The sequence below is a fragment of the Equus quagga genome, unplaced genomic scaffold (assembly GCF_021613505.1).
Source record: "Equus quagga isolate Etosha38 unplaced genomic scaffold, UCLA_HA_Equagga_1.0 235_RagTag, whole genome shotgun sequence".
In the NCBI taxonomy this organism is placed as follows: Eukaryota; Metazoa; Chordata; class Mammalia; order Perissodactyla; family Equidae; genus Equus; species Equus quagga.
Window position 1 is genome coordinate 1529230 of NW_025799850.1, and position 72089 is coordinate 1601318.

The 72089-nt window shown below is 41.4% G+C and overlaps 1 long non-coding RNA gene across 3 annotated transcripts; it reads left to right on the forward strand.

The window, feature by feature from the left end:
- Window positions 1-13697: 13697 nt before the first annotated feature.
- On the forward strand, window positions 13698-41372 carry LOC124233799 (uncharacterized). Of its 3 annotated transcripts, XR_006887146.1 has the most exons (6): window positions 13698-15758; window positions 25154-25250; window positions 34167-34291; window positions 34682-34769; window positions 40101-40154; window positions 41342-41355. It is a non-coding gene; the product is annotated as an uncharacterized LOC124233799 (long non-coding RNA). The 3 variants fall into 3 exon arrangements; XR_006887145.1 differs by lacking the exon at window positions 34682-34769 and having other exon boundaries at window positions 41342-41372; XR_006887147.1 differs by lacking the exons at window positions 34682-34769; window positions 40101-40154 and having other exon boundaries at window positions 13699-15758; window positions 41342-41363.
- Window positions 41373-72089: the final 30717 nt, after the last annotated feature.

The window sequence follows — 72089 nt, forward strand, 5'->3', positions numbered from 1 at the left end:
CCAGCCCTAACTTCTCCCTGAAGCTCTGGCCTCATAAATACAATCATTTAACCAACATCCACATTTCAATGTTTAACTGGAATCTCAAAGACAGCATTTCCAAAAGGCATTCCAAATTTTCCTTTGATAATCTCTACCTCTTGATTATGGGCATAGTGGGAAAAAAGATCTAAGGATATCAATAGTTTTGCCAAAGCCCCTTTAAAAATGTAGGTCTATAAATCATTCAACAAACATTGTATTATAGACACGGAGTGGATGCTGAAGATGCCAAGAGGGCTGAGACAGGATTTCCACCATCAAGAACCTCACTATAGTAAAAAGCCACAGCTAAATTCTCTGGCTGTGACATCTGCCCCTTACAAATTGTCTAAACATGGCAACCTAACTTCTTGCCTTCAGTTTCCTCATCTGTAACATGATAATAACAAAAATAATAATTATACTTTCCCTATTTGATGGTTATGAGAATCCAATAAAGTAATACATATAAAAGTGATTATTCTAATGCCTGGCACGTATAAAAACACTCAATAAATGTTAACTTTTAAATAAGCAGCTAAAATCCTATGTCCTATTGTCACCTGAAATTCAATGAGTCTTTTTGTTTCTACCCGGAAGGGAGACAGACAAATAAATAAATACAGAAATCATGCAATACACTTGAAAGTAATACATAAAAGAATGTAAGTTCTGAAAGAAAATGTTCTCCAATAAAAAGCACAAACCAAACAATTGCCACATAAACATCCATTGCCTGGGACGTCTTTTGCTCAATCCTATGCTTACTCCTTTTGACATGGTTCATCTTTGTCTTATGGGCATCTCTTTCCTCTCAGGTGTTCTTCATTAAAAAGGGCACACCCACCCTCACATTTAGAAGCACATTCATTCTTTCTTCCTCCTACACACAAACGATTTGTTACATTAAAAAGCTGAGCCAGCAGAATGACTGTGTTTAAACGCCAATTACGGAAAGCCATAAATGAAGCATCTCATTAGCGTCCTGCACAAATACTTTGCAAGTCCTCTGACTTCCAGCCTGTTAGGATTGTTTTTCCTCTCCCAGCACAAGCACTGAGTCTTTAGAAGTATGTCCTCTCCGTGGGAATATTGATGGAAACATTAAAGGTAAGTGCTATGAAGCAGGCAGCTCCGCAGAGCAGCAAATACTCCTTGAATCTCATAAGGTCATGAACTCTTAGAAATTTCCTCAAGAAACTCTTACTAAACAAGCTAATCATCCAACTGTAGATTCTTCTAAGACTTCTCCCTATTTTTGCTATGACCAGAATTTAATGTCTCCTACTATGAAGTCATCCACATGTCAATCTTCTCATAGGTTGTAAGGTTTTCCTGGACAGCATACTTAACCTCAAATTACGTTAGTATACACATAAATATTATTCTTTTTTTTTTACCAAAATCTTTGCATCCACATAAATTACTGGAAAACTGCACTCATCAAATTACACACCCAATCCTGAGGTGTGTGACAAGGAGTTCTATTTAAGGGTTACTGGTGGAGAAACTGAGACGCAGAGACATTAAAAATCCATAACAGGCAGGAATGGGGCGATGGAAGCCTGACAGTAAACCGCTTTCTCCTTCTGCTGTTCCACAGGCCTTCCTTAACCAGGCAGCCTAATCAGCATCCTGAACAAGCGTATCCTCCTGAAGAGGTTCTCATTTTTCTTGAGAAGGGATAAGAACAGAGAGTCTTCAAAGGGCACATTTTGCTGTATTCATTTTCCCAGCTCTATCAGAGCAAAGGAATCCCTCTGTGCCCCTCCCTTGCTTTATGTTTGTGAGGACTTTACCAACAAGTAAACTTGCTTGTCTCTACTCAAAGTCTATAAATAATGAATTAGTGCCTTCAGGACAAAGAGGAGGATTACTTCTTCCATACAATGGAAACCCCACAGCAAGGTAAACAGCACAGTGTCACGCTCTCTTAAGCCCACCCTCGATGGAACACAGGAAGGGCAGGTTCTGGCGAGAACTTCCCCACCAGGCCCTGAGAGGGAAACATTAACTACTTCATTTAAGATGGAGAAACAGACCCAGAGTTGGAGTTGCCTGAGCGCCACAGCTAGTTCAGGCAGAGCGGGGAGCTAACAGAGCCTGTCCTGCTCCGCGTCCATCCTCGTTCTCCTTTGCGCTATGGAAGACAGAGCTCCTCTCCCAGAGCATCTTCAGAACTTCTGAAGATCTGTAATCTCACCCGGTGTCATCCAGGCCCCTGCTCTCGTTCAACCCTGGGCCAGCCTCAGAAATCCATTCACTCCCACCTGAGGAACTAAGGCTTTGCCCAGAGCTACCCCATAGTACGGCTGAATTCCTCAATTTTGATGTTCTGAGTCTTTCTCAATGAAAGATAAGGCAGAATCAGATGGAATCCTGGAGTCAGACAGGGCAGAATTCTGGTAAAGGCCGGAAGCAAACCAGCCTTGAAAAATGGGAGGGAAGCAGAGGCCGGGGAAACTAGAGCACGTTCTCCTCCAGGGCCACCATGTGCAGCAGTGGGACTGTGCGTTGCCTCACTTCTCTGAGCCCCAGCTTCCTAATCTGGAAAATTACTGTCCAACATCATTATACTGACCACCAAAAGAAGTGATGGAAACAGCCTAGGTGTCCCTCAAGAGGAAAATGTGTAAACGAACTGTGGTGTATCTACACAATAGAATATTACTCAGCAACAAAAAGAAACAAATTATTGATATATGCAACAACACAGATGACTCTCAAAAGCATTAGACTAAGGAAAAAAGGAGAGACACAAAAGACTGCATGATTCAATTTATATGAAGTTTTCTAGCAAGAAAAGCTAACCAATGTTGATATAAATCAGGACTGTGGTTGCCTGGGGCGAGGATGGGGGAAATTGACTGAGAAGGAGCACAAGGAAACCCTCTGGGGTGATGGAAGCGTTCTATACCTTGATAGAAGTGTACGAGCATGTGTCAAGACTGGTGCAATGCACACTTAAGATCTGCACCTTTCACTACATGTCAATTGTACCTCAATAAAAATGATAATTAAATTTTAAGACCTTTGTAAATGGAAGAGCTTTGTACAAATGTACAATTCTACAGTTGTTTACCCAAATATTAGTCCTTGTTTTGTCACTGCTTGGTCAGGCAAGCTCTTTAGAGTGACTTGTGGTGGCTCCAAAAACTGCACTTAATTGAGGTTACTTTCTTTTATTATCCAAAGTTTATGATTGGAGCTGAACATAGGGATTTCTGAGAAAAGCAAACAGCATACAAACGAAGCAACACTAAGTTTAGAAAGAATGAGTCATATTCTAATAGCAAAGTGGCATATGGGCCATTCCACAGCAGACACACGTTTCCTCTAAATCAGACTCCCTAGATTTCCATAGGAAAGGAAATAAGTTGCTATTTTAAATTTAGTTCAAGAAAAGCAAGCAGCAATAAAAAGAATAATAGCCATCTGTATTGAGTATACCAGCCTCTTCCAAAATATTCTTGTTTCTGCTCACAATAGCCCTGCAAAGCAGATAGCATTATCTCATTTCACAAAGGAGGAAGGCAAGGTTCAGGAGCAGGTAAGTCACTCATTTAAGATGTCAAACCTGTGTGTCTGTGTGTCTGACTCCACAGCTTCTTTATCCTGACATGATACATACTTTCCAGTCTCACTTATTGTTCTTCTGAGTTATCTTCACAGTTGTAGATAATTTTCTCATTACACAACAGTTATAATAGTAACATCTAATATTTATTGAGCATTTATCAAGTGTCAGGAATTTAACGCTATTAACTCACTAAACTTACTTCAAACTCAGTAAGAGGTGGACATTATTACTAGCCTGATTTTACACGTGAAGAAACTGATCACGAGGAGTAAAGGAACTTTCCCAAGGTTACACATGTAGCAAATAGTAGAGCCTGGATTCAAAGGCCAGGGAGCACCCCAACCATTGGACTGTCTTTTCCCAATGCTGGTCAATGGGTGGCTTATCTCTGAGACACCCAAAGTGAAGGCATTATGTAATAGGACTAAACCCTTTATTTTAGAAAAGAAGAGGAACATTTTCAAGTTTCCTAGGAAAGGTCTGCAGCCAGAGGCTAGTCCAAGATTGTGAAACAGTGTGCATCTTCTCCTATTTCTGTCTAACTCATAACAGCAGGTGGGGTACCAGTATATCTACAGGAGGTGCAAAGACAAAAGAACTATGCAAATCTTTATTAACCTTATCCTAAAAACGTCACAAGGTCGGGACGTGACTCCATCATGACTGACCACCTCTTAGAAAATTTCTTTCATCGAGGCCACGGGTTCACCTGAATGCCTCCAAAGGAGGCGTTAGATTCTCAGAGTAATGGCTCCCTGTGCTGCGAGGGGAGTGGAAGGAGGGGTAGGAAAGGGAAGACACCCTATGAGCCTGAGAAAAGAAGAAACCCGAGTGTTTCTGATACTCTCCTTCCCCTTCCTCCTCCTGGGGAATTACTGATCTAAGGCTCACATTGCTATTTCAGGGCTCTCAAACTGTAGCGTGCATCAGAACCACCCGGAACAGGGGGAGGCTGAACAAGTCCCCAAGTAAGGCTCACACTTCTGGTCTAAAGACCACACCTTGAGAACCACTGCTGGATATTAATCCTGACCAAGCCTCTGCTTAACTCTCCAACCACAAGAGACACTGAAGTGAAATTAACACTGCCCACTCAACAGAGCAGGAAGTTACAATTTTACTTACTGACAATGAGGAAATGTTCCCAAATGTTAGGTAGAGAAACACTTTGTAATAATATATTCTAAACATATTTACTTCCTCTATAAAAACAATACAAGTTGCTATCTTTCACTAAAAAAGAGAAGGGCACACTTTATTTTTTAAATAACTACCAAAAAGCCTAGATCAAAACTGTTCAGAGACAATGTTTATGCCCGGTCAGAAGAAACCCCTGCAGACCCAGAAGCTAATGTGCAGGTTCTGCATAAACGTTGACAACCTGAGTCTCAGCTGAGCTCATTTAGCTTAACAAGTCTCCAGCTTCGGTTCACAGTCAGAAGCAGAGATCAATAAAAGCTCCAGAAGGCTTTTCCGTTAGTCTCCAGCCTTTCTTCGCACAAAATGATAAAGGATGAACAAGGGTCAATAGTGTGGTAGACATAACTCACACCTGCCTGCTCATTAGAGCTCACTTCAGTTACACAGAGTCAAGTGGCACTTTTTTAGGGGGTTTCTGTGTTTTTCTGGGGTCATTTTGAAGAGACCCTTCCCACCACCCCTTGGTTTGTTACCAATTCACCAAATCCTAGATATGAAAGTGGCCTTAGAAATCTTTTGGTTTAACTTCCTGTCAGGCTATATTGCAAGAATCTTTCCTACAATATTCTTAGGAGATGTAGATATGACAGTCTTCAAAAAGATGAAGAGAGATCTTCAAGACTTCTGTCTTTCAGAGTAAGTTTACCTGGCTCCCTGACCTATTCTTCACATGATATGAGATTCAAAATAAATCCTTCAAAACTATGGTATCTAAAACAGCCTTGGAAGGCAATCAAGACTGCTCAACAAATTGCCTATCGCAAAAATAAAAGCTCGGAGAAGGGAGGAGGTCAGCCCGCCTTGGTCACCAGTGTAGGACACGGTGAGCACAGCTGGACAGAGGTTCCCAGTAAATGCTCACTGGATACATTAATGAATGAAGGAGACCATCATAGGTATTCACAACTGTAACAACATTTTGTAACTTTACGTAATAACCTTAAATGATTTGTTCTATTGCTGAGGGTCCCCCGAGGCTGCAAAGACACAAGTTTTGGCTTCAGACCCAAAGAACTGTATTTTATACCCAAAACACTTGCTAGTGATACCAAAGGGACACTTCAAAACAGAGGAAATAAAGTGTGTTAAGCCTTGGACACAAATATGAAACATTAAATTAAATATTGGGATTGTAAAATTTTTTGAATTTTTAATTTTAGTTGGATCCTAGCAAGACGCTCTGTATATATGAACATTGTCTGCTCAGAAAGAAAATTAGAGCCTTAGTTAACTCACTGAATCCTAGACTGTAATTTTGCCACTTACAAAAAACCTTCCGTTACCCGCTTCACTGTTAAGGAAGTCAAAGATGGATAACCGCAGAGAACCCGCTATGTGTGTGGCACGGGGAAAGGCTCTTACAAACATTGTCTTCTTCGTCGCATGGATAGGCACTAACTTTCAGAGAGCCAGGTAATCTAGACATCCAGATTTCTATTGAAACCAACAATAAGCCAATCAGGCAACACTGGTGTTAAATTTAAATTAAATGATCCAACAGCTAAATTGAAAAGAAGGTTTCTAACACCTAATACATGCCTTGCACATGTGTTCAATTAGAAGAAGTGGAGAAAATAAACATTGGCTTTAGAATATAAGAGTGAAAAAGACATTTTCCAGTCAAGTCAGAAAGATGATTTGATAGAGCTGGAGAGGGCAGGCATTTCAAAGGACGTGGGTTGTTTCCTCATGAACAACAACAAAGTCAATCTAAAGGCCTGCAAATGACTAGAATGATTCTAGAAGGATACAGGAGGGTAAGGATGGTCATCCCATCTTTAAGTATAAGAGGGCTCAAATAAAAGCGTCTTGTTTACTAGGACAGTTAAAAAGCAGAGTGCCCCCGAGCGGATTTGCCAGGAAGTCCTCCCTCCCGTCTCCCATCTTCCATCCTGTCTCTCCCTAGTTGAGTGGCTTCTTACTCCTCTTTTCATTCTAGGGGTGAACTGTCTTTTCAACAGGCGCATCCTCGTTTTTCCTCCCTCCCTCCCTCCCCTAGGGGCCATGATATAGAATTGAAGTCTTCAATTCTATAGTCCTTGATTGGAAAAGTTTATAGTTCTCCCCTAAGAATGCCTCAGCATCTTTTAACGAGCTTTAGTCTTGTTTAAAACTTCAAGGTTTTATAATTACTAAAATTATTTTGAAATTTGCTAGGTTCAGAAAACCTTGTTCTATGCCTCCATGAAATATAATTTGAAGATGGATTCCTGAAAAGCATGATTTTTACAGACCTGGAGGATATGTATCTAGGAACGCTTGACCACTTGGAAAGCCAATCATTGAATAAAAATAATAATAATAAATAGCAGGATGAAAGAAAAATCTCAGTATAGAAGATTTGGGGCAGATCAAACGTGCCATCACTGAGATACAGTGCCTCAAACTGTTACATTGCAGCAGGGTAAAGAATGAAAACCTGAAGCAGAAAAGAAAACACAGTTTGTCTTCATATAAGACATTTTTCAAAGGTAAAGGGAAATTCCAAGTGCTCGTTTGGTTTCAGCTATTGACCTACGTCTGAACTGCTCTCTCCTTAGTTATTATTGATTTTAAAATGAGAAGGAGGGCTTAGCATTTATTCATTTTTTTATCGCTCAATTGCCCGCAGGGAGTGGGTGCTGAGGGAGCAAAGGATAGTATCTTCCTGTCTCTGCAGCTTCTAAACTTAGAGACAGCCTCAGAGGCAAACGCCTCAAAAGGGAGCTCACAACTGTTGAGGTATTGCTGACCGAAACGACTTGTCCTGCTTATAAACATCAAAGAACAGAAAGCTGTGCTCCCAGATTCCACGCAGCGTCAGAGCTCTCATCAGGTCCTACCACGGGGCCAGATTCACAGTTCTGTTATTTGTTCCTCAAAATCAGGTCCTTTGTGGCAAATCCAATGAGCCCCACTCTGGCTCTGTTCTCCTGGGACCGGAAATACCTTTAGTTCTTAGAAAAACTTAAGCTTGAGTTTCCAAAGACATCTCAAAGAGACTGGTGAGTACATCCTCCACAAAACTGTGTTGCATCCAAAAAGCCACTGCAGTAAAAATAGCTTCCACCCTTAGAACCTGGCATTGATCAGATATTCCTCACACAACAGTTTGAAGAAAAAGCCCAGGTAACCTGTTCCTCAAAATTGTTTCTCTCATCTTTCTTTAGCAACAAAAATAATCGGATTCTTTTCTTTTTAAGAAACTATGAGCTTAGTTGATGAAGAACTGAGGAAAGTAGTTAAGATGAAAAAATAAAGTCTTCTCATTTTTATTTCATTTTCTCCTTGATTAAACTTGGATACTTCCTATGGAAATGCAGCCTCGTAACAAAAGTCTTCATTCCTACTATTTGCTATCTCTACGAAACTCCTAAGTAGAAAGGCGGAACCACACTATCTCCTCCGAATAAACTCACTTATCTATGTTAATGGAAAATAAGGTTAATGTGAAATAAAACCCAAATTATTCAAATATTTGACTGTAAATGTTCATGTTACCTCCGACCTATTTTTACCAGAGCTGCTGTCAAATTAAAAACAAAAACAAAATAAAACAAAACAACTTTTTAAAGATTATCTTCTATTCACTAATGAGGTCACTCCCTAAGTAACTTCCTCTATTATTCCAACCTCAAAATTCATAAGTCAAGCTTATGACTCAGCAAAATTACAAATTTCATGGACCTCTGGAATGATTTGAATGTAGTGGGATTACAAATGTTACACCCACATATGCCAAGGGTGTATTTCCTGGCCTCCATCACATATTTACCTTTCCTTTACATTAATTGGTTTGACTCTCAAACAATTGATAAGATAATAAATATGTGGTTAAGAGCAGTTCAGCTCAATCTCCATCTGCAAGTTCTTGTGTATTTCACTCCCATTTCAGAAGCCCCTGTCCCTTTACTTACATTTTCCTACAGAGAAAATGTATTTTATTATTACAGATTTTAACCTGGCTTCCTTGGTGAATACTTCCTGGAGTATTAGGTCATTTCTTTTTTAACCATTTATAATTGAAAATTTCTTTATCTTGGATCCAGGCAGCCATCATCATTTGTCCAGTTCAGACCTGAAAGTCATCAGTCAATCACAGTGGTTCCTTCTAGGCCACAGTGTCTAGCACCCTAGATAACAGGCATTTCTCTTAATGTACCTCTTGTTTTCATCATCAAGAAACTCTCAGTGAGGGGCCGGCCAAGTGGCATAGTGGTTAAGTTCACTTGCTCCACTTTGGTGGCCTGGGTTCACCGGTTCAGATCCCAGGTGCAGACCTGCACTACTCGTCAGCCATGTTGTGGTGGCAACCCATATACAAGATAGAGGAAGATTGGCACAGATGTTAGCTCAGGTCAAATCTTCCTCAGGAAAAAAAACCCCTCCTTTCCCCTTTTTACTGAGAGTTGTATAATGAGTAATATTTAGCCAGGTCTAGCACTCTCTTCTTGGTCCATTTGGTTGCTTCTCCTTAACAATATCTTCCTGGTTGGAGAGTGTTCTCAGTAAATGCTAGGCACTCATACCCTGCTCTCCTTTCAGTTGCAGTGATTTAACACCTGTTTCATCCCATGAGTTTCCCTATTGGATGCTCAATTCTAAAGCCTGAAGCAGAGACCACCTTCCAAAAGGTGTCAACTCATAGAAGAGATCCACACCTTTGAAATACAAGTAGAAAAGAGAGTCTGGGAGGTTTGCTAGATTCTTAACTCCATCTCTGGTAGTCAGACCTTAACTTTCATTAAATCAAGATTCTTATATCCTCGCATCAGTGAGTCACTGAAATGTGGCATGGAGACAACTGTAAGCCTCATTTCCAAATACTCTGCTAATTTAGAGGCTCAAGAAAGAAATACATCTCCTGAATGAAACCCTTCTTTTAGCCCTAAAGGAGCTGGATGATATGACAACATACATTTTTAATGCAATTCAATAAAAAATCACTTAGTGCCATCCCTTTACTCCTGATCTCCTCCATGTGCTTCTTGGCTCAAAAGCTTTCAGAATTAATACAACCCCAGGGGGAAATGTTGAATTGTGCTCTAACTTTATGTTTGATATGGACTGAGTGTCTTTGGCCATGTCAACTAATCTTCTTGGCCTTAATATATTATCTATCAGTTAACTTTCTTATTAAATGGGTTTAATATTTTTTCTGTTGTCTTAATGGGATGGCAGAATAAAAAGGAAAGGATATTGTAAACTTTCTATAGATATAAAAGGTATTTTCTCAACTCACTTCAATAAGGACGGGGATTACCAACCAAAATTCAAGGCGCCAAGTTAGGTAGGAGGGATTCAGTGTTGACCAAGACATAGTTCCTGAACATTGCTAAGCTTCATTAAGATTTGGGGTTTAGAACAAGAGTTTAACAAAAGAAATGCAGGACGTGTACATTGAAACTACAAAACACTGTTGATAAAAATTAAAGAATATCTAAAAGAATGAAAAGACATCCCGTGTTCTTGGCTCAGAAGACTTAATATTGTTAAGATGACATATTCCCCAAATTGATCTACAGATTCAATCTGTAGAAAGGGATGGAAATCTGTATCAAAATTCCAGCTGCCTTTGTCACAGAAATTGACAAGCTGACTCTAAAATTCACATGAAAATGCAAGGAATCCAGAACAGTCAAAGCAAGCTTAAAAGAGAAGGGCCAAATTGGAAAACCAACACTTGCCAATTTCAAAACTTATTATTACAAAATTTATTACTACTAGAAAGCTACAGTAATCAAAACACAAAAGTGTAGTATAGCATAAGGCTAGATATACTGATCAATGGAATAGAACTGATTCCCCAGAAATAATCCCATACATTTATGGCTGTCATCTTGGGCTGCTATAACAAAATACCATAAAGTAGATGGCTTATAAACAACAGAAATTTATTTCTCACAGTTCTGGAGGCTGGGGTTCCAAGACCAGGGTGCCAGTATGACCCAGGTCTGGTAAGAGCCCTCTTCTGCGTTGCAGACTACAGACTTGTTACATCCTCAGATGCTGGAAAGAGAGTGAGCTAGCTCTCTGGCCTCTTCGTATAAGGGCACTAATCCCATTCAGGAGGGCTCCACTCTCTTGATCTAATTACTTCCCCAAAGGCCCAATTCCAAATACTATCACACTGGGAATTAGACTTCAACATATGAATTCTGGGGGGACATAAACCTTCAGTCCAAAACAATGGCCAATTGATTCTGGCAAGGGTGTTAAGACAATTCAATGGGTAAAAAATAACTTTTTCAACAAATAGTGCTGGGACAATTTGATATCCACATGCAAGAGAATGAATTTGGATACCTACCTCACTCACACCATGCACAAAAATTAACTCCAAATGGATCATACACCTAAATGTAAAATCCTAAAACTTCTAGAAGAAAATACAAGAGTAAATGTTCACGACCTTGGGTTAGCAATGGTTTCTTTCTTTTTTTTTTTCTGAGGAAGATTTTCCCTGAGCTAACATCCACTGTCAATCTTCTTTTTCTATGTGAGCTGCCGCCACAGCATGGCCACTGACAGAAGAGAGGTGTAGACCCATGCCCAGGAACTGAACCCAGGCCGCCGAAGTGGAGTGCACTGAACTTAACCACTAGGCAACCACGGCTGGCCCAGCAATAGTTTCTTACACGTGACAACAAAAGCACAAGAAACCAAAGAAAAAAGAGATAAATTAGACTTCACCAAAACTTATTAAAAACTTTTATGTTTCAAAGAGAAACAAGAAAGTGAAAGACAACCAATAGGATTGAGAGAAAATGTTTGTAAATCACATATCTGACAAGGGACTTGTATCCAGAATATATAAAGAACTCTTACAACTCAACAACAAAAAGATGCTATTAAGTAATCCCATTAAAAATGGGCAAAGAAATGAAACAGACATTTCTCCAAAGATGTACAAATAACCAATAAATACATGAAAAGATGCTCAATATAATTATTCATTAGGGAAATGTAAATTAAAATCATAGTGAGATACCACTTCTCACCCACCACAATGGCTAAAATCACAAAGACAGACAACAAGTGTTGGCCAGGATGTGAAAAAATTGGAACACTCGTACGCTACTTGCAGGAAGGCAAAATGTTGCATCCACCTTGAACTATAGTTTGGCAGTACTTTAAAAAGTTAAACATAGAGTTATCATATGACCCAGCCATTCCACACCTAGATATATATACCCAAGAGAAATGAAAACATATGTTCACCCAAAAATGCGTACACAAATGTTCATAGCAGCATTATTCATAATAGCCCAAAAGCAGAAACAACCCAAAGGCCCATTAAATGATGAATGGCTAAATAAAATGTAGTTACAGACCCACAATAGAATATTATTTCACAATTAAAAGGAATGAATAATTGATACATGCTACAACATGAACATACCTTGAAAATATTATGCTAAATAAAAGAAACCAGTCACAAAGACCACATAATGTATGATTCCATTTATGTGAAATGCCCATAATAGACAAGTCTATAGAGACAGAAAGTTGATTAGTGGTTCTCTAGGACTAGAGGTGGGGGTGAAAAAACAAGAAGTGACTGCTAATGAATATGGGATTTCTTTCTGGGGTTATGAAAATATTCTGGAATTAGATAGTGATGATGTTTACACAACGCTGTGAACACACTGAAAACAAATGAACTGTACTTTATAAATGAGTGAATCATATGGTATGTGAATTATCCCCCAACAATGCTATTTAAAAAAATAATAGGGTGCTGGCCCCTTGGCCTACTGGTTAAGTCCCAAATGGTCTGCTTTGGTGGCCCAGGTTTGCAGGTTCCGATCCCAGGTGTGGACCTACACCCTTCATCAAGCCATGTTGTGGCAGTGACCCACATACAAAATAGAGGAAGATTGGCACAGATGTTAGCTCAGGGCTAATCGTCCTCAAGCAAAAAAAAAAAAGGGGGAAGATTGGCAACAAATGTTAGCTCAGAGTGAATCATCTTCACCAAAAAAAATATAAATAAATAAATAAATAATAGGTAGGAGATTATGACAGCCATTTAAAAACTAAAAAGATGGAGATCCATATAAACTTTTGATAGCTATTTGTGGTGAGATTCTGTTTTAATTTACACAAGCAATAGCATGTTGTGGCCTGCCTGATTTTGAAAGTCTAGTCCTGCTGGGAAGAATTTCTTAGGTGACTATTATGTGGTTTGTAGATGCTTCACCCAATTGCAGATGCCTCCCATAAAGCTGTCATACAAATTTCAAATACAGATCACTAGATCAGATATTGAAGACTGGGACGGATTACCCAAAAAGGACCATAGCTTTATTTTCAGTTGCCATTGTGTTTCCACGAGCTTCTTTTCCTGTTGTTGTTTCCTCTTGACGTCTGAATTTTCCTGTTGCATTATTTTCTTGTGTCTTATTTTCACTATGGGTTTGTTCTTTTTATCCCTCATAGCAACCATGACCCAAAAGTTCAATTTGACAGCAATTAAAATAATACCTTTACAGTGAATGCCAAATTCTCCACAAAAACGTGTCATAACACTACAGCAGCCATGAATTTCCCTTGCCTGGCCAGACACGGTGTTTGAAAATATGCTAAGACCGATATCTAAGAGTATACTGCCCATGTTTTCTTCTAGAAGTTTAATGGTTTCGGGTCTTACACTCAAGTCCTTAACCCATTTTGAGTTAATTTTTTTGTACAATATAAGATAATGGTCTCCTTTCATTCATTTGCACGTGGCTGTCCAGGTTTCCCAACATCGTTTATTGAAGAGACTTTCCTTTCTCCATTGTATGCTCGTGGCTCCCTTGTGGAAAATTAGCTGTCCGTACATGTGTGGGTTTATTTTTGGACTCCAGATTCTGTTCCTCTGATCCGTGTGTCTGTTTTTGTGCCAGTACCATGCTGTTTTGAACACTGTAGCTTTTAGTACAGTTTGAAATCAGAGAGTGTGATACCTCCAGCTTCGTTCTTTTTTCTCAGGATTCCTTTGGCTTTTGGCCCTATCACAAAACGGCCAACAAGCGGTGACCGCGGACGAGTCCGTTCTCAGGGTTTCTATTTCCTCATCTCTCCAATGGGGGTGGTCACACTTGCTCTGCCAACATTACAAGGTTTGTCAGCATAAGCCAGAGATAAGGAACGTGAACAACATAAAGTGATAAAGAAATAAAAAAACAGCAGCAGTGGTTGCTAACATTTAGATACAAGAGAAGGAAAAGATACCGACGTGAAACAGCCAACTCAGGCTCCGAGGCGTTCCGTTTCTATTGATTCCCTTCCCTGGCCCCAACCACCTTCAGCTTCCTTTAGGGACACCCTCCGTTCTGCATGGAGAAAGCCCCTCCCAGTAAAGTGAGTCTTCCTCTTTGTAGCACCGGCAGCTTGGAACCTGCTGGAAGCGTGTTGTGAAAATGAGCAGAAACCTGCTAGAAGCTAAAATTCAGCTTCCGCACGATCAGCCCCGGGCCAGCGTGTGCAGCGCCTCCCCGCGAGGCAGCGGGGGCTGACTGGCAGATATTGCCTGAACGCTCATTAATCAAAAGAGGCTTTCGCCCCGGACGCCCCTGGGTCTTGGGCAGAAAGAGACTCGGCTGCGGAGGTGTCAGGGCTGGGAGCTTCGAGGCCCTCCCCGCTCCCAGCAAGCGGCCGCGGCGTTAAATCTGACGCTCCCGCCCGGGTAGAGAAGGGATCGATGATGTCCTGGATGCGGGTTTCCAGGGAAGATGCTCCTCGCGGTCCCGCGCCTGCTCGGGAAGACGCCCGAGCGCTGGGCACGCCGCCCCGGAGCCGCGCCGCGCGCGTCTGCAACGCCGAGCCGCCTCCCAGCCCTTTTTACCCAATTTGCCTTCCTGCCGCAGTCCGGGCCCAAATTAGCTCTCTTCATTTGTGAGTGAGCACCCACAAGTTCCCCGGGCACGATCCTTCCATCTGTTCCCCGGGGGGAGTCCAGTTTTTCAACGATTAACCTCCCAGCCACGGGGCGGAGGGAAGGTGGCGGGATGAAGGGAGTGGGGCGGGGAGAGGCATTTTGCTTGTTCAAGGGCACCGAAATTAGCTGCCGACGCTAAAAAGGTGTGCTTCCTTCGGTTTTTGGCAAACAAATGCAGTGGGATGCCTGCTTGGCCGACCGCTGCCCCGGCCCGGAGCCCCGGGCTCACTTGGCAGCCTGCTGCTGAGTTTCAGACCGCAGTCCTGCTTAGCGTCCGCGGGGCTTCGCACCTTGCCAAAGTCTGCAGATGGATGGATGCTGGGCGCAGGCTTTCCCTGGGCAGGTTCACGTTGGCTTAGGCCAAAGCCCCAAACCTTCCACCTTGCGCCTCCTGTTTGTCTGCCCGCCACGCACCCCCCGCCCCCACCACCAAAGGACGTGCCCCTTTGGTAGTGTCGGGGCTCCAGCCGGAGCGAGGGGGAGGGCGCCTCCCTATCCCCTCCTCCTCATCCCCGCCGCGGCTCGGGGTTTTACTGCAGCAGCCGGAGGTGACAGCGACGCCTTAGCCTCCTCCGTAGCTCTCAGAGCCCCGGCTTTCCCTGCATCCGGAAAGCGTCCCCTCCTGAGAGGCTGGTCCCCGAAGAAGTGGAAACGAGCTGCAGAAAACCCAATTTAAAAATGTAGAAGTCGCTGGGCTGCATTCCTCCGAGGACGAGCCTGATCGCCCAGGACTGAGAGTGGCAGCGTGTGGGAAGTTGGGACCGTAGAGCAAGGGGGGAGGGGACTGGTGCAGCCGGCATTCTCTTCTGCAAGGAGTCGCTGGGAGCAGTGCGGTTGGACGCAAGTTTGCGTGGGAGTGTTTTCCTTTTGTCAATAATTAATCACCGGAATCAGTCTGGCAGAATTGGAGTTTTAGCAGTAGTGCAGAGGGCGGGGCCGAACACCTAACTCCAGGAGGCACCCAGGCGCCCAGCGCAGTGGGAAGCTCGCAGCCGCTGGGGAGGAGCCAAGCGTCGGTGCTCACCTAAGACGCAAGATGTACCCAGCCGAGAGGTAAGCATCTTCCGAAATATCTGCTTGAACCGTAAAGTACCTTTGGTAGGATAGAGTTCCTGTCTTTATAAGGGAAAAAATTAATATCTACCTTTAATACAATTTATCAGTTTATTATTTAACTGCATTAACATTTTAAGAATTGAATGGGTTTTTCCATTTGCCTTTAACTATGTTAGAAACTAAGATGTTTCACTCAACAGAAGCCAAACTTTACTTTTGAAACTTTCCCAGACTAAAGAAGAGAAAACTACTTTGTTAATTGCTTTAGTTACTTGTCATTGTGTAATAATTTGGGGTAATAGCTATTGAGGGAAGTATCATTGGGGTGCTTGGCTTCATTCTTAAATATTCACCTTTATCTGGTTTCATGCTCTTATACAATACTTTTTGCCCATAAGCTCCTTCAGGCAATAATACACACAAGTCGACTGCCCAAAGAGTGAAGACTTTCCAGCAAGGAATACATTTTTACATTTTCCCTTGATTATTAAGCAGAACGTATTTTCTCAAAGATGCTTAAGTGATCATTTATAAGTAACTAGACTTCTAAACCCAATGATAAAGGTATAGTTACCTTTGCTGTGGGGGTGGGGATGTGGGGGGATGGCTAGAGAAGGGTTTTAGATATGAGCAGAGATTCTAGAGCTGTTTCAATTAAGGTGACATTCAACTTGTTGGCAATTAACATATGAGGCCAGCCCATGATCAAATAATTAATTTGAAGAATTGTTAAAAGTAAATCTTAGCCCCAAAACTACGAATAAATGTATCAGGGAAGTTGGGAAAGTAGTTTTTCTAAAAGACTTTGTCGCACAGTAGTTCTTTTGAACTAAACAAAACTTGAGAAATATCTGGTCATTTTTGCTTGTGAGCTTATTAGATTAATTCATCAAAACTTAATGAGGTTTTAATGTCTTGATTTTCACATCTGAATTATTCCCGTGCCTTTTAAAATAGGCATCATATGACTTTCAATGGCTGTGCAAGTTCTCTTGACTTTCAATAGATTACTAGAGCAACAACAAGCTCTCATATGACATACACTGTCACCCCCATTATTCAAATATTTCTATACAACTATTTGCTTAGGAACAATAAATTAAGGATGGTCTGACTGGATATGAAGTTGAAAGTCAACTGGTAGTCAACTTCAATTGGTTTTCTTTATCCACCGTTTGTAAATTTCTGAATACTTTTGTAAAAACTGTCCTTTGTAATTCTATATCTACTATGTTGGCACAAACTATTTTACCACCAAGTATACAAAATGCAAAATCTTCATTAACAATTATCCAAATGGACTCAGCTTCCTGAATGGTGGTATGAGGAGCTCTGTGAACCCACTCTTAGCAAAACGACAATAGCTGGTGAAAATTACGGATAAACAACTATTTAGTCTCTGGAAGTTGTCCTGAGGAAATACAACAATAGAGAAAAGTTTATTTAAGACAGTTTACTAAATTTCAGTAAGAACAGCAATAGTTTGTAGAATTTGAGCCTCAACTCCCATTCCCATCCCCTCCAGCTGGGTGTGATGGTACTCCACTCCAGGTGGGTGCAGCCAAGGACACTGAGCTCCGTCTCAGCCTAGATCCCTGTCTAGGGCTGTGTTGTATCCCTGGGAAAGCAGGCCACCAGCATCTCATCCACCTCAGCTTTGTGTTGCAGAAGCTCTCTTCTAGGCAAAAGAAGATGAGAAGTCTTCCTCCAACCATCCCCCATTCTTAAGGCAAAAGAAGAACTCAACAATGGAAAGACAGATAACCCATTTAAAAGTGGGGAAGGGATTTGAATTGACATTTCTCCAAAGAAGATGTACAAATGGCCAATCAACACATGAAGAGGTGTTTACACAGTCTTTAGTCATTATGAAGATCAAAACCACAAGGTACCACTTCACACCAACCAAAATGGCTATAATCAAAAAGACAGATAATAACAATTGTTGGAGAGGAGGTGGGGAAATTGGTACCATCAAATATTGCTGGCGGGAATGTAAAATGGTGAGTTGCTGTGGAAGATAGTTTGGTAGTTCCTCAAAAAGTTGAACGTAGAGTGACCATATAACCCAGCCATTCCACTCCTAGGAATGTATCCAAGAGGATTGAAAACATATGTCCCTGTAAGTACTTGCACAGAAATGTTCACAGCAGCATAACTCATACTAGCCAAAAAGTGAAACAACCCTAGTGTTCGCTGACTGATGAATGGATAGATAAAACGTGATATGGAATGGAATGATGGAATACTATTTAGCAATAAAAAGGAATGAAGTACTGATATGTGCTACAAGATGAATGAACATTGAAAAGATTATGCTAAGTGAAAGAAGACCACATAGTGTATGATTCCATTTATATAACATATCCACAGTAGGCAAATTTATAGAGACAGAAAGTAGATTAGTGGTTGCATATGGCTGGAGTAGGAGGTTGGAATTGGGGAGGAATGGACAATGACTTCTAAAAGGTACAAGGTGTCTCTTTGGGGTGATGAAAATGGTCTAAAATTGACTGGTGATGGTTGCATAACTGTGAGTATACTAAAAACCATTGGATTGTGTACTTTGGGTGAATTGTATGGCGTGTGAATTATATCTCAATAAAACTGTTTTCTATATATTATCCAACGTACTAAAAGGACAGATGGGTTTAGAACTTGGAGTTCATGAATCCCCAGGTACCACCAAACCAATAGTTTACAAGCGGGTTTTTCCCAAAGGCCACATTGAAATACATGAAATAATTAACAGTGGCACAGGTGTTACACAGCTATGTGATTTGCATATGTTTACAGACCTGCCCAGTCTTTCCTCTGTTTAGAAATAAGTCAAAAGTCATTAAAGCAGTTCTGTAGAGAATTCACTTGCAATGCCTTATCTTTTTGGACTCACCAACTCTTATTAATCCAAGCCCAGTGAGACCAGTTGTTCCTCCTGCTTCTAGATAAGTCAACTTCTTTATCAGTTCTTTAGGCCAGTAGTTGAGAGGCCACAATGGTGAGAGGGGGAGTTACCTGAATCTCAGCCAGAAGCATACTTGTCTGCCATGCCACTCAGGTTAGCCAGGTTTTGCCTACCTTAGATTGGCCCTGGGAGAACTGGGGCAGCCACTGTGGTTCTCAGAGCGCGCTGACATGTCGTTGCTGAGGAGTATCTCCTGTGATGACGACATCTCAAATACAGGAGAAGCTCCCAGATAATAAACTCTTGAATTCATCTTTTATGGTTTGAGTTCCCATAAATCGCCGAATCCTGTACTAAGAACCGTGGAATTGGATAATAATGCTTTGTTCAGAAATAGGAATATGAAATTGGTGAGTCTCCAAGTCTCATGGGGGCGTAAGCAGCACCTGAACTTGCTGCCAGGAGCAGTTATGGTACACTCAACCAAACCACACCCTCAGCTTTAGGGATCAGTAAGTCAGCCAGCATCAGAAACCCCGAGATTTCCCATTCTCACCAGCACAGGCTTATCTTTCCATGTATATGTTTAAAAGAGGATACCATGCTGATGGAAATGGTTCCATATGGTTTTTGATCATCAAAGCTTTTGTAGAGGTCTTTTTATCATATTTTGTCGATTAGAAGATTTCTATAAAATAATTTTAAATGTACAACCAGCTGGCTGTAAATTAAATACATGTAGAAAAAACTTGATCATAGTTATTATTTATTAATATTGCTTTGATCAGGATCAATAATTCATTTATTCAACAGATATTTATCATGCATCTACCTTGTAACAGGACAATTATAGGCTCTGGATGAGTAATAAACAAAACGGACAAAAATTCCTGCCTTTGAGAAGCTTAAATTCTAGACAGGACATCAGACATCAAACAAAAAAATAATAATAATGGGTGAATTATTGTATATAGTGTTGTATGTTTTATGTTGTTGTATATTGTGTAGTGTATGAGAAGGAGGTGAGGGCTCTGGAGAAAAATTAAGCAGGCAAAGGAATAAGGTACAATTTTGAACTGTGGCATCAAGCTAGGAAGTAGAATTATGTAATTAGGTAATGTAAAGATCACGTACAAACCTGGTCGCCGTGACTCTGGGCTGGGCCAGAAGGATGACCAGCTCCAAGTTCACTTCTCTTCCCCTTTGCTTAGCTTCCCAACAGCATTATTTTGCTACCTTGATTTGCTGCCTGTTCGCTAAGAAAAGTATTATATTAGTCCCAACACACTCCAAGCAGGCACAAGGAAGGCGTAACCTAATATCTGCTCTGAAGAACGACGGCCTCGACAGAACCCCACCTTGTGAGGACGGCAGTTCTGTTGAGGGAAATCATTCTCCCCGGCGTTCAGTTTTCTTTTGGCCTTTCTCTCTCTCACTTTGGCCTGGATTCTTGAGTCTGCCAGAGGATTGTGTGGTAAATAACTAAGAACCGCGTCCCCAAAGTTAACACATTTTGAAGAGTGAGAGGGTGGGGGAGGGGTTGAGGGGAAGAAAAATTTCCAGGCCATTCTGGAAAGGTGAGAGAGAACAGATCTTTCAAACTGCAGCAGGGGGCATGGAACCCCACAGATCAACTGGAAAAAAGAGGGAGAAAGCAACTTGCGCTTCTCCACTTTCCCAGACTGTCCCAGAATCTCTGCTCAGGGCACCTGGCTTAAAAGACACCTGAGGACACATTGTTCTAGTAAAATATAATGGGTGTGGCAGCTTTCCTGCAATAGAACTTTTAGAAAATGGCTTAAAAGGGAGCAGCAACTTGATTTTTTTAAGTCAAAAGGGAACATTTTGTTTCAGGCTTAGAGGAGAAGCATTTAAGAATGGTCAGAGTCACGTTAGAAATAAGTCAGAAGAATCGCTGTTACAATGGAGTTATTATGGAGCATTAGAATTCTCGTTCATTTATGTGACAGATTTTAGCCGAGCAGCCACTATATGCCAGGTGCTGGGGGAACCACACAGAGGGGGACCTGGCTGCAGAGACCTTTCTTTCTAGAGGTTACATTATATGCCTTTTGCTACAAAATAGTTGAAGCGCACAGTGATGAAGACAAGAACTTCTGACCTGCCTGTCCTAACACCCCCCTCCAGACTGGGCTAAGGCCGCCCTCTGTGCCCCAGAGTGCCTTACAGCACGTCTCACACGTGTGAGGATGCTTGCGTAACTGTCCCTTCTCCTCTCCAGAAAGTGGCCTGCGGAGAGTGACCGCATCAGTCTTACTTGTAATTTACATCCCGAGTACATGCTTGCTGAATATTTGACTGGATGGATGGTTGGATGGATGGATGACTCGTCAGGTCATGATCAGAGCTCTTTGCACTGAGAGGCCGTCTGGCAGAGTGGTTAAGAGCGCATGCTCTACATTAGCTGTGAGGCTTTGGCTCAGTTTTTGAATTTCCCAGTGCCTCAGTTTCCTCATTTATAAACTGGGTCTAGAAATAGCGCCTCCATCATAGTGTTGTTAAGTGAACTGCATAAAGTGATACACATAAAGTGGTCAGCAAAGTTCTGGGACATAAGTTGCTCAATAAATATCTGCTATTATTACTAATATAGAATGGGCAGTTTCCCGGGTGACAGTTCGCTACTCAAACATTGCGTCCTTGCCCTTTCAGCTTCATCATAAGATCTCAGGATGTCAGTTAGGAATTCCAAGCTAAAGTTTTCACTTTGCTCTCAAGATCTTTGAAAAGATTGAAAAGAGAATTTGGAGGGCCAGCCCGGTGGTGTAGTGGTTAAGTTCGTGCACTCCACTTCAGCGGCCCAGGGTTCACAGGTTCAGAACCCAGGCACAGACCTACAAGCTGCTCATCAAGCCATGCTATGGCAGTGTGCCACAGATAAAATAGACAAAGATTGGCACAGATGCTCGCTCAGGAACAATCTTCCTCACCAAAATTTAAAAGAGAATTTGGAAATGAATGTAAGTAAGATATTCAACAAGAAAATTAAAAGGACTAGAAAAAGAAAGAAGGAAAAAGCTCAAGATGGCATATCCAAAGCAGCTTTTCAGGGGCAATGATACCTCGACTGCTCTCACACCCACAGCCCCCCACAGACGGCCAAAGTACAGTTCATCTCTGTTCTGGAACATACTTGTGCCTCATAGAATGTCGTGGCCAGTAAGCATCAATAAGTGTTCCCTGATGCAGAAGAGAAAGAAAAGTGAAAAAGAATTTATTCAAAGCGGAGTCTTACCTAAACCTTTTTACCTTTGTTTCTTTTGAAAACTGAAGAATGCTCTTTTTGTGTAGGACCTTTAGCCAGAATTATCACAGCGCCTCCTCATATGCGGTCATCCATCACCTTCTCAATGAGATGAAATGCCAGCCTGTGAGCAACTGTGGACACCTAGCTTTAACGCCTCCCTCCACTTCCATCAGAGAATCCGCTTGTCGCCTTCCCCAGCCATGAGGGAATCTCATGTTTTATCTTCTTCTAAGAATAGTAAACTCCTTCTCCTTTATTAACTCGTCCACTGAAGAGTATTTTAAAAGTAAAATTAGCTTAGAGTCACTTTATTGGTAGGAAAAATTAGGCATAGAAAGAATGTGTCACTGACCCCAATACTTCAGTTACCAACGCTTTTTATTCCTGAAGGCTGCAGATACTTCATCTACTCCACAAGGGAGAGCTCAGTCCTTAAATTTTTAATAGGATGTTTTATTGCCTAAAACTTTAAACAAAGAAAAAAAAATCAATCAGGTTGGCCTACTTCTGGTTTTGATGGACAGGAAAATCAGGTTATAATTTAGGACAAAAATGTTGTTCTACAGGTTTCCTCCATTTAGGAGGAAACAAACACGGATGCAAACAAAAAACAGGTGGTATGGTACCCTGTGGACTGTGGGTGAATTCTTTCTCCCAGACTCATGAAATCACCATCTTACCCACTTATACTTACAGCATACGTCTCTGAAAGGTTCAAAGTAGTCACCTGAAAGGAATCTCTTAGAAGGAGAGGAAATAAAATGCATGTAGAAAATAAGAGGAACAAATAATAGTTGTGATAAAAGTTACCATCTTTGAGCCCTTACTAAGACCAGGCACCTTTAAGCATCCTTTACCAATGTTGTGTTGTGTTTTGTAATCTTCACGACGATGCAGAAATAATGATTCGTCTCCATGTTAGTGAAGACATAACTGATGTCCACAGACATTAAACAACATCCTGAATATCACACAATAGCAAACCCCAGTTTGCCAGTTTTGAAATCCATACTCGTTTATTAGGGCAAAAAAAAAGTTTAATGAAGCAAATCATTCTCCAGTGGAATATTGAATTCTTTTGTAGAAATAGGGATGTTCAATTTGATGAATCATAGTAATCTCTTCTTAAAACCTTCCTCCTGATTGATAACAACCCTCAGAAGGTGCTGTCCAGCCTCTTGAGCAGTTTCCGTAATGAAATTCTCCCTACTTCAACCAGGCAACCCCTTCCCCTTTAGAGAGCTCTTATTGTTTAAAATTTGTCCTGAGATTCACCTCTGAGAACGATAAAACAATTCTAAACTTCCCCTACATGACAACCTGTAACACCATTTAAAACCTTTTAGATCTTTTAAGACCTCCGTGACACATTCTTCCCACCAAATCCTCTCACAATGTTTCCCACTGGGAGCCTTCCAGACTTTCTCCATCTAGCTTCCTATGGATGTGCTCGACTTTCTGGAGTGACCGTTTTCAACAGCTAGGAGAATGATGCTAATCAAAGTCCAGAACTGTAGCCCCCTTTTCTCATCTGTGGCACAGTACTTCTGTAAATAAATAAGAATCTTGGTGCTGTGGTCTGAATGTGTCCCCCTAAAATGCATTTGTTGAGTCCTAACCCCTAAAGGTGATGGTATGCGGGGGTGCCTTTGGGAGGTTCTTAGGTCATGAGGATGGAGCCCTCGTGAATGGGATTAGTGTTCCTATAAAAGAGGCTCCAGAGAGCCCCCTCGCTCCTTCCACCATATGAGGACATAGTGAGAAGAGGCCAGCTGTGAACCAGGAAGAGGGCCTTCACCAGAACACAACCATGCTGGCACCTTGGTCTTGGACTTCTCAGCCTCCACAACTGTGAGAAGTAAATTTCTGTTGTTTATAAGCCACCCAGACTGTGGTGTTTTGTTATGACAGCCCAAATGGACTAAGACAATTGGATCACTTATTTGTTTATCTGCCAACCATTTCACAACACTGTTGACTCATGATGAACTTGAAGGCAAGTAAAATTCCTTAGTCTTTTTTTTTTTTAAAGATGGCCACCTGGGCTAACATCTGTTGCCAATCTTTTTTTTCCCTCCTCCTTCTTCTCCTCCCCAAACCCCCAGTACACAGCTGGATACTCTAGCTGTACGTCCTCTAGTTGTATGCGTGACGCCACCTCAGCGTGGCTTGACGAGGGTGCTGTGTGCACGCCCAGCATCCAAACCGGTGAGTGCTGGGCCACCGAAGCAGAGCGCGCGAACTTCACCACTCGGCCGCGGGGCCAGCCCCTTCTTAATCTTTTTTACTTAAACTGATCATAGGCCACATTTTCCCCATCTTACCCTTGGACAATTAACTTTTGTAACTGAAGAACAAGACTTTATATTTCCCCTAAAGTTTTATCCTCAGTTTTCTTGGAATTCTGTAATCTGCTAAGACTTAATTCAGACGGGCAAAAATGCTACAGTGGTCAGGACGAAAGGCAGAGGCCTGGGCTAACCACTAAGCACCCACTGACGATCTTTATGATGCTTCACCGATTACAAAACGCTTTCGCAAACATTATTTCATTTAATTCTTACAACCGCCCTCTGAATAAGGTGCTATCATCATTATATATGTGAGTCAAAGATTCAGAAAGACTATCTAACTTGCCTGATGTGACAGAGCTAATAATTGACAAAAAACGACAATAGAGAAAACAAGACTTGGGGCTTCTGACTCTATTTCCAGTGCTTGTTCAAAGACAGATTTTTAAATACAGTGATTAAGCTAATCTCTTTCTCCTTCTTTTTTAATCCCCCATGGATATCAACAGAGACTAATTAAAATCAAGAAACATTTTCAACAAATAAAATCTCACTCAGGAGCCCAGTATACAAAGCAGATTAAAAGCAGGCTGCTCTGATAGAAGCAAGGTGGAGGGCTCTTAGCCTCTGTCCTTTCGTCCCACCTGGGGCCTCCCCTCAACCTGCGGTAAATGGTGATGAGGTACCTGATAGTCCCCAGAGCGCATTGGGAAGTCATTAACCAATGGCATGTCCTCAAACTATAACCTTCTCTAAAAATAATTTTTAAAATAAGGCTAGCTTGTCATGCTGTGTTTTTATAATACATTCTAGAATTTTGTGGGAGATCATCCATTTAAGAGGGTTAATAATCTTTGAGATGGAACAGAATTGTTTTAAAGTTTGAAGGCATCTTTGGGTTTATTTAATTGAAATCTTTATTTCACAGATGAAGAAACAGCCACCTAGAAAGGAGAAGTAGCCCGCATAGGATCATTCTGCAGAGGAGCAAGGACCAGAAACCAGACCTGGACCCTCCTAGGCAGGTAACTTCTGATTATATCGTGGAGTCTTGCTTTTAGAAATGTGACCCTTTTGATTACAACATGACTTCTTTAACAAGATGAAGCTGCTGGTTCTCGCTTAAGCAACCAACAAACATTTATTATATACTTGATATTATAATGGGATTTGAGATGATACAAAGGAGTAAAATGTAGCAATTCACTTAAGTAATAAGGCCTTGAAACAGGGTTCTTAGCTTACAGACACTATAGCCTCCTTTAAAGTGTATGCAGAAAAATGTTTATGCAGAATTTGCAAACATTTCAAGGGGTTCGTCGATGCCCACAGCCCCACCACGTTCCTGGTTGAGAACCTCTGGCCACCCAGTGCACGTGCCAATGTCAGGCTGCACAGCACCAGCTGCTATCTTATTTATGGGTCTGCTGCTTAAAGGCTGCTTCTGTTTCGGTGCCCTTCATATTTTATTTAAATAGAGCAGCATCTTATCCCGGAAGACTTCATACAAGAGAGGAGTAAATATTTTAATAAGTGTTTAATTAACCAGATGGGACAAATTAAGAGAGAAATATGATAAAATGAAAACATTTTCTTGCAAAAAATGTTAACAATGAAAGTGAGGATGGTCAGTGTTCATCGTAGAACATTCATTTTCTTTGTATTTCTTTTATTTTCAAGAAAGCAAGAAAGGAAGGGGAGGGGAGAGGAGAGGAGGGGGAGGGGAGGAGAGGGTGAAAAACCTAGACGACCACTGGCTGCCCGCCCACTTTCATTAAATCTACAGTAATTGGAAAAAAGAGTGGGAGGTGTGGACAAAAATAAATAGATTTATCTTCTGAATAATAGTTTCTTAATCCTTCCCTCTCACTACAATGTTTTAAGAGACTTATGGTTCTGAAACAGTTGGCAACAATTTCTGCATTTCAAAACAGTTTGGGAACCTCCCATATTACGTTAAAGTTACTGATAACCAGGCTTGATTTGACTAACTCAGAAGATCCTTACTGAACACTTAGCATTGTAGAGAGCTGTTCGAGGAGGCGGTACGGAGTGGCAGAAACACCAGGTCAGAGGGAGAGAATCCTAGGACTGATCCCAGGGCTGTTTCCTCCTTGGCTTCTGACAAGAAGCAAGGCACAAAAACTTAATGAGCCTCAGTTTCCTCATCTTTGAAATCAAGTAACATATTTTTTAATCTCCTTTATGACAGCCACACCAGAACTGTATAAACATTCTGAAGGACAGTCTCTCTCTAAAAGTGGCTTCTAGTGCTGAGGCGGCATCCCACATGCCACAACTAGAAGAAGCCACAACTAATAAACATATGCAACTATGTACGTTAGTTGTGGGGGGGGGGGGGGCGGGTTTGGGGGGAAAAAGGAAAAAATAAAATCTTTAAAAAAAAGTGGCATCTAATTTAATAACTGATAAAGTTCACGTTGTCTGCCTTAAAAATGATCTCATTCTCTTTTATTCTTTTATTTTATTTTATTTTTTATTTATATGCCTGGTAGTCATAGCCTTAGCAATGGTGTAGTAATCTGTTAGTACAGTGTGTAGTAATTATAACAGTTAACATTCATTTAGCCCTTCCTGAGTATTATTCTAAATACTTTACCCTTTTTAATCTTCCCACTAATTGTCTGAATGAAGTTCTATTATGATTCCTGTTTTCCAGTTGAGGAAATTGAGTCCGAGTGGTTGAGTGACGTAGCCAGGATCAAACCTAGACAGGATCCAGAGCCAGAGCTCGTCACTACTCACCATGCCGCCTCTCAGCAGGATTCTCACCCAGCTCCCTATGTGGTCACAGTGGTTGGGGCTCAGTTTCTTCATCTTTAAAATAGGAATCGTTTAAGTTAAGCATCTGGCCAGTGCCTGCCACAGTGGTACTTAATAAATGCTGTTTCTGTTCCCTGAAGAGAATTCCATATTTTAAGATTTAAGATTCCACATTTTAAGTGTTTTCAAGGAAGACATCTGAATTTGTTTCCTAGGGCTGCTGGACCAAAGTACCACAACATTGGTGGCTTAAAACAAGCGAAATTTACTCAGATAGTTCGAGAGGCGAGAAGTCTGAAATCCAGGTGTCAGCAGGGCTGCACTCCCTCCAAGGCTCTAGGGGAAATGTCTCCCTTGCCTCTCCCAGCTTCTGGTGGTTCCAGGTGTTCCTTGGCTTATAGCTACACAAGTCCAATTTCTGCCTCTGTCTTTGCATGGACTTCTCTGTGTCTCTCTTTTGAAGACACTTGTCATTGGATTTAGGACTGACCTGGGTAATCCAGGATGATCTCTTGCCAAGATCTGTAACTTAATTACTTCTACAAAGACCCTTTCCCAAATAAGGGCACATTCACAGGTCCTAGGATGTGGACATATCTTTTTGGGGGGCCACCATTCAACCTACCACAATATCTTAATCCAAATATCTTTATGTCTTGGGAGATTCCCTCTAGTATTCTTGACAGACAAGCCCACATTTATTCAAAGAGGGAAAAGAACATTTCATCTCACCCAGTCTAGGACTATAGTTAAATTGGTTACAAAATCTGTTGGTTGAAAATATTTTTCTTAATATGCTCAGTTGCCATTAGCCTTCTCCACATTTATGTAAAAATCAAAAAGCTCTTATGAAACAAACAATTGTTACCCATTTAAAAGAACAAGCTTGGAGCTCCGCATTTCTCTACTTTTCATTTTCCACTAGAAGAATGCAGGCAGCCATGCACTTCAGAGCAGGTGAAAGAGAATGAGGCCAGCAGTGACATCTCCATGCTGTTTTTCCCAGAAGAATGAGAAATCCACTTGGTAGATTGTCAGTGAGACTTTTTTCTTTTAGTAAATCATTTAAGTAACTCACTTCTAAATACAAAATTGCAAAATCTAATTAGAGTAATTTAATTGCCTAAAGGCAACAACGTATTTTGACAAAACTCTATAAACTCCTGCCTTTCCCTTCCCACTTCCTCCTCCTCCCCCTACTTCCCACCCTGGAAACTAGCTGACCTGGAATGCTAACCAGCCCGGTAGGGAGATGTCCCTTGATCTGGGGGTTAGCAGAGAGAACACCTCAACAATGCTACGTCTGTCTCCACGAGCCTTGGAGTTAACCCAACTCTCCACGCGTTTTCCCAAAAGCAGCCATCGCTGAGACACAGAAGCGGCTCAGTTGAGGGCAATGAAAAAGCAACAGGCTATATTACTGTTGTCACAAAAATCACACCTATGAAAGTTCAGTGTTGCTGGTCACCAAAACAAGAAAAACACCAACCTCGTTATCAGAAGCTTTCCGGACAGTGTAATAAGAAGGAAAGAATGAGCCAGAAGAATTAGAAGGAGGAGGAGGAGGAGGGACAGAAAAATAAAGAAAACAAACAAACAAAAAGTTTTGTGGGCAAATCTATTCGATGTTATAAAAAAAAAATTGCAAAGAAAACAGAAAACTGGTATTAGAAGATACCACTGGAAGAGTCTTGGTTGACCAGCTGCCTGTGCAACCAGATTTCCTTTGGCGGAACTCGGGAAGAAAGCTCAGCAGGGACGCTTTTGACAAATCAGGATGGCAGTAACTCACCTGCCTCGCCTTCAAATTGTTCCCCGGGAAAAAAGTCTTCTGTTTCTGAAGACGCATCAAATATAACGATGACAGGGATGAAATAAAGGCCCAAGTTTTCATGGTCAGGCTTCTAGCTCCTAAGAAAACCGAGTCCTTAGAAACAAGCAGTAAGCAAGTAGTTCCTTTACCAAATTGTGGGTTCGATGGCCAAGAGCTGGGCAAGAAAAGAGAAAGGCAGAGGTGTGATGATGTCACGGAGTACCGTTGCCAGGAAAAGGATTTGTAATGACAGTAGAAAAGGCGTTTCAGCCACTTTGCCACTCTTACTCCTTTTTAAGTGCTCTGGGTATTGGGATCTTATGAACGTCTTATTTCACATCCTCGTCAAACACAGCTAAGCATATCGTAGAATTTATAACTCCCACAAGTACTGCAGGAGATTAAGCTACTAGGATTTCACTGATGCCAAGATGAGCCTAAACATGTCAGCCCTCCTCTCAGAAGGTTCTTTGTAGTTTAGCAGTTCCCAGTTTTCCTCTTAGATCCTGAAAGCCAGGAAGAAGGGAACCCCGATTAGGACATCACAATTTTTATCTGAAGACTTTTGGGATTATCTGTTTACCCAGCTTTGGATGGTACACCTATGTGATTTTGCTAGACTAGTAAGGTCCCACTACAAATTGAGAATCTCGATGACTTTTTAAAAATATTTTTTGCATGCCATTTTAAAGTGTATTTTTAAATTTCAGCGCTTCATAATTTTTAGAGTTATTCATTGACATTTACAATTTTTTAATTGCAGTAAAATATACATAACATAAAAAGTTCACCTTCTTAACCATTTTTGAATGTACAGTTAAGTAGTATTAAGCATATTCACATTGCTGTACAAACAGTCTCCAGAATGTTTTCACCTTGCAAAAGTGAAATGCTGTACCCATTAAACAACAGCTCCCAGTTTCCCCTTCCTCCTGCCCCTGGGCACCACCATTCTGCTTTGCTTCTGAATTTGGCTACTCTAGATATCTCACATAAGTGGACTCATAGAGTATTTGTCTTTTTGTTACTGACTTATTTCCCTTAGCATAATGTCCTTAAGGTTCATCCATGTTGTCAGGATTTCCTTATTTTTAAGGATGAATTATATTCCATTGCATGTATATACCACATTTTGTTTATATGTTCATCTGCCAATGGACATTGGGGTTGCTTCCCCCTTTTGGCTCTTGTGAATAACGCTGCTTTAACATGCGTGTACATTTAATGACTTTTAAAAAAATGATTTTTAATGATGTTAAGGACATTGTTAGTGTTGCAGCTCTGTTTGCTTTTTCCTTCTAGAAACAACTTGGCAGTCCTTGGGAATAATATCTTCAGAAGGAAAAAGCTACCCAGAAGCTATACTCTCCTTTTTCATTCTTCACAGGATAACAATTTCTTTCTTTTTTTTAATAAAATAGTAAACAATAAGCTCATCCTAAGAAGTGACATTATAGTTAAAAACCTGGCCCAGAAGCCCTACTCTCCACTCCAATATTGGCAGAAATAAACAGGGGTACTTGCCCTGTTTCTCTATGAGTAAATGAAAGGACACCGGGAACAAGACAAGGTGTATTATCCCCCTGTTACAAATTTCTCTTCCTATTCATAGCATCTCCTCAACATTCATGTACTTGCTGCTCTTTTTTAGTTTCAAAATATATATCTTCTTTCTGATAGCCACACAACATTGAGATTGATATAATCTGAACTTAGTGTTTCCTAAATTTTTATGAAATTTTCTATTAAAGTCAAATTCTAAGTTTTCTTTCCCAGCCGGAAGTCCTTCAGTTATAAATCCCTCTGGAGTCTGTCAGAAAATGCCAAACAACAAGGACAGCTTTGAAATTACAGTTACTCAACACACACCATGTTTCCCAGAGGCCTCAGTTGGTAGTTGGGCTGGAAATACATGGTTTCTGTTGCTCTGCTTCTGTTAGTGGTAGTGAAAATTGGAGGCAATAAAGTTGGTTCAGATAGCCACAAAAACACTCTGCTCCTGCGTATAACTCAAACTGACACTGTGCCAACAACTTGGCTAAATTTTTGATCAGAATTTTTCCTTTTAGTACGTTATTTCAGTAACTAATTTCTAAGTACAAGATTATCAACCTTAATTAGAGTAACTTAGTCGCCTAAAAGCAGTAACACGCTTTACTTACAATTATTTGTTTCGTCCTGTCTGGGAGTCTCTTGTCCAACTAATTCATGAATGCGTAAAAAAAAGTTCCTTAAATGCCCTATGGTTGATTGATTTTCTCCTCTGGCTTTGGTTCATTACAAACTTTTAAGCTGATTTTTATAGCACCCTCTAAAGACCTGGACTCCAAATCCATCACTTCTGGTCTGCCTTCTAATATTCACTCTGGTATCAGCATGAGGAAGTGCTTGCCAGAGGATGGGTGGAGAGCATTCTAAGATGGAAAGGAAATTTCCAAGAAAATGTTAAGCGAGGATGGAACTTTCTGTGCGACACAGAAAACATTGGAGTCACTCACAGAAAACCTATAGCAAGATATCTGGAAACTGGGAAGCCAATAAACTACTGCTGTGCCTGATTCTTACCTGGACACAATGTGAGGTTTTGCCATTAATCATATGAACTTTGTGAATCAAATGGTGTTCACATAAAGAAGCAGCTTGTGATTAGGTCCCCAAGACAAGAACCATCACATAAGGTTGTGCAGGGCACAGCCCACACAGTGGTATGTGGTGGCAATGCCCAAGACACATTTGAAAATTTGTTTAGAGATTGCATACCTTTCAAGGAGTGGTTTGTGGTAATGGCTACATACATGCATTGTTTTATTATTTTAATGTACTAGGCAATTCAACGAGCCAACATAAATAAGGGCTGAGGGTTTTTTCCTCCAAAATATACAAAGCACTCCATTGTTGAAGTAATCGTTACAGAATATTCCACAAAGACTCTTTGACTCTATAATTTAGTAGAATCTTGCAAATAGTTTAAAGTTGTGCCAATCCACAAGGAACAATAATAAACACTACAATTACTATGACTATTACTGTGACTATTACTGTCACTTATAAAGAGCTCACAACCTTTCCCTCTGCTCCTTACCACATCCATGAGACAGACTTAGAGGCAATTATCAATTATCTTCATTTCACACAGAGAAGCTGTGACACAGAAAGATTTTAGAACTTTCCCAAGGACACAAAATCGAATGAATGAGTGAAGGAATTTTTCAAAAAAAGGAAAAAGTAAAGAGAAAGGAAAAGAGAAGAGAAGAAAACAGGTCTCCAAGTGTTCCCATCCTGGGATTTTCCATTACAAGTACTTTTCTACCTATCAATCTTAAATTATTACTTACCTAGAGTAAGCATTGTAAAGGCCATTTTAATGGGATTTAAAACCCCTTCACAAGTGTTTTTTATTCCCCACAGAGTCCATGAACTTTTAACAGTATGAGGAAATTAAAAAGCATTTGTTATATTAAAAAAAATTTTAGTGCCAGCTCCCTCCCATCCTACAAAAAGACAGATTGTACTGAATTTGCAGAAGACAATCTGTCTAAAACTCATTGCCTGAAAGCAGACAGTGAGAGTTCATAAGTACCTTGTATGTGCCCCACATTGTACTATGGAAATATTAAGTAAGTACAAGTGTGGTCCCTGCCCTCAACAATCTTATAATCCAGTCAGTTAGCCAGCCAGCCCACCAGCTCACCAGCCAGCGTACAAGTATCCCACGTTCCAGGCACTGGTGATAAAGAGACGACTGCAGCATAGTCCCAGTATGCAAAGGCCTCATTGTCTAGCGGGGAAAGAGATTGTACATGGCTAATTATGATACAGTGTAAGTGCTGAAATGTTGCTGCAGTGGTAACACACACAAGAAACAATTTCTTTTACTTGGAAGAGGTGGTCTCCTGAGAATGTTTCATAGAAAAGAGAATATAGGACCTAGGCCTTGAAAGTAAATAGAATTTTATCTAGAAGAGAAGGGGCATAAGGACAGCTCTAGAAAAGAAAAGATGATGAACAAAAACAGAGACTTAAGAGTGAGTGGAATTTAGCAGGAGTTCAGAGACGATTCTGGAGAGGGGGCAAAATCACACCGTGAAGGGCCTTAAATGAATGTTTCATTTCATATGAAATGGAGAGCCATTGAAGGGTTTCAAGCAGTGAAATGAATCTGTAATTTTAGAAAGCTAATTCCAGCCACAGCATGGGAGACTGTAAGGTGAAAAGGAGACAAGCTGGTAGGCTATTTCATTAGTCCGACAAGAGATAGAGAGAGTCCACAGCACTGCCCAATAGAATTTTCTGCATTGATGGAAATATTCTATATCCATTCTGTCTAATATGGTAGCCATGAGCCGCATGTGGCTATTGACCACTAAAAATCTAAATGGCGTGTGCCTAGTGGCTGCCATATTGAGCAGTGCAGAGACATCATAGAGAAGCTGGCATTTAAGTCTTAAAGTAAGGTTTTTCCAACTGCAGGTTGCAATAGGTGGATTAAGAAATCAAGGTAGTGGCTCACAATTAGGGTATTTTTTAATGAGCGAAGAGAATAACAAAGAATACAGTAGAATTGAATTGAATCAAATAGAACAGAATAGAAAAGAAAATTTTTAACCTGTACCATCACAGAGTATGATTTTGAGAGATGTTTGTTTTGGTCATATGCCTGGATCACAATGTAAAATGTATTTGTCCTATCTATTGTGTTTAAAAAGGTCTGAAAGCCAGGCTTTTGTGGAGGGGTATTATTTACTGTGTTCAGAGTTATTAGGAAGAGTTTTCCTGAAGGGCAGAACAGCATAAGCTAAGTTTATTAGAATTTGGAATAGGGATAACTCAGGACCTTTCAAGACTTTCCTAATTATTTTTTTTGCCTTCAGAAATTTTTAATATATGTTATTGTTTAGAACAGTTTTAGATGTACAGAAAAATTCAGAAGATAGTACAGAGAGTTCCCATATACCCTGCACCCAGTTTCCCCTCTTAACATCTTACATTAGTATGACACGTGTGTTAAAATTAATGACCCAATGTTGATACACTATCATTAACTAAAGCCAATACTTTAGCCAGATTTCCCTAGTTTTTTTTTTTTTTAAAGATTTTATTTTTTCCTTTTTCTCCCCAAAGCCCCCCGGTACATAGTTGTGTATTCTTCGTTGTGGGTTCTTCTAGTTGTGGCATGTGGGACGCTGCCTCAGCGTGGTCTGATGAGCAGTGCCATGTCCGCGCCCAGGATTCAAACCAACGAAACACCGGGCCGCCTGCTGCGGAGTGAGCGAACTTAACCACTCGGCCACGGGGCCAGCCCAGATTTCCCTAGTTTTTACCTAATATCCTTCTTCTGTTCCAGGATTCCACCCAGGATAACACCTTATGTTTAGCTGTCATGTCTCCTTAGGCTCCTCTGGGCTGTGACAGTTTTTCACACTTTGCTCGTTTCTGATGACCTGGAGAGTTTTAAGGAGTCCTGATCAGGTATTTTTTAGGATGCTTCTCTGGTGGAATTTGTCTGCTGTTTTTTCTCATGGTCAGACTGAGATTCTGGGTGGTTGGGAGAAAGAGCACAGAGGGAAAGTGTCATTTTCATGCCATGATATCATGGATACATACTGTCAACGTGCTTTATCATTGTTGATGTTGGCCTTCCTCAGCTGGCTGGGGTAGCGCCTCAGTCTTCTCCACTGTAAATTTACTCTTCTTTATCCCCCTTTCAATACTGTCCTCTTTGGAAGGTGATCACTCTGCTCCTTTTTTAAATGAATGAAGAAAGATTGAACTTGAGCAACTCATATTGAGTTCTTTCCAAAGAAAGCAGCTTCTGAACACAGATGCAGCCTCCTTTACATACAGCATCTCTCTCTGCAGCAGGCGGGACACTTTCCTCACTCCCCAGGTTTTCACGTTCCAAATATGAAGCACAGAAAGAGCTGAGTGATTGACATGGAATCCCAAAGTAAGTTGAGAAGGGGTTAACCCAAAACCGAGCACAGGTCCTTCCCAATTTTCTTTTCAGCCCCAGATTCTGACATTTGAGAAGTAAATTTAAACCAGAACGTGTTAGGGGATGTTTTCCCCAAGAAGGAAGATTCATTTTTAGCTAATGTTTAGGAAGGAAAATACCTTACTGAGAAAATCCCGTAACGTGCAGTACTTTCTTTAGCGGAGGAGGGCTGCAGGGTCAAGTCTTGCGCAGTTTTCCCAAGGTAAATTCCACGCGACCAAATTGCCTGCCGCCCATCTTTCCTTGCACTTGCCTAACTTTCCACCATTCTTGTTGCGGGGGACAGAAAACAGCGGCAGAGAACTTCCTGAGCGAGCCCAGCCTCTCCTTGGGCGACTTCCCTGCATGGTCCCCTTACGGTGCTCTCGTTTCGTGACTCATACATGTGGGCTCATGTGAACGTGTGGGAGGCTTTTAATTACTCTATTTATTCTAACTTTCTTCTCATTCAGGCCAGAACAAAGTCGTGCCCCTGAGTCATGTGGGTTGTAAGTCCCAGGTGGTCTCCCTCTCATTCTAGGATACGAGATGAAACTTATCTCCTTCCCCACTGTATACAAATCCAGTGAGAGAAAAACATGATCATCTGGTTTTTGTTTGTTTTTTGATGAAGATTGGCCCTGGGCTAACATATGCTTCTAATCCTCCTCTTTTTGCTGAGGAAGACTGGCCCTGAGCTGATATCCGTGCCCATCTTCCTCTCTTTTATATGTGGGATGCCTCCCACAGCATGGCTTGATAAGCAGTGCATAGGTCCGCACCTGGGATCCGAACTGGCGAACCCCAGGCCATCAAAATGGAGTGTGCCGACTTAACTGTACACCACCAGGCTAGCCCCCATTACCTGTTGATAAAAGGGCAATGACATTCAGAAATAAAAAATAGTCACTTGTGCTCCAATCAATTATGAGATAACTTCTTAGGAGGCTTCCAGTCCTTACTCTTTTCCGCTGTCCCTTCTCGTGAGTCCCTGTCGTTCACTGGATTCGGATAACCCTTCCCCTCTTCCTCCCCTCAACCTGGCAGAGCACTGCTTTGGTCTTTTATCCATGCTAAGATGTACATTGCTAACAAGAACCTTAGCTTTTGGCAATTCCCAGTAATATTTGCAATAAATAGGCATTCAGACCTTCATTTGGCTGGAGGAGAATCTGAACTGTGGGGTTTCAGGAAACAGTCTTGAGTGAGGGAAGAATAGACTCTGGGGAAACAGAGAGGATGGGGCTGAGACCTCCCAGATATCCTCCACACCTGATTCCATTGTCCTTGCTCAACTTTGAGTCTTCCAAAACCACAGAAAACCTCCATTGGAATTTCTACTTCTTTCAACCATTATCAATTCACAAAACACAAGATATTCCCCGCCTGGTCCAATCACTTCAATTCAGTTTAGCAAACCAATTTAATGTCAACCAATTTCATATCAATTCAGTGTTAGCCCCATAGGCTTGGTCTTTTTCTTTAAAATGAGTGCTTTGGTCTGGGGGATCGCTACAGTCCATCTAGCCACTAACATTCTAGGATTCCACTTTAGCTACCTAATACATATAGTAAATATTATCTAGAATATATATTGGTGGAATACACTCAGTTGAATTATAGTCCTTGAGGGCAATGGCTATGACTCTTTCAGTCACCTATGGAATCTCCAGTTCCTGGTGCAATTACCAGTATGTGAATAATTATTTTCAACAAATAAAAGGGAGGGAGGGAGGGAGGAAGGAAAGACTTCTCTAGTTAGAGTTTCTGTCCCTGTCTATTTACACCTCCCATCCCTTGACTTGATTCTTTGCTTGCTAATCCTCAAGCAATTTCTGCTAATCCTCACAGCAACTCTAAACAGTAGGGATTATTATCTCCGTTTTACAGGTGACGAAATTGAGGCCCAGAACAAGTAAGTAACTGGGCAAAGGTCACACAGCCAGTAAGTGGAGGATTCAGGACTTGAACCAATGTCTATCTTTATTCCCAGAATCATGCTGTGCATTATACAAATGCAATAAAAGCACTTTCTAAACTACAAATAATCCTAGGAAAACATAAATTGTTTTGTTATTATTATTAGAGAACTCTGAAAAATCAAATCCATTAGGCATCTTAGAATGTGGTACTACACTGGTCTTCCAGAAGAAGGAGACTTTATCAGTTTTTTTAAAACAATAGTCCAGAGAAAGCCTTTCCTCAGGCTTCACAACCCGGTCGTTCAGGTAACAGCGCTGACCTCTGCTCCACCCTCTGCTTCCAACAGGGGGCTTCAAATCTCTGTGTCCCACGGGGGCTCCAGGCCCTGCCCGTTCACCTGAGGGTGTCACCACACAGCTTCAGCTGTTAGAGTCCTACATCCAGGCCTCTGTGCCCCTGGAAACATAACACTGTCTGCCTGGGCAATGCCACCTTTGAATGCACAACCTGGTTAAAGATCCAAGAGGGTTTTAAAAATCATCAAGTTTAGAGGGAAAAATTTTTTAAAAAGAAACAGACTACTCCCTCCATATACGAAAAATCATCTTTTAAAAACACATAACTTGAAACGAAGAGATTCATGGTGTGCTTAAATAAAGTAAACATTTTAAGTTCTCTGTTTAGCTTTGCTGGGAAATGGTATTAGGTCTTTAAGGAAGTATGCAAATTAATTTCACATTTCACTGTGAAAAATTAAGACTTTAAGATGTTTGCCGTCATCTGGTTCTAGGTCACCTATAGATAATTAACGTCACGGCATTTCTGTCATCTTAGTTCCCCAAATTCAGTCTCTTCTAGCTTCCTTCCCAGCACCTTCCCACGTCCTTTCTTCCCAGTTAATGCTCCTTCCTGGCCCCTCGTTCACTGCAGTTTGTCACATGGTCCAGTTTGCTGCTGCCTAGAAGAGCATCTCCTGTCTGCAGTGCCGTTTTGGGATAGATTCCTTCTGAAGCCATTACTATTCAGAAGAAACCACATAGTAGCACTCAAAATGTATTTGTTTAATGAATGAATGACTTCTCCTATCCACATTACTCATCTTAAATTGTCTAAAGTGGTTTTTTAAAAAAGTCTTACATGTAGTCCCATAGGAGATTTAAAAATGGACTCAGAATGAAGTAGAAATATATTACCTAAGTACATCCAGAAGCGAAATATAGTGCACATTCTAACAATAGGTTGTAGCAGATGGTTTACCAGTAATAACCAACTCTCTTTCTTCCCACCTTTTCATAATAAGAAACAATGACTAAACAATCTTTAAAATTGCTTTTCATCAATAAGGGAAAAAAGAATCAAAGAAAGGGGAGAAATCAATGCTTTTTTATTGACTGACTCAGACTTCTTGAGACTGAGGTGAGGTGTGACAGTAAGAGCACTTTTTACATGTCGGAGCTGGCGATGGAGAGGCTGGGAAGTGATTCAGGGGACTGTAGAGACTGGCAAGAAAACGATGTTTTAATCTTAGTTCTTTAACTTACTAGCACGATGTAACCATGGTCTTACCGGGTATCCGCCTTCCAAATATGCTTTAGATCTGTCGTTTCCTTGATTGGTTGGTTGATTGCTTGATTGATTGATTGATTGAGTTTTACAACTTAAAACAGTGAACATTGATTATGTCACAGTTTCTATGGCTCAGGAATCTGGGCACAACGTCGCTGGGTGCCCCTGGCTCAAGGTCTCTCACGAGGCTGCAGTCAGAGTGTCCACGAGGCTGCTCAAGCCAGACATTTGACTTTGGAAGAGAAAGCAATGGCCAGGCAATTAATTAGTGCATTTTTAAAAGCTAAAATTTATAGGGAAAAAGTCAATGATATTTATTTCTAAATGAGTAACATCTCATTTATAAAAGTGAAGACTATTAGGAATATTTTAAACAGATTTTCAGGTTAATTCTGATTGAGTAACGCCCATGGGAGAGCAGAGGCCTAGATTTTCTGAAAACATTGGTATTCAAAACCATTTCATCTTGGCTTTAGAATGTGGGGAAGGCGACATGTCCATGTGAGCTTAGAGCCTCGTCTTCTCAAACCCCCCATAGCATTCCCCTGTGAAAATCCTCTGGAGGCCCCTCATTCACGAGAGAAAGACAAAATACTTAGCCTGTCCAACTCGGCCCTCAGTGCTTGGCCTCACTCTGGCCATCCCCTCCTCTTCAGTTTTCACATACTCCCAGCCTCCTTCCTGAGATCTCTGTGCTCCTTTCCCTGCCCCCTTCAACCACCTATCGGGCTCCCTCCCACCTCTAACCTTTGCACACACAGCTGACCCCTCTGTCTTGGCCATTCTCCCCACCTGACTACCCCTTTTCTCTGTTTGACTTAGATCATCCCTTGGATCCTGTTTCAAATATCTCTTCCTCAGAGGCGTGCTCAGACTGGATCAGGTTTCTTATAGCGCCTTATATACTGCTTTTTCCTTTAGGGCACAATGTAGTTGATAATTATACATTTGTGCATATTATTTGATTGCTAACTGTCTCCCCAACTGGACCAAGTTTCCTACGGGGAGGGTCTGTGCCTGTCTGAGCCGTCTTTCTCCCACCTTCACCCAGCACAACCTGGAAGTTGATACCTGATGAATGGACCCTCATGGTCCTGATCAGTTACCTGGCACCGCCCTAAACCCTGTCAAGGTAATGAAGAGGAAGCAAGGGTGGGTAACCATGACTGAGATTTTTTAAATTAAGTTTAGTTTGAAATATACAGTTGTCTAGTGGGACAGCCTAAAAGCTTAAATAGTGATAACTCTTACTCTTCTCTGTTTCGGCCTATCAGTGGAAAATCTTAGTTGCTTGGATAATATCACTCACTGAAACTATCACTCCTTCTGTCACTCATTTCTTCCAAGACCTTACCCTATTGGCCTTTGCTCTTTCTCTGCAACCAGAGCTAGGAATGAAAAAGAATGTTGGAGGTAACTTCTGACCAAGGTCCACCTACCAGACAAAGCATTTAAATCTAATTACTTAGTTCTCACTCTGGCTTCTAGGAAAGAAGGGGGGCTGACTTTTCATAGAGAAGAAAACCACTTCAGTTTGTGTTAACTTCTTCCTTGGATTATCCTGGCCATTATTACAGAAAATCGCAACATGGTAACACAAAGACTTTCCATTTTAAGTTTTTGTGGAAATTATCCTTATCAGAAAGAGTTACTTATTACCAAAGCACACTGTTGAAAGTCAACAATAGTTAACCATATCCCAGTTAGGTTGGGACTCTGAGTGACCGATCTATAATTATTCAAGTTGGTTACTTGTCATTCATTCATTTACTCATTCGTTTATCAGCTATTTACTGATGACTGTCTTTGTGCCAGGCCTTAGGATCCTGGGTCTCCACGTAGCCTGAGGAGTAAGGAGAACGCGCACAGGTCAGCTTGTTTCTCCATGGACACCCGCCGTGTCCATGAAAGTCCGCAAAATCTTCCCAAGAATCTTTTTAAGAAATGATAGATGCTCTTCCTTCTAGGAAATTTTACATGTAGTTATAACTGTGGTCCTATCTGAGGGCCAACAAAACATCTTTATGTGGTTTTCATAAGTTCTCTACCCAAAAACCAAATGACCACCCAAAGGTACACTTTGGGCTTCCCATTTGTTTTGGAGGTTCCCAAGATCACCCACATATTCAGTGACTCACTAGAAAGACTTCCAGGACTCCACATGTATTTGTACTCACAGCTGAGGCTTATTACAGCAGAAGGATATACATATAAGAGGATCAGCAAGCAAGAAAGACCCAGGTGGAGTCTGAAGAAATCCATTCACAGGCTTCCGATGCTCTCTCCCTCCCATGAGTAGACACATCGTGTGCTTCTTTCTCTACCAGCAAAAAGTGCGCTGATGCATGTCCAATGTTTCTGCCCAGGGAAATCCATTAGAGACTCAGCGCCAAGGTGTTTATTAGGACTGGTCACGTGGACACCCTTTGTCTGGCAATTACCAAAATTCCAAACCCCTAGAAAAAAGCAGGTGTTCACCATAAATTACAGAGTTTGCACAGTCTGGGTGTAGTAAATCACTCTTATCCACTAGGGAATAGAGAGAGCATTCCAAAAGCCAAGTTCCCAGATGCCAGCCAAGGGCCAAGCTTGCAGGCAGACCCTTCTAAAGGGAGCAGCCTCAGGCTTGCTAATTTAACACTTTCCTGCACACCATGATTTAAATCTTCCTCCAGAATATATGTGGTATGAAATAGAAAATTCACTTTTATCTCTCTCTGTATACATGGCTAAAGAAAATGTGGTCAGCCTCAATTTTTGGATATTATTATGACTAGAGTTATTACTAGCAATTATCATTTTTAGATGAATATTACTCTTATTAATAATGTTGCTATTAATTCTAGTAGTAATTATTAGTAGTAGTGGCAATATTATTAATCCCTATACTTAGTACATTGTTTATTAATTCTATGTAATGTTCATATTAATAATCCAGTCAATGATCATTAGCATTTTTTGAAAGGTTTTAACATGCTGAGATCATGAAAATCTCAGGAGATTCTGTTTTGGTTCCTTATTTGAGTTTTCTTCTAATCTATTACCTTCTTTAACAGGACGGACTTTCTGCAGCTTGAAGGAGCCAACCATGGATTTCAGGCGTGTGAAGGACTATTTCTCCTGGCTCTACTATCAATACCAAATCATTAGCTGCTGTGCTGTCTTGGAGCCTTGGGAGCAATCCATGTTCAATACCATCTTACTAACCATTTTTGCCATGGTGGTGTACACTGCCTATGTTTTTATCCCAATCCACATCCGCCTGGCTTGGGAATTTTTCTCCAAAATGTGTGGCTATCACAGTACAATTTCTAATTGATCTTGTTTGCATTCTGTGAATTGGCATTGCACATGTATATGTTGCTTACAACGTATTGATTTAGGTGAACACTGTGTCTTCTTTCACTATCTGATCTGAAAAGCTCTCTCTTGTCTATGCACTCTTATATCTTGCCTGAACTTTGAGATAGATGTCTCTTTAGGTTCTTTTGTACATGCAACATTGTGCATCAGACCGTAGATAATGCAATGACCTTACCTCACCTACTGTATTCTCTCAACTTAAATCTATGACTTTAGATTTCTTTTTAATCAGGAAATTTCATATAAAATTTTTTCTGGAAAGTAGGCTCATAAGAGAACTACCAGAATCATAATTAAAATGCTCCCTTGGTACCTATTCTATAGTAAGGGAGATATTTTTAAAAATTTGCTCATAGGCTACTGTCAGAAGTATCCTATCCTTGTTTACAAAATGTAAAAAGATGTGAATAAATTATATGGGCCCCTAAAGTCTTATTTTCTAGTAAATTGGTGAAACCTAAACTTCTTTTACTTCAAGTACAAAAGAATAGGCTGGAGGCAATTATCTCCTTTCAGACATGGTTCAGGAATTGTTTCAAACGCCTCTAAAAGTCTGGCTTTATAACAGTCTAAAATCAACAATGTTGATTTTAGATAACCCAGTAAGTATTATAATACGAAATAATTTTTAAGTGTAAGAAACAAAATATAATCAAAGTAAATTCAGATATTGTGACTTGTGATGCTGTCTTGCCTTGCATGATGCTGGGGGAAAAAGAGAAAAGAAATTGCTTTCTTTCTGTGCTTTCACTCAGTGGAGGGGGTGGGGGGAAGCATGTATTTGGGCTACAGGAAGAAAAGCTAATAAATAGGCTGGAAGTAATATTCTACCAGCAGGAACTCGACAGCTCCAGTTAAATGCTTTGATATAGTGGCTCCTTTGCAGAGCAAAAGAAAGATTTATTAAATTTCCTTCAGTGTTTATCTTAAAAACAAATACGAGTTTTTAATTATATTGCCGAATTAAATGTGAACGTCAAAGACCAAACCTTGCAGTTTTTCTTTCCTCTCAATAAATATTAATGTTAGTAATTCTGGAGGGTAAAAATGTAAATAGTTTTTGGATAATATTTGCACCCTTGTTTGTGTTATAAAAAAAAAATTTCCAAGGACAGCTAGAGACAAAGATGTTTGGCATGCCAAATTAACTTGCATGTTTGTTAAAAAACAAAAACATGTTTTGAAGATACACCAGATCTGAACATGTATTCGTTGATTTTTGCAAAATAAAGTTAGGTTTAATTTTATAAATAAAATAGCCACCTCCAGATTTGCCTGTTCCTCATGTTGCGCTAAATACCTAAGTGCTTGCATCTGTATTTCTCTGCAAACTTATCGTTTCTTACTAATCCAATGCAGCAACTGATCTTAAAACGGTAGGGTGAAACTAACATTTCTCAAGGGTCCTCTCCATGGTGGACGCGTTTTACATGTTGAAGTAGGTATTAAGGTCTCCCAGTTACAGGTAAGGAGCCTGGAACTTGGAACAGGTACATTTCTTGTTCAAGGTCCTTTAGCTGCTAGTGGCAAGGCAGGGAAGCAAATCCAGCTCAGGATATTGGCCACATGGAAGCCCATGGGAGGACAACGTGAGCAAATGAAAGTTGATGGGTGGGGGTCTCCAACACGTTAGAAAGCAGAACCCCACCAAATAAAAGGGGTGAGGGTATGAGGAGATGGCAGAGGTGAGAGGAACAACAAGCCTACATCCCAGATTCACTTTTGCTCCTTGCCTGGGTGCTATGTTCACCCATTTCTATGCTGTTCAGGCCCACCCATATGCCTATTTTGAAAGCTTTCTTTCACTTTTAAATATTTTCACAGAGGAGTCTCAGGCATGAACTTGGATGCACTCTCAGTTCACAATGATTCCACACCCTTATATACACGGACCCCTGCTAAGGACTCTTGGAATTCAATCACAGAGATAGTGCGTTGACCTTGAAATCCTCCTTCTAAAAGTAAGAATTAAAGTAAATGTGAATAGACACAGTAAAGCTTAATAAAAGATATTGCAAAGCACAGCCCCAGGACGTCACTTCAAAGTAAGCATTTCCTCTAAGCAATCAAAATAATAAATACAGGGTCCAAAAAATATAATCAAACATAGTTTGGAAATAACCTATCCATGTGCAGAAGGGCGAAAGCTCTACCTGCCTTGCCTGCCCTGTCAATCTAGCCTCAGCAAAGGTGCTCTTTACCTTGACCAAGGTTAGCCTAGACTAGAAACACTTTTTAAATCCTTTTCCTTTGCTCCTATTATTTGTATATTTCAATGATTTGTACAGAACTTTTTTTTTTTTTGAGGAAGATTAGCCCTGAGCTAACTACTGCCAGTCCTCCTCTTTTTGCTGAGGAAGCCTGGCCCTGAGCTAACATCTGTGCCCATCTTCCTCTACTTTATATGTGGGACGCCCGCCACAGCATAGCTTGCCAATCGGTGCCATGTCTGCACCTGGGATCAGGGCCGGCAAACCCGGGGCCGCCGAGAAGCAGAACGTGCAAATTTAACTGCTGCGCCACCGGGCCAGCCCTTGTCCAGAACTTTTAAAAGAAGAAAAGCCAAAAGTTTCATGGTTCAAATGGGCTTGCATTTGTCACTCACTTAAACTAGGAATCATAAAACGTTCCTTCACTGGTATTGGCCAAGACAACAATTGCTTTTCTACTTGTGCAGGAAAAAACACAAAATGCCAAGAAATCAGGCAATTTTAACTTCAAGATAACATTGGTGAGCCTTTATTAATAAATTGTGTGTGCCAAAAAAGTCACTGGTCCACATTTTCTACTTCTTTCTTCCTCCAACACTAACATATTCAGGCCCTCTAGCTAGTAGAGCATGGGCCCCTGGAAGGCAGGAAATTAGTCCTTATTCCTGAAGCTCAGCATTTATATTGGGCCAACCTCAGAATGGACAGCTTCCAGCTATTGACCAAAAGAATAACATTCATTCGTTTATTCATTCATTCAACAAATGTATTAAAAGCCAACCATGTACTGATGGCTAGATAGAGGAATGGAGATGTCAACGAAAATAATCCATAACCAATCTATAAATGAAAATTTGGGTGAGTTTATTCTGAGCTTAAATCTTAGGATTATAACCCGGGAGAGTCTTTCCACAAAGGAACAGAGCACTCCAAAGAAGTGGGGGTATATAGAGTGGTTATACACCCTCAAAGAGTATGTTTCACATATGATTGAAATGTCCCTTTTACAATAGTCACGAGGCTGCTCTGTCAGCACAGCGATTGATGGAAACGGCAGATAGGTCTGCTGTCTCAGTGAACGCCGCGGGGTGGCAGGTGTGTTGCCTCGGGCTGGGCGGTCACAGATGAGCGCTGCAATCGGTTCCCAGCCTAAAGAAAGATACTTAATGTTTAAGGAGATGCCAACGTTGGGAGGGGGAGAGAAGTTGCACCTTTATCTCAAGGGCCTTTGCTCTTGCCATAGGGAATCTCTAAAGCAGATATACAATGCATGCTCAACGGCCTCAGTCAGGCCCTTTTGGAAAGACAAGGTCAGGCCGAAATAGGTTTATACCAAATGGCTTCCTCATATATTCCAATATATCCTATTACTTGCCATTTTTATTTGTCAGAGAGATGGCTAGATATGTGATGAAGAAAGCACAGTAGAAACTAGGTGGTAGGTATTCAGGTGTTCGTTGTAAAATTCTCTTTACTATATGTTTGAAATTGGTTGTTAAAAAAACACTGGAGCCAAAGTCCACCATGTGCTAGTCGGTGAGCTTGCCACTAGGAAACAAAGATGAATGAGACAGAAACATCCCAGAATTTATGAACCACACAATTTGGTAAGCAAGATGACACAAGAAAAAAATAAGTGAACAAAATATTTACGAACTGTGATAAGATCTTATGAAAGAAATAGCAGAGTGCTGGAGAGAAAGCAACAGAGGGCTGGGGAGGGCGGAGCCCTTGGGGACTGCGTTACAGTAAAACTCAAACTTCTCTCATCGCGAGACTGTAAGCAGGGGGCTTAAGGTGTGGGGGAGGGGGTGTCTTTCACACTGTAAGACGATGACTTGGCTGTCCTGTGAGAGCAGATGGGGCAGGACAGGGAGACCCGATGCAGACGAGAGCTGGACCAGGTGGTGGCATCAGAGACAGACAGTCTGATTTGACATATATTTTGGAGCTAGAAAGTCAGCACATCCTGCTTATAGTTTGGATCAAAGGAGTAATTCCATTAAATGCTCAAAATCTTTTTCTTTAAATATCTAACCCGCCTAACTAAGGAAAGTTCCCCCTCATTTAGGTAAAGTTATTTCCAGAGCCGATTAGCTGCCTGTAAGAGGGGACAGAACCTTTTTGAGAAGTTGAAGGAAACAATCTTTATATATTTTTACTGTTTTTTCCAGCTTTTAAAGCTTCACTGTGTCTCGAGAGTCTTTATACTTCTGATTGGAAGAAAGGACCCCAATTTTCCAGCACGAAACAATGTTCTTCTCTCAGTACTTCGCATCATCAGAACTGAGGAGCCAAAATCTCTCTCAGTAGCGTGGTTGTTCCCAGGGATTAAATCATCTCAGCGCTCCTCTAGAGCCTGCAAAGGCTTTGAGAGCGAACGTCAGGGTTTGGGTTCTCCTTGATTCATTGTTGAATTATTATGCTGACAATAATGAAAGTTATAATATTGAGAAGATTTAATGGTGGGGTTAGGGGCATGGCTGACCAATTTTTAATTTTAGTTATTTGCTTAGAAATTCTAAGGAAATAAGAGGCAGAAAGAGTTCCAAAATAAAATTATAGTTGCCTTTACTATAACGACGGAGCCTATTTCTGTAGCTTTTTGTGAGCTTTTCTGAGCAATGACGTTTTCTATCGACAGTATTTACACTTCTGATCATTTCCATATAAAATTCAAAATTCAAATTGCTCCTTTTTATTGTTGTATTTTCATTTCTCTCTAACAAAGACAGCACTTAACCCACATGTCTGATTGTTGGGGTGGGGGAGATTGCAAAACAGGGGAGCGAGCCCCCTGGGTCCCACCCTCCAAGCCTCCGCCTGGCGCGGCCACACCCACGCACAGCAGATAAACTGCCTGCCGGCATAGCCCTCATTTCCAGGCACACTGCGAAGGGGAAGGGTGGAAGTTCGAGTTGTCGCTTAGACTGGAGAAAGGGACAAGGAGGGAGAGGAGAAAGATTGGGGGACGGGAGGGAAGAGGAAAGAAGGAAGAAGCACCATCCTTTTGTTTTCTAAGTTTCTACTGGGAATGCCCCACTTCCAAGTAAATTGCAATTCTTCTTCTCTGTCCTTCTCCCTTAAAGAAATTCCCTGATGTCATATATTTTTTTCCCCACCATGAGCGATATCTAAATGTTTTACATCTTGTTCATATTAATATTTTAGTTTCTTTTGTTAGAATAATTCACTTTTGCCCAAGGTTAAAATAAATCTTCTGAGGGACCAGCCCAGTGGCCTAGTGGTTAAATTCCCATGCTCTGCTTCGGCGGCCTAGGGTTCAAGGGTTTGGATCCCAGGCTGTGCACCACTCATCAATCCATGCTGTGGTGACATCCCACATATGAAATGGAGGAAGATTGGCACAGATGTTAGCTCAGGGACAGTCTTCCTCACACACATACACACACACACACACACACAACTCTTGTGAATAGCTAGGCAACTGATCTGCTCTCCATCCTCCAGTAGGTCTCGTGTCTTCCCTCCTCTATGGCCTGGCTTACAAGGTTCCCTCTGCCTCACCCCACCCGAGACCCCACTCCATCACTATTTCTTGAGGCTCAATAACCTCATTAGAAAATGAGGAGGTGGAGTTAAATCTCTCCAGAGGTTCTTCCAATTAAAAAGTCTATAGTCTATGAACTTCCAGTGACTCCCAGCATTTCAGCTTCCTAAAGATGTCCCTGGTTATTGATAGGAACCTGACCTTTTTCTGACATTCTATGGCCTCTGTAAGCCTGGCACTAACCATCATTGTTGTGGGAGAAGGCTAATATAGTCCATAAATAAAAACAAGCAAACAAACAAACACACAAACTCCCAAAGAGCAGCCATTCAGTCCTTTACCTGAGACTCAGGTGAGAAAACCTAGGTCATTCGCTGGGTGGCAGGTTTGTGGGACAGGCCTCCCTGGGGGGTTCAGCTTGCAAGTCAGCAGCCACCCCTACTCTGCACCCCCTCCTCCCATCCCCCCACAGTCCCTCAGGCTGTTTAACCTCCTCATTTCCCTTACCCTGCACCCTCTTACACGCAACCCAAGGAAGGCTTTGCTGTCATTCTCTGCACCCTCAATTTTTACCACTGAATGGGAGGAACATTGAAGCCGGGTACCTGAGGGGGAGTGTAAATATTAAATCAATTTGCTGTTTTTCCTGTTCAACTTGAGGGGTGACACAGAGGTCTCGAGGATTTGTGAGCTTGTTGTACAGGAGAAAGAGAACACCTTCAGGGCGGTTGCGATCACTGGGTGGCGGGATGGCCGGCCCTCAGCAGCTGGTGAAGCCCGGAAGTCAGACTGCCCAGAGGCTGATCAGGAGTGACCCCTTTGTTTCCCTGCAGCCCCTCCTGCCAAGCGCCTTAGCTCTGTGAAACCCCCCTGCTTTCTGTTCTTGGAGAAGTGGATTTGAGTGAACCCAGGCTCCCATCTACTCGTTTTGGCCTATCTGTATAAATCTTTCTCCCTCTCCAAGCACTGGTGTCTCACTGTTTGGCTTGCTGGGCATCAGGCACGTGAACTTCAGATTAAGGGGTTCAGTATCAACGTGAGGCATTGAGGGTGAGGAGAATTGGCTCTAAGTAGAATCAAAAAAGAGGGCAGCAGTTCATGTCCTGATCTATCCAGTAGGCAAAGTATTAAATCAGCTAACTATCAAACATAACCTTCTGGCAGCTTATCTCTTGCACCTTGTTATGCAAAGGCAGTACCACCCGCCCAGCCCTGAGTTTACATTTTCCTGAACCAGAGAGTGTACCTGGCTCCAAAAAAGGAGAGGGAAAAAGAAAAGTCATTGCCCACGTACGCGCATTCTGTGCCTCTCCTGTGTCAATTCCCACAGAGTCATGCGGATGTCACTTCTGGAGAGAACAGGTCACATTTTTTTGCCCCATGTATTCTTGTAAAAGCTCATGAAATGAGCAGATTGATGAATAAATCAGTGTACTTTTACAATTCCTGGTGAGGAGCCATAGAGTCATATTCCAGACATGCTTCGTCATTAGAATCTGTATTGAGTGATTCACCTATAAGGAGAGTAGGTGAAGGTTTTAAGAAATTACTGACCTGCCCTTGTATTCTCACAACTGTTGCCCCTGCTCTCTTGCTCCTACATTTACTCTCAAAACAATCCCCCCATGGGCACGTTAAAAAGGAGGAGGATACAAAAAGGCTAACTGACGTATCCTCTCCTCGGGTACCATACCATATGTTCTCATCGGCAGCTATACGTTAGAATCATCTAGGAGCTTTAAAAACTGACAATGCCTGGCCCCACCCAGAAAAATTAAGTAAAAATCCTTGGAGGGGGCCCCAGCACCATAGTTTTAAAAACTCCCCAGATGATTCTAACATTCAGCCAACATTAAGAACGACTTTATCAGGGTTTCAGTGAATGCTAATGAAGTCATTAAAATCGAGCTTAGAGCTGGACGCGCCACTTACTCTCTCCTGTTTGCTGGGTTCAGTGAACATGTCTATGAAATGGTTAAAACTCCACTGTTTCTCTGGACAGTCTTAATTGTAGCAAACACCACTCCCTATAGTTCTTCAGTAAAAGTACTCAACACTCCCATAGGAGCGTGAAGTACTAAATAGTTGAGAACATCACACTCCCCGTTGGATTTCGTTCCACGTAATGATGTCTTCAATCATTTCATCATGCATCATTTAAAAGCAGTAAAATATCACGATTTATGCTTATAGGCATGAAGTTCTAAGTACACTCAGTCTGCTGCTGATGAGCCTGGTGGAGCTTTTTCATTTGCAGCCTGAACATAAGATAATACCACAATAATTTGGCGAAGCCAGATAGCTAGTGCCATCAGCACTGCTGCAGAGCGTGCAAGGCTTCCTCACTTCACTAGAATGTTGTCGGGCATCTCGTGGATGAATGACTGTTCCTTGCTTCCTTTTGTTTTTAATTGCTTGCAGTTCTACGTCTTCAGTGTAATATATAGATGTATATGATATTGTTAAAATCAAAAACAAACAGAGCCCAGCCTTGGAAATTCCCTGAGCAGACAAAACCAGTTTAGTCATACAAGCAAAGCTTAATTTAGCTTATTTTGCAAGACTAACTTGACCGGGGTCATTTCTTACTGATGCCTCTGGAAATCATAAGCAAAACTTAAACTGTTTCCCAAAATTGATACGAGGTAACCACCAACCAATTCTCTAGCATTTAAGAAAATTCTAATATTATAGGCAATCACTGTGAAGAATAAACAGTCCCGGCCTCCCCACTGTATAAACTGCTTTACGACAATGTACCCCGAGCCTCATCCCATGTTTTGGGTTGAGTGCTTCCAGTTCTCAAACTGTCTTCTCGGTGTGTGCACAGTAAACTTGCACTAATTACTACTTCGGTGATTCATTGGTTTTATTTCTGCTATTTTTGAACTTTTGACAATATACATACGCACATACATATGCACACTCATATATACAAATATATGTATATTTTCTAACCATCTCGAGTTACACCAGTGTAATGGGTGGCTGAAGCCACTATAATGAGAAACTAAGCTAACCAAGTGATATGTGTGATAGGAAAATAAATATCAGTCATGTGTGATGGGAAGATAAATACCGACTAGAGAGTAGAAAAACTCAAGTTCTAGTTCTTGCTTTGGCCAGATGTGTGTCACCTTGAGCAAGCCTGGGAATGGCATGTGTGTTTTTATCTTCTGGTTCCTCCAATCATTGGCAGGGCCTCCCTGGGGGGCAGTGTTGAGAAGCATTTTGAGGCTGCATCTGCTCCCTGGAAAGAACACCATTATCAACGTGTCAATGGCTGCCATGAGGTCAGGAGAAGGGAAATGGAGCTTAAGGTCTACTGGGCCAAAACCAGAGAATTCCCTTCCCAACCCAACGCAGTGGATCGAGACCAGTAGAGAGAAAATGACAACAACTATTTACACCACCTTAACTCCTCATCTTTACATCCATATAAAAATGTGCACAAACATAATGACATACAACTGCCTTTACCAGTCATGCTTATCCTTCAGCTCCTGTTCAAATCCTACCTCATCTGCTGGGCCAACCTCATGCCGTAATAACAAACGGTAATATTCACGCAGCGAGTACTACGTGTCAGGCACTCTTGTGAGCCTTTGCATATATAAAATCCTCACAGCAACCCTGTTAGGTAGACACTGTTATTATCTTCATTCTGCATGTGGGGAAAGCTGAGGAACAGAGTGTTTAAGTGACCTGCTCAAGGTTACAGAGTCAGTGAAGAGCTAGAATTTGAACTGAGGCAGTCTTCTCCAGAGGAAATGTGTCTGACCGTTGGATGAAACGGTGGCTGCTTCTGAACACCCATGTCAACCATCCCCTACGCCGTGCTTTTTTTTTTTTTTTTTGCATTCTATCATTTACTGATTCTCTGTGATCACAGGATATCAATCAATGTGGTACACACTTTGAGATTGAGGCAGAACTTTATAGAGAGTGACCATACATTCTGGTTTGCCCACTCAGTGCCTTTGGGTGGGGGGCTGGGGAAAAAGAGAAGGCTTCCTACATAAAGTGGTGCCTGAGTTACATATTAAAGGATAAATGGCAATTAGCCACATTAAACTCAGTTTGTTCTCTAATATAAACTTCTTTCTTCCCAATTGGCTATATTGCTTGGACCCCAAAATACATCCTTTTGTAAATGGAGTTGACCATTCCTCCCCAAAACTTAAAGAAAATATTAAATTACCTGCAAGAAAAAGGTTCAGTCCTATCATAATTGTGGTAATTTACTTTACATATGAAAGGCTTAAAACGTCACTTCCAGGTGATGTTCTTGTATTGTTAGAAAGGGAGGGACAGATTTAATAAAACTCTTGATTAGGAAAGGAGAAAACATTTCAGGGCAGCAGAGCATAGGGAAACAGTTCTCTCCTACAGTCGAGAGCTTCAGACTGTCCAATAAATCAAAGGTAATGAGCCAGTAACTCCATGAGGATGTGAGAGAAAAGATGGTACATTTTGGTGAGTTCCAGACAAATAAAGATTGGTTCCAATTATATACTCTGAGACCTAGTTTAGGGATGGTTGAGCCAATAGGACAGCACATTGATCAGAGGGAGGATAGAAAGGGACCACATTGGAATCCTATTTTTATTTGTTTCTGCTTTGGTGATCATGCCTTTTATTTAATGGTCATATTTTTCAAATATTATAATTTTCACCCTGACCGAAACAGTGACTTCATTCCACACACATGCAAAGATACAAGCCTTTTCAGACAGATTCACCGGTAAGACTCTAAAGCACTGAGAAGCTCAGAGAACACATGTCAGGGAGGACATGATGGCTTCTCACCTCTTCAAAGCCATGCCAAGATGACTCTGGGTTAATTGCCATAATAGAACACTGGAACCAAGTTCAAAAGTCAGTCTGCCTTAGGCGCCAGCCTGGGGGCATATTGGTTAAGTTTGCACACTCTGTTTTGGCAGCCCAGGGTTCACGGGTTCGGATCCCAGGCACAGACCTCCACACCACTCATCAAGCCACGCTGTGGTGGCATCCCACATACAAAATAGAGGAAGACTGGCACAGATGGTAGCTCAGGGACAGTCTTCCTCAAGCAAAAAGAGGAAGATAGGCAACAGATGTTAGCCCAGGGCCAATATTCCTCACCAGAAGAAAAAAAAAAGTCAGTCTGCTTTAAAGATGATCATATATCCTGGAAACTTGATATTACCTGCCTCCCAGATGAAGAGCAAGGAAAAAATGATGAAACCTATCAGAATGGTGGAAGCCTGACTCTTCTGGAGACAGAAACCAACTTAGAAACAAGAAACCAGTCAGAGGCGATTTCAGTTTATCAGGCAGGGGTTAAAAACCAAGATCAAGATCTGGGCAAAAAGGAAAATAATCAGGAGCTAGGCGAACAGAAATATAGTGTGAAGACCAAGTGAGTAACTCCAGAGGCTGGAGTGGAAGAGCTGCCTGGACCCTCCATGGTCCCCACCCTTGGCTGGGAGCATCTGGGGTTCTAAATTCCAGGCTGCCCCTGGGAGGGTGGGGTGGAGGGGACATTTGGTCAACCTGCTCCAGCTTCCCAGGTTCGGTGCTAAACACCAGCTCCAGCACGGTCGGAGCACACTCTTGGCACCATTCTTGACTTTGGAAAGGTGCCTTGATGAGTCAAAAGATTCAAGTGGGCAGCTGAACAAGTTTCCACCTGAAGTCACCTAACGTCAGTGCCCACAATCAGAGTGGCCCTAAAAGTCGCAGAAAACCCAGTGTGCCCATTTGCACACTTCTCTGCAAACTGGAACACTTTTCATAAAGATGTCATGGAACTTCCTTTATCAATTTGTTTAGCAAAACTTTGGTTCACAGGACAAAGGTGAACTGGAGCACAGCTCCTGTTCCTATTTGAATGACAAGTCCCATAACAGCACACTTTCTTCTGCTTGCAGTTTTTCGTAATGTGTGACAACACTTATTTAGCATCAACTCCTCCTTTAGACAGTAAGTGCCAAGAGGGCAGGAACTGCGTCTATTTTTGTCCACTATTGTAGCCTCATCCCTTGAAACACAGTCTGGCCCCAGCAGCCCTCAATAAATGTTTCCCGAAGAGATGGTACCCACTCAGAGCGTTGTGAGGACTAAGAGAGAAAACACATGGGAAGCACCCACCACAGTGTCTGGCAACTGAATCAACATTTTTTGAGTGGAGGGAATGAGTGGAGACGATTTTACCTCCCTCCCTCTTGGTCCCCTCTCTGGTTACCTTCCTACTTTTTAGCTTTCTTTTAGTACCGTACTTTTCAAATGAGTGCTCAACACTTTTATTTCTTCTCTAGTTATTCTCCAACTTCTGTGCTTTCCACTCCTCTGAAATCATCCCCTCAAAGCTGTTTCAAAATCCAAAAAATTGGCAAACTCTCTCCTCCTTGAAACTCTCTCTTCAGTGTCTGTGACTCCACTACAGATTCTCCTGCAGCTTTTCCAGTACTTTCTGTTACTGACTCTCGACTTTCTCCTATTTTCTCAGTGTGTCTCAGCAGCACTCACATCTTGACCTTCTGCCTTTTTTCTTTTCATTAAAACTGGACTCAGCCAATCTAGGCTGCCACTTAGCACTTCTTGCTGATGACTCCCAAATGTTTTGATCTTCCATATTTTGCCTGATCTGTAGTCCTGTATTCCCAACACCCTGGGAAAATTGTGCCTCCTTTGTGCTCCTAGGGCCTTTTCATCCTCCCTACAATCATAGCCTGTATGTCTGTTTCTCCCAGACACCCTTAGGATGAGACCCGCATTAAAAGTTATTGCGTCTCCAGCACCTAGCATAAGTCCTGGCACAAAGCCGGTGAAATTAGGTTGAATGAGTGAATGAATTTATAAAACCATTACTAAAATGTTTTCACTTGAATCTCTTGCAGTACCTCAAACTTTACACCAAAACATCTTTTTTTTCCCCTAAATTCCTTTGCCTCCTGAAAGTCCTGCTGTCAATTGTAGCACCACCTACCTACCTGAGCCTAAAATCTTCAAGTCCTCCATGACTCCTCTCCATCTCCAGCACATTCATCAAATCTTGAGTGTTTTTAATGATATTCTATGTCATATGCGTTCTCCATCCTCACTATCAACATACAAGGACTCAGGTCCCATCTGGATTATGACAGCAGCCTCCCTATTTGCAAATGTACAAAGACTCTCTGTTATCTGCTGCAGGCTTGCAATCTAATATCCTTGACCTGGTTTCTGGGAGTCCCCATAATCCAGTCTCCCCGCTTCCCCCACTACGGGCTGCCAAGCCAATCTCACGTCAACATTCACTGCCCACTCCAGGCAGGCTGTTCTTGTCATTGGCCACTCAAGTGGTGGTTTATTCTCTCCCTATCTGGAATCCTTCTCTTTACCCCATCTATGGAATTCTGCCCACAATTTAGACTGAAATCTAATAATTCTTTTTTTAAGCAGCTTTATTGAGATATCTTTGACATGAAAATTGTATATATTGAGGGGCTGGCCTGGTGGTGCAGCAGTTAAGTTCACACACTCTACTTCGGCAGCCTGGGGTTTGCTGGTTCAGATCCCAGGTGCAGACCTACACCCTGCTTATCAAGCCATGCTGTGGAAGGCATCCCACATATAAAATAGAGGAAGCTTGGCACAGATGTTAGCTCAGGGCCAACTTTCCTCAGCAAAACGAGGAGGATTGGCAGCAGATGTTAGCTCAGGGCTAATCTTCCTCAAAAAAATAAATAAATAATAAATAAATAAAAATTGCATATATTGAAAGTGTACAATTGTTTTGTTTAAACCAATTGTTTAAATTCTGCACTGTGACCTCGCTCAGGGCTTCATTTAGGGTTTTGCCCTGATTTCTCTCTGTTCACTTTGTTTCCTCAGAGAGATCATGAGCTTATTGAGGACTGCAGCTATGTTCTGAGTTCTCAGCAAGGGGCAAGTAGACACTTGCTGATTGATTAATTTTATCAGATTTAGATACAACTGTGACTCATGTGAAAGATGAGATACAGTCCCTAAAAGCAGATACCACAGATAACTGGGGGAATGAAAACTCATTTCATCTTCCTGTAAAGTTCGAAATGAGTTATCAACAGGAAAACTTGTGTGCTCAGAATTTTATAATGATAACATTTAAAACACAACACAATTTTGAAATCGCACTTGTCAAAGAAAAGCAAGATACTTTGGTGGAGAACGGGAAAGGGAGCACAAAATAAAATCAATAACATTCCTCACACAAACTATGATGTAAACATGTTGTCAAAGATCTTTGTCCTGTCCGCTTGCCTTTTAAAGATGGTCCTAAAGAATTCAAACTTCTGTTCCCTTCTCAAAAGGAGAGTCTTTGTCCTGAGTACTTTTTTTAACTTTTTATTTTGAAATAATTTTAGGCTTTTCAGAGAGTTGCAAAAATAGTACAGAGAGTTTCCATATACCCTTCACTCAGCTTATTCTAACGTTAACGTGCTGTATAGCACAATTATCAAAACCAGGAAATTAATATTGGTACAATACTATTGACTAAACTGCAGATCTTATTTGAATTTCTCTAGTTTTTCCCTTAATGGCCTTTTGCTGTTCCAGGACCAATTCAGGAAACCACATTGCATTTGGTTGTCTCCTTAGTCTCCTCCAGTCTGTGGTATTTTCTGTCTTTCTTTGTCTTCCATGACCTTGACACTTTTCATGAGTATTAGGCAAATACTTTGTACAGTGTCCCTCAGTTTGGGTTTATCTGATGTTTTCTCATGATTAAACAGACGTTTTATGCCTTTTTGGCAAGATTACTGCAAAAGTGATGTTGTGTCCTTCTCAGTGCCTCATATCAAGAGGTACATGATATTTATATGACCCAATGCCAGTGACATTAACCTTGACCACTTGGTTACTGTGGCATGTGTTGGATTTTTCCATTGCAAGTCACTATTTTCCTTTTACAGTTGATATATACCTCGGGAGAGATACTTTGAGATTTTGCTAATATCCTGTTTCTACCCCAACTTTCACCCACCGCTTTTATCCATCGGAGGATCATGCCTGCAACAGTTATTACTGTGGTATTTGCCTAATGGAGGTTTTATATTTCCCTCATTCTTTCTGTATTTATTCACTGGAGTTCTGTAAGACTGAGTGTTTCTTAATATATTTTTGATTTATGCTCCTCAGCAGGTGTCTAGTATGGAGCACACGGTCCTGGGAGTCTCGAAGATCCTTGTCTAGTAAGAGCTCTGCCCCTAACGAGCTTTATCAACTCAAGAATGTGTCTGTTTGTACTTCTGAGTCAAAAGACTTAGCCTAAAGGAGATCATTCAGAAAAAAAGAAGAAAGAGGAAGAGGAGGATGAGGAGGAGAGGAGAGAGGGAGGGAAGGTGCAAGAGAGGGAGAAAAAGGAAAAATTAACCTTTTGTGCTTTTTTCTTAACTCTCTGTTACTTTGAAAACAAGCAGTATTTTAAGGGGACACTTTCCTTTCAAAGGGATATAACCATGCTGAATCCCAAGGAAAGATCTAGAAACAAAACACATTTCTGGCACTCATGCCACCTGGGTGAGTTACACAGCAAGATAATACATTTATGAGGCCATCACGTACCGTACAACCACCATTATGGCTTTCCCGCTTATCTTTTAGAGTGGGTGAGTATACCCTGGAAAAGGAAAAAAGAGCATCAAGCCACAGTACAAACTAGCACATTGGTAACTTAGAAGGTTGACATCAATCTAGCAGAGCCTAGACATCCACAGAAAGAGTTTAGTCTAAGCTTGTCTGCAGAAGGGAGGAATATTTCCTTCGCCCGGGGTTTGAGGAGGTGGAAACCCACACAGACCACAGTATCCCGTTCTTAACGCCAACTTCCTTGCTAGCAGCAGACAGAAACTCTATGAGAGTTTGATAATGATTCTGTTTTCTTTCTGCTCCAGCAATTCTCTCCCACCTGCCCCGAGTCCCGATTGCCTTTGTAAAGTAGAACACAGTGCTTCTCTGACTGGGAATGCTCACTCACACAGAATTGGGGGGTGGGTATCCACAAAGACCTTGAGATTATTTTAATTCTTTATTCTCACATGATTGATACTCTTGAAAAAATAAGATAGGCATATCCTGGGTCAATCTGGATGACCTCCTAATACCCACAAACAGCCACTAATTCCAGTGCTTGCATTTTTGCACTGCTGTTTGTAATCAGGTTATTATCAAGTAATCATTGGAAGGGATAGCATTTAACCTTTGTGTGTTCATAGTCACAACTGAATGCGTTGGAGTTGGCACGTCCTAAATATCTAAATGACAACATATCTGCTATTGTATTTAGGTGATTTATTTTAACCAATTATAAAGATAAATCTTGAAATTTGTCATGAAACTCAAAACTGAAAGACATTTTCATGGACTAAAAGTTTAGTTTCTTAAGTTACTTAATAAACCGAGGTTTTGATATGACATCATGCAAATGATGGTGTGCCGAAATATACTCTAATGGAACAGGCTAATGAGGAAAGAATGAGGCAGACCTAGAATGGAAACAAGGCACCAAGGTCAACTGGAAGCCAACTTGTCTCATTTTGTGCTACGCAAAAGCTTAACAATAATGTGAAGAGGGAAAAATTTGTTAGAGAATTGAGTCATACTCCACACAGTAATTCAGATATAGTGGCATAATCGTTAGCCCCACTCAAGAAGAAGTGGACTGGGGCTGGCCCCGTGGCCGAGTGGTTAAGGTCGCGCGCTCTGCTGCAGGCAGCCCAGTGTTTCGACGGTTCGAATCCTGGGCGCGGACATGGCACCACTCATCAAGCCACGCTGAGGCAGCATCCCACGTGCCACAACTAGAAGGACTGACAGCTAAGAATATGTAACTATGTACCGGGGGGCTTTGGGGTGAAAAAGGAAAAAATAAAAAACCTGAAAAAAAAAAAACAGAAGAAGTGGACTCCTTGTATGTATCTCCCTCTGCATTGATCAGCTTGCACAAGTTCACTACCAGAACACATAGCTGCAACATCTGTTTCTTCCCAGACTCCTACATAGTCTCTGTCCCATAGTTTGGCTCCAGTGGGATACCCTAGCACAACACAGACAACTGCATTGCAGGAAACTTCCCATGGAAATTCCTGCAAACCTCAACAGACCAGCCTTATGCGTAGGCAACAGAAGGAGATTCTTACATTGTGTCATTTTAGTGGGATGGAAAAAAATTTTTCTTCTGCTGGTCTGAAATTCCACGACTATGATAACTACAGTCTGCTAACTAACTAACGATTATAAAGGATGAAAGTTTCCTAATTACAGGTTATAAGTCCAAACAGCCCATTCACAACTTGTCTGCGGAGGAAAAGATGGAATCTTGGAAACATAATTTTCTCATCTCCATTTTCAAGTTTTCTTCTCTACAAGTGAGTTGCTCACCAGCGTTTTTTGTACAGGCGACACACCTTGGGTTAGTGAGAATCAGACTCCTGACAAAAGCAGTAGCTGTACCTGGATCGCTCATCCTGCCTTTATTACAGCCTCTCACTCTGCTCCAAAACCACTCCTTTCCTCTTCCAAAACCTACAGAGGACCCTCATTTTATTTAACAATTACTGCTGTAGAACTTACTGTGCGCTGGGTACTGGTCTAAGCAATTTGTAGATATTACCTCATTTAATCTTCACAATATCCCTATCATACCAATTTTTTTTAGATAAGGAAACTGAGGCACAGAAATGTTAAAGTTGTCCCAGGTTACAGAGCTAGTAAGTGCTAGTAAGAGCTGGCCGTCAAACCCAAATAGTCTGGCTCCATAGGCCATGCTCTTAACCTCTCGTCCCTGAAGCTTCTCTGCCTAAGGAATTAGTGCACACTTCCTACCAGACTTTTACACTTCTCCACAATGCAGCCGCCACTAGCTTGTCCTGTATTATCTCACGTCACTGACTCAATACCCATTCATCTAACGAAAATCTACTGAACCTTGCATGGAGATGCAGTCTAGCGGAATGACAGACATTAAAAAAGAATCCATGAACAGTAAAATGGATAAATAAATCATGGCAGGTTCACAGAATGGAATGCTATACAGTAATAAAGATGAACAACTACAACCACAGGCAACAGTATGGCCTAGCTAAGACTGAGGCTGCCGATGCTGGTGCAAGAGCAGCAGTTTCCACTCGAGGCAAAGGTAGTCCAGAGAGACGCTAGAGAACATGCCCTGAGCAGGGGAGGTGCTGCTTCCAGGGTATCCTGAGCCATGCCTGCCCCTGGGAGCACAGTGTCAGAACGGCTGTCTTTACTGCCATGCCTCGGTTACGCCTGTCCTAGCAGCCAAGCGCACTCCTTGGCTACCTTGCAGCTCATCCGTTCCTCCTGAAAACAAAAAACACAGGAAGGATAGCATGACCCATCTCAGAAGAAAAAAAGGAAAAGTTTAGTAAATGAAATAGACATTCAAGTCCTGTGTCTCACGAAAGCAGCCGATGGCAGGTGTTAGCATTCAAGACCTAGCTGCACACATGCCTGCATTATGGTTCACATAACAAATCTAATGAGTTGACAGGAGATAACGTCGGTACATCATGACTGAAAGAAAACAGTATTAACGATGATTAATTAGGGTCAAATACTTTCGTATGCTGCAAAATCTTATGATAATATTTTCCCATTCTTTGTGTATCCAAAATCCTTGAAAAGGTAGTCTGTATTATTGCAACTGGTTAAATAATTATTTTTTTCTTTTTTTTCCCCAGATTTATTGAGATGTCATTGACATACATCACTGTATAAGATTAAGGTATACAGCACAATGTTTTGACTTACATATATTGTGAAATGAATACCACAATGTTTCGTTAGCATCCATCCTTTCATTTAGATACAATAAAAAGAAAAAGCAAAAACAAATTTTCTTTCCTTGTGATGAGAACTCTTAGGATTTCCTCTCTCAACAACTTTCCTATATGCCATACAGCAGTGTTAACTATAGTCACCATGTTGTAATTCTACGCCTGGTACTTAATTATCTGATAACTGGAAGTTTGTACCTTTTCATCACCTTCCTCCAGTTCCCTCTCCCCCTACCCCACACCTCTGGTAACTACAAATTTGATCTCTTTTTCTATGAGTTTTATTTTTCTGTTTTTTTAAATTTCACATATAAGTGAGATCACACAGCATTAGTCTTTCTCTGTCTGACTTATTTCACTTAGCGTAATGCCCTCAAGGTCCATCCATGTTGTTGCAAAAGGAAGCGTTTCCTCATTTTTTTATGCCTGAATAATAATCCATTGTGTGTGTGTGTGTGCGTGGCGTATATCACAACTTCTTTATTCATTCATCCAACGAGAGACACTTTGGTCATTTCCATGTCTTGGCTGTTGTAAATAATGCTGCTACGAACACGAGGGTACAGATATCTTTTCAAGTTGGTGTTTTTGTTTCCTTTGGATATACTCCCAGAAGTGGAATTGCTGGGTCATATGGTAGTTCTATTTTTAATTTTTGAGGATCCTCCATACTGTTTTCCATAGTGGTTGCTCCAATTTACATTCCCACCAACAGTGCACAAGGGTTCCCTTCACTCCACATCCTTGTCAACACTTGCTATTTCTTATCTTTTTGATAATGGCTATTTTAAAAGGTGTGAAGTGATATCTCATTGTGGTTTTGATTTGCATTTCCCTAATGACTAGTGATGTTGAACATCTTTTCATGTACCTGTTGGCCATTTGTATATCTTCTTTGGAAAAAATGTCTATTCAGATCTTTTGCCCTTTTTTAAGTTGGATTATTTGTTTTTTTGCTATTGAGTTGTATGAATTCTTTATATATTCTGGATATTAATCCCTTATCAGATATATGGTTTGCAAATATTTTTCCCATTCCATAAGTTGTCTTTTCACTTTGTTGATTATTTCTCTTGCTGTGTAAATAATTATTTATGCCCGTTTATTTTCTTGCTACACTACTCTTTATATTTGATGCTTGTAGAGCAAACAATCATTTATGGAGAAATTAAATCTCAGCTAAGACTTACAAGAATTAATATTTCTTTTAACAATAAAATTAACGCTTCTGATTTTAATTGGTAAAATATAAATTTTTAGACTAGATCCAAAACTATTTCTTTGAACGTCAATATTTTCAACAGAATCTACACATTTTTTAAAAATTCCCACACTGTCAAATACATCATTTTTCAGGAGGAAAAGAAACCCAAGCACAAAGGAGTACATATATTATGATGTCATTCATATAAAGTTCAAAAAGCAGGCAAAATCACTCTGTGCTGTTAGAGGTCAAAATAATAATTAGCTTTCAGGTTGAGAAGTGACAGAAGGAAGCATGATGAAGCTTTGACGGTCCTGGTCATATTCCGTTTCTTGATCTGAGGCTGGTTACATGTGTGTGTTTCATTTATTAAAAACTCACCAAGCTGTACACTTTTGACTTGTGTTCTTTCCTGAAAATATATTTCAGTTAAAAGTTTACTTAGAAACACACACAAATTTATAGTTACTAATACTAGTGCTGACCGTGTGCCAGTCACTCTATTTGGCTCTTTATGTACATTATCTTTATAATCATCACAGAATCCTCTGATGGAGGTGCTATTATTGACAGAGTTTATCCCCAGGTTTCTCTCAATCAGATTACCCTTATTTCCTTCCTAGCTCTTAACACAATAGGTAACAATTTTATATTTGTTTATTTATTGTCTATCCCCCTATCCAAAGGTACGGGAATGCAGCTTGACTTTTTTATTCCCTAATATAGCTACAAGGTGAGCCTAGTGTCTAGATACAACAGGTCTTCGATAAATATTAATTGGCGGGGCAGCCCGATGGCACAGTGGTTAAGTGTGCATGTTCCGCTTTGGCGGCCTGGGGTCCGCTGGTTTGGATCCTGAGTTTGGACGTGGCACCACTCATCAAGCTGTGCTGTGGCAGGTGTCCCACATATAACGTAGAGGAAGATGGGCACAGATATTAGCTCAGGGCTAGTCTTCCTCAAAAAAAAAAAAAAATTAGCTGGAAACAGGAGAAGAGGGCAGACCCATGAGCAGGAGGAGGAGCACATGTGAGGGCACAGAGCGGGGACGGGTCTGCTCACTGGAAGAACAAGAGAGGCCAGTGGGCTGGAGTGTGGGAGTGGGAGCTGCAGAACCCGGGCTCCCCGAGATGTTCCACACGTTTCTGTCCCCACACCTTTCCTCCTACCAGCCCCTCTTCCTAGAAGGCAATCCTCTAAAATTTTCTCCAACATTCAAGGCTCATTTCTAATTCCACCTTCTCCAAGAAATCTCTTCTGACGACTCCAGCCAGCGTGGGTGCAATAGCACTTATGTCACCCTCCCCCCAACTTTGAACATTCCAGAATAATTGCATGTCTTCTATGACATTGTCCTTATTCTGCTTTGTGTTGCAATTATGTGTGTATGTACCTAATTCTCCCTTCTAGATAAAAAGCTACTTAAAGACAAAGAATTTGTCTTACTCATCTTTGCAGGAACCCATTCCAAGTGCTGAGCGCCATGCCTTGCAAATATTGTCCATTAGGAACTGAATCGGAGTGTTGGCATAATTTGGCAGATGTGGGGAGTACAGAAATAGTGGGAAGCATTGTGTACATGAGTGGTGGGGAGGGAAAAGAAATGTATAAACTAGGAATGCCTTTGTCTGCAAGTAACAGAAAAGCTGAACAACCGTGACTTAAATAATGAAGGATGTATTTTTCTCATATAACCAGATCTAGGCAGTAACTGGCTATTGGTTTAGATACTCAACTGCACCCAAAGGCCCAGACTCTTCCTTTATTTCTGCTCAGGGCCCTTCACAAACTGGCTTTTGCCCCAAGGCTGTCTCCTTGTGGGTATAAGATGGCTTTTGTATCTCCAGAGAACTTGTCCACTTCAAAGCAGGAAGAAAGGGGGAATGGTCAAGGGCCAAATCAACTGCACTTGTCCTCTTTTACAGGGAAATAAAAACTTCCCTTGCTCATCAGCATGTTCTGCCTACATCTCGGTGGTCAGATCTGGGTTACATGGCTGGCAACAAGGGAGGCTGACAAATACAGGAATGTGATTAAAATTTTGGCATAGATCCAATTGTGGGCACTTTGCCACCACAGAAAACCTAGAGTTTCACTGAAGAGAAAGGAAAGGGGACTGTCTCTTAGGATAAGAAACATATTTCAGCCTCAGAGGTGATCTGTAATCTGAGATCACAGGGGCAAGAGCAAGCAGGCATCCTAAACCCAAAGTCTATAAGCAAGTAAATGAGTAAAACAGGCAGGTGATTTCTATACGGATCTATCATATGCATATCAATCAATAGGATACTCTTCGCTTCCACAGGGAAACATGCCTTCTCCCATTGTTCTTGAATCATGTGGCATCTTGGTCTATATCACACTTTTTTTTAATTGAGGTTTTGATAATTTACAACATTGTGAAATTTCAGTTGTACATTATTATTTGTCAGTCACCTTATAGGTGTGCCCCTTCCCCCTTTGTGCCCACCCCCATCCCTTCCCCCAGCAACCACTAAATAGTTTTCTTTGTCCATGTGTTTGTTTATCTTCCACATGTGAGTGAAATCATACAGTGTTTGCCTTTCTCTGTCTGGCTTATTTTGCTTAACACAATACTCTCAAGGTCCATCCATGTTGTTGTGAATGGAACAATTTTGTCGTTTTTTGTGGCTGAGTAGTATTCCATTGTTATAGCACCCTTTTCATACAGACAGGTCATAGGACATATTCTAATATCCTATTAATTCTACCATAAGACAAATGACCGTGCAATCACATAGATGGATGGCAATCGACATTTCAGGAGAAATCAGAAATGTGGATTTTTATGTTAAATCTTATGACTAATCTCATATTGATAATGAATGTACGAAGGTCAAATGTTATGACTTTGTGCCCTCTGGGAGCAGCTGTCAAGGATGAGAGCTCTCACCACAGGCCAAGCTCAGCCAAGGTCCTTGGAGCTGCCCGTCCTGTTACAGCTCCCAGCAATTTCCATAGGCTTTTTTCTGTCCCATCTCCCAATATCTAGACATTCCCGTCAACTTTGACAAACTCAAATGTTTTAAATGAGGACACTTTTCATTCTAAAACTGAAATTCATTAATGAGAGCAACCCTCTTCTACTGTTAGGAAGTTCTTTCCAATTTTTTACTAAAGTTTTGTTTAACTTTTACCTTTGTTTAACTTTTAGTGAGAATTTATAAAATTTTATACAATCAGAAATAAAAAACCAAACCAGACAGTCTGGTCACTATAAAAAGCAAATATTGACTCCCTTGGTGGGGAGATGACTGCTTCTTTGATGATTTTTTCATTTAGAAAGTGCTGTTTGCTTTATAAGTGAGACCAATGGTGTGTTTTTGGCTCAAGAAACTGCTGACCTTATTTACTTTCTCTAATTTTCCACAGTAAAGCTTTAATAAATAAAGCTCTTCCCTGTCATCAAGGGATCTGATATTTTTTTCTCTCCTGTTGTTTCCATTTCACTCTGGCCCTAGGCATTTTGGTAAGCCTGTAACAAAACCAAGAGTAACTTGACAAAGAATATCCTCCTCACTTCACAAAATAATATGCGTGTTGATTTGTGTCGCGGTAACTAGCCAAAGCAACCGTTCCCCGATCTCAAATCTAAGACTGCTTTCTCTCATCGTGATGGAGGGGCACCTTTTGGACTCTGCTGTCTGACCTTGGTACGTGTATCTTACATCTGCCTTTCTCATAATTGGACCACTGTGCAGCTATCTCACCAGGTTTATAATATTCCTTTTCCTCTGAGAAATCCTTTGGATTTTCTATGTCCTTTTCTCTTTCCTTTAGATATAAAAAAAGCCCTATTAAATAACTAAAGGTAAAATGAATTTTTTCAATACTTGGTTCTTCTAACTGTGTAGTATCCATCTGTGCCAAGTCAACCTCAGCAACTGCCCCCAAATAAATGCGCCTGTTTGTAGTTTATACATCAGCAGTCTTCTTTGAATGGTCCCCATTTGTCTTTCCTGTTCATAAGCATAATACATACCACTGCCCCACATTTATCTAATAGTTATTGCTCCTTGATTTTTCTTAATGTTACCATCGTGGTGACTGGGTTCACTATACTGTAGTGAAAGGCATTGATCTTTCTTAAACATAAATCAGAGGTGAACCAAAATTTGCCAGATATGTTTATTTATAATTTATGTTTTTTGCAGTTCTAAAAAGAATTTGATATCACTTACAATAAAAATATGTAGTCAGGTTAACTTGAAGAAAAATAAAAACAGAAGTCAAAAATCTTTTAAAATTGAGATTAAATAGTTATTGTCACAGAGCACACAATTTGGCTTGAAGTTTTCTGGCATGCAAGGGAAAAGAAAGAAAATGATGCAAAGCTCTTATCATGTAATCAAACAAAGTACATGAGTTCTTCCTTCAATAAATGAATCCATTTAATAAACATTTGTGGAGGACTTACAATGCCATAGATGCCACACTCATATGTGGATACAAAGACAGAAGATATAAAATGACCTGAAAAGCCCAGCATCCAGTGGGGCAGACAGACACATAATGATGACAATTAAATGAACGTAGCAATTGAAATAGGTACAGGCTATTATAGGAGCACTTCTTGGAGTCAGGAGTAGGGCCCTCCCCTGAAGGAGAAGCAGATGACTGCCGAGGACTGAATTCACAGCCAGGATTTCCATGCACTAGACGTCCAAGCCAGAGGACAGTACAAGCACAGAGAACACCCGGGCCTTCAAGTGAGAAAGCCAGTGTAGTTAAGTAAACACAGTCAATTTGTGTAAAATTTTAATTGGTTCCTCTTTGGGGCTGACATTGTATTTGAGGTATCTCAAGTTCAGAATTCATTAAGTATGATATGGCTAGATATGCACCTAGAAAAAAACATATTCTGGGCTACTTAAAATATAAAACACAGGCCATCGTGCTTTATTCAAGAGCTCTTCAAACAACCTGCAGTTTTAAGATTGTGCATTACTAATTGACATTTGGATCGATCTGACGAAGAGGGAATTTGATGAATAAGAAGTCAGCAACACCCAGTAGTGGCCCTTCAGGATGCATGGTGACAAACCCATGCAGGCACAGCCTCTCCCTGAGTGTGATGGTTAATTGTATGTGTCAGTTTGACTGGCCACAGGGGGCCCAGATTAACGTGATTTCTTAGTATGCCTGTGAGGTGTTCCCAGGTGAGATTAGCATTAGAATCAGTGGACTCAGTAAAGTAGACTGCACTCCTCGATATGGGGGCATCATCCAACCGACTGAGCGCCTGAATAGAGCAAAAGGTGGAAGGAGGAACTTGCCCATTTTTTCCCTGCCTCACTGCTGAGCTGGGACACCTCATCTCATCTTCTCCAGCCCTCGGATGGGATTTGCACCACCGGCTCCCCTGGTTCTCAGGCCTTTGGACTTGGACTGAATTACACCACTGGGTTTTTGCAGACCACAGATCATGGGACTTCTCAGTCTCCATAATTGTGTGAGCCAATTCTTCGTAATAAATATTTCTTTCTCTTTTCTCTCTCTCTCTATATATCCTACTGGTCTTTTTCTCTGGTGACCCCTGACTCATGCCCTTGGGAAGGGTGAATGGGTGAATGTGAGCACAAAGAGGAAGAAGCAGTGGGGAGCAGCATTGCCGGATTCTGAAGGGAAGACAGGATGACCAGGTGCCTTGAGCTGTCGTTGTGTCTCAGTGGGCACTAGGTCTGCTGGGGGTTCCCGAACAACGCTGAGCAGTGTTCTCATTGAGGGGGGCCTACTGAACATCCCAGCCTTGGATATGCCGGGAGCTGGAGGGATCCCAGCTTTGCCAAGTTCACTGTTGACCTTTGCGGTGGGCTGAATAATGGTTCCCCAAATCTATCCACATGCTAATCCCAAGAACCTGTGAATATGTTACCTTACAAGGCAGAAGGGACTTTGCAGATGTGATTAAATTAAAGATCTTGAGATGAGGAAACTTGAATCTGGATTATCCAGGTTGGCCCAGTATTATCACAATGGTCCCTGTAAGAGGGAGGCAAGAGGAGTCAAAGTCAGAGAGAAAGTGGTGGAATGTCAGAAACAGAGATTGGAGTGATGAACTTTACAGATGAGGAAGAAGCCACAAGCCAAGGAATACCAGCAGCCAGAGAAGCTGCAAGAAGCAAGGAAATAGATTCTCCCTGCAAAGCTGCCAGAAAGGAACCAGCCCTGCCCACACCTTGCCTTTAGTCCAGTGAAGCTGATTAGGGACCTCTGACCTCCAGATCTGTAAAGGATAAAGTTGTTTTAAGGCACTACATTTGCAGTAATTTGTTACAACAGCAATTGGAAACTAATGCAAACATCTTTGTCTCTCTCCCCGTCTGACCCTGTGGGATAACTTATGCCTTAGACTTCTTCAGGAACAAACAAGGCAGTGCGATGTGAGCTTCTGCATGGGCACACTTGAGGATGAGCAAGACATCTATGCAGCACCTGTGCTAAGAGATGAACTGGGAATGTGGAAAATGGAAAGTCACTGGTCCCCTGAGCAGAGTGAGTGCTGAGAGCAGAGAGTCTGGTTCCAGGGGCTGACTCATGAGCAGGGAATGAGGAAATCAGGCAAGTGTTCACACTTCTTGTTGTGAAAGGAACCAATTCGTCTGTCTATAAATTCGTGAAGGAACAAAGCATTGGATTCCTATAAAAGGGAAATTTGTAACATAACAGAGAACGTCTTCAAGCAGCAGTTTTACAGAGATGTTCTTAAAACCTCAAGAAAACAAGAGCATACTCTTCAATTACAGCCCAGGGAAAGCGAGTTGTATGGGAGCAAGACAAACTGAGTCAGAATTTATTATTTACAATAATCCAACTTGACAAAAAAATCTAGAGTGTAGAGCACCTGGATGGATTACCAAAAGTGATTCAAGGGGCGTGGCCTCACCTCAGGAAAGGTTGGCTTTAAATATCAAGGCATTAGCAGTGACTTCTAATTTTTTTTTCTAACAGAGAGAAACTGAACAGGCTTCAGCTATGTGGACAGGACCTGCATCTGTTTACACAACTACTAAGTCTCTGGATAGAGATTTAGTGGGGTAGATTTGAAAATGTTTCCCCAACGTAGGTATCTGGGGACACTAACTCCAGCTGATGCCCATGACCTTGCTGGTCAGCAGCTTTCCCACCAGCCTGTAGCTCCTTGCAGGAAGGTGATGAAGAATCCAGGTGGTTGTCCTTGGCCATTTGTCTCCATGGAGGATAGTGGATTCTGGAGCCAGGAAGCCAGGGAGTAAGCAGGGAATGAGTACTTTGGTTTTAACACCTTATATACTAGTTTAATGTAGGGAAACTGATATCAGAGCCAGTATCACAGGGAGTTCAATTCTAAATGGCTTATTACAGGATCTACACTCTGCTGCAGATCCTGGCTTGTGTTTTGTGAGGGAACCAAATAATCTGAAATATTTGCACCAATTAGAAAGTCATCATATTGTATATTGTGAATTTATTTATTTATTTATGTTTGTTTGTTTTTTGCAGGGGAAGATTTGCCCTAAGCTAACATCTGTTGCCAATCTTCCTCCTTTTTTCCTCCTTTTTCCTGTACCAAAGCCCCAGTACATAGTTGTGTGTAGTTGTAAGTTCTTTTGGTTCTTCTATGTGAGCTGCTACCACAGCATGGTTATTGATGGAAAGTGGTGTGGTTCCACACCCAGGAACCAAACCCAGCCACCAAAGTGGGGCTCACTGAACTTTAACCTCTAGGCCATCAGGGCTGGTTCTTGTGCATTTGTGTGTGTGTGTGTGCATTTACTTTTAATAGAATGTTGATAGAGTACACCACATCCATGTAGAATTCTAATTCATTTATCTGAAAAAAAAGAAGTGAATATTCTAACTTGATTAAGTTTCCGTCTTTAGGAATCACGAAATCCTAGGTCCTCCTTTTACAATGCCCCAGTACTAGGGGGGAAAGGTGGGGTAGAGATTCAGATCTTTAACTCTTCCCACTGACAGTACGTAACTCTCTCTTAATTCCATACTTCCCAGAATATGCAGCTGGATCTTAGCCCACAAACTCAAGATTTCGAAACATATTTATTCCCAGGGCTGGCCTGGTGGCATAGTGGTAAAGTTCACATGCCCTGCTTCAGCAGCTCAGGGTTCACCGGTTTGGATCCTGGGCATGGACCTATGTACCGCTCATCAGGCCATCCTGTGGTGGCATCCTACATAGAAGAATCAGAATGACCTACAACTAAGGTATACAACTATGTACTGGGGCTTTGGGGAGAGGAAAAAAAAAGGAAGATTGGCAACAGATGTTAGATCAGGGCCAGTCTAAAAAGAAAAATAGTCAAGCCAAAGAAAAAAAAAGTTATTCTCTTTCTCTTATTATTTTTTGTCATTCTTTCTATTTTATTTTCTTATTCTTTTAACTCAGCTTAATTTCTGCTTTGGGCTTCCATCCTGCTGGCAGGGAAGAAACACAGCCCCAAGGCAGGGCTCCTCTGCTCTGGTCACGCTGGGCTCCCAGAATCTTGAGCAGTGGAAGGCAGTCAGGGAAAGACTGACTCACAGACATCCATCATTGCAGGCAGTGGCCCCTAGAATTTCAAGGTCTTTCCACTGCTGCCCTAAACTGCCTGGGGCATGGGAGTTTCTGTGAAGCTGCCCCAAGCAGCTTCCTCAACTCTAATATCTTGCCACCCTCCCAAACCCCTACCTGGAAATTAAGCAAGCAGTTAAGGGAAATGAAGCTAGCCTACCTGGGTTCAATTTTCAGCTCTGATACTTATTAGTGATGAGATCAGCAAATTATGTAACCTCTCTCTGTCTCTATTTCCCCATTTGACAGCTGAGAATATAGTATCTATCTCAATGGATTGTGAGAAATAAATATATGCTACACACTTCGATATAGTATTTCTGGCATATCAGAATCCCATACATTTTGATATTCACTAAAATGTAAGCTTCATGAAGCAAGGATCTTTATGTATTTGTTCTCTGCTCTTAGAAGAGTGCATGGGGTGTACAGAAGTTGAATAAATGAATGAATCAATCAATCAATGTTGAAAAATTCAGAGCATCTTTCTTCTCCGTCCCAGGACTTCAGAGCTCTCTGTTCTCCTCTCGTTCCCTCTTCCAGCCCAGGGAAATCTTTCTCTAGTCTCAGAGAAATCTTTTGGGGAGGGGGGAGGTTTCTTGCCAATCTGTTGTTTCTGTGCTTTCTGACCTGCACCTTCCCCATGTCCGCTCCCAAAGCCAGGAAGACATGCAGACTATGTTTGCTTTTCTCCCAATCATACCCGTCTACAGATGCAAAGAATAGACTCAACCACCTACTGCAACGGAAGGAAGAGAAAGGAGAAAATACAGAAGAAAAGCAAAGGTTAAAAATTTCAAAATGAGCTTTAACTCATTTTTTTGAACTTTCAGTTTCGCTTGAATGAGTCCTAGAGTTGTGCAAAATTATAGGGCTTTTTCTCGTAATCATTATATGAAACGCAAGTCATGCCTGCTCACATGCCAGCTGAATCTAATCTGTGCGTGAGTCACGCCCTTGTCACCGTGTTGCCTTACTGGCCAGAGCTTCCTCCTGGCTCCTCAGACAGGATGAGGCTGGCTCTGGGGTGGCCATGTCACTGGAGTCATATCAGTGAGAAATTTGCCTTCTTTGATAAAACTCTGTTCTAGTTGTTAGGTACACACAGCCCACACCCAGGCATACCAGAGAGGTGGGGCAAGCATCATAATGGCCGAGTTTCCTGCCAAGTCAGACCTCAGAGGAATGCTCTCCTTCTCCACCCTTCCTCGCACCCAGTCCACCATGTTCAGCTCTAGGCAGCACAGGTAGTTACCACCCTCCTATTTATTAGCCAAAGCAGTGTGGGTTTCTTTGCCAAAAGGCACACCCAGGCAGGCTCGCTTGCCCATATCCAGTTACACCAGCTCTGTTGCCAGCTGGAAGCTTCCTCATCCTTCACTTGCATGAAGAGCCCCAAAAACTGGATCCAAAGTTAACTGGGCTTCTCTTGGGGCAGCAGCACCAGAGTCTACAATTTTTTACTAACATTTTTGATGAAATTGTTAAACACTCCATTTCAAAACAGACATGAAGTGGGTTTAGGGTTTTGTTTCAAGCGGCATATCTTTTCTGGTTCTTAGTTTGCCCGAGTGTGGCTGAGATTAGATTCCAGTCTGATCTGTGCTGCCTGGAGCTGAAGATGGTGAACTATCCCACCGGCAAACTCATTTCTCACTCAGCCTATTTTCCAGGGTTCGCTACTGTCCTATACTCACATGGTAAACATTGATAAGGATTGGAAACGACAATTTGGAGGTCAGAGCCTTGCACTGAGGTCCAAGTATCGGCATCCCAAATCATGGCCTTGTCACTATTTGACCTTGGGAAAGTCAGTGACTTTGTCTGGATCCAGTTCCCCATCTGTCCATTATGAGATATTTTAAAAATATTTTCACATCCTGTAATTATCTTTGCCTGTGCTAGCCCACTCGACCCCGTAGCATCCATCCCTTTGTCAAGGCAGATACCTTCTGGAACAAAGGGTCAGCATCCATTCCCAAAACTGCTTCTTATTAAAACTCATGGTGATGCAACAATTCTAAAATCTCTAAATTCTTTCAACTTCTTTTATACAGGCAGACCTTGGAGATATTTCAGGTTCGGTTCCAGACCACCAAAATAAAGCAAATATCGCAATAAAGTGAATCACATAAATT